General features: G+C 40.9%; 2 protein-coding genes across 2 annotated transcripts in view; one reads left to right on the top strand and one right to left on the bottom strand.

Annotated features, from left to right (window-relative positions):
• Positions 1 to 572: 572 nt before the first annotated feature.
• On the bottom strand, positions 573 to 36,120 carry LOC134150097 (ovostatin-like). Its single transcript, XM_062593641.1, is given in 35 exon segments — positions 573 to 625; positions 1,580 to 1,682; positions 3,108 to 3,179; positions 5,748 to 5,838; positions 6,123 to 6,247; positions 6,371 to 6,586; positions 7,067 to 7,287; positions 8,176 to 8,341; positions 9,611 to 9,685; positions 12,066 to 12,222; positions 13,106 to 13,187; positions 13,491 to 13,667; positions 14,607 to 14,690; positions 14,986 to 15,037; positions 15,697 to 15,818; positions 17,145 to 17,271; positions 17,891 to 18,119; positions 18,895 to 18,961; positions 20,215 to 20,350; positions 20,958 to 21,128; positions 22,113 to 22,262; positions 22,667 to 22,812; positions 23,902 to 23,959; positions 24,180 to 24,407; positions 25,219 to 25,377; positions 26,362 to 26,471; positions 26,690 to 26,810; positions 27,565 to 27,682; positions 28,400 to 28,484; positions 29,453 to 29,621; positions 31,136 to 31,156; positions 31,638 to 31,690; positions 32,319 to 32,475; positions 34,276 to 34,459; positions 36,056 to 36,120. Coding segments are annotated over 35 exon segments (4,350 nt in total).
• Positions 36,121 to 71,773: 35,653 nt separating this feature from the next.
• Positions 71,774 to 72,089, top strand: part of LOC134138075 (histone H2A-beta, sperm-like) — a 498-nt gene continuing 182 nt past the window's right edge. The window contains exon 1 of the mRNA XM_062571324.1: positions 71,774 to 72,089. This exon is cut by the window's right edge and continues 182 nt beyond it. Coding sequence (XP_062427308.1) covers positions 71,774 to 72,089 — 316 coding nt within the window.

Below are 72,089 nucleotides of genomic sequence, written 5' to 3' on the forward strand. Positions count from 1 at the left end.
AAAATTACATAAAAGTTTTCTTCCTATGACTAGAAGTCTCACATCTTTAAACAGTGCTTTCCAAGATCAATCACTGAAAAGGGAGAATATCAAAGTCATGTGTCTGAACTTTCCCATCAAGATAAATGAAAAGACCCCCCAAAATTTAAATCTACTGAAGAAACAGCAGCAGCAACAGTTTTTTTCTCCTAATCCTAGATTTCTTAAGACAAATCTGTTGCCAGAAATACATATTCCAATGATTTACTCTTACAGAAATCTCTCACTGAAATATACATCAGGAGTTTCCAAAGCAATAGATGATTATGGTTAGCAATTGCACAGTGTCTCCCTTGTTAGGGAAAGTACTTTATTTGAAAATTCTGATCCGCACAGACCCCAAGTTCTTTTGAAGCGTGGGCTAGAATGGGTCATTCTGATCTACAGCAATTTGGGATTTACTTATTCTTCATTATTCTATGTGCTTTTCGTTGCTCTCCCAAAAAACAATCATTTCTCTAACCCTTTTGCTCTTTCACTAATGCATGCCTGTTACTTTCTGACCTATCACCTCTTCTAACATGTATCTGATATCAGTTGGAAGGCTGGGAGCAGGGTGTTTTGTATTCTGCAAGAGCATATTCATCTAGAAAGAAAAAAAGAAAGATGACATTTATAAGAGAGTGAGAAGTCATTCTGACCCCAGTCCATATGCCAGTCCATAACGTGATTAACACATTACGCTGAACCATTAAATATCTGATAGATTTTGCTGTAATCTTCCAGGTGTCAAGGCACCCAATTCCAGGGCTGCAAAGTCAGTGCCCAATGCACTCCTCTGGCAGTGTTTGGCAGGACACATCACTATTGTTACCATACCGGATGTGTACCAGGTGGCAGAATGAGCACTCCAGAGAGAATTATCTGGATACTGCTGTTAATCTGCTAAAAGGCAGCTACCAAAGATTATATTAAGCCTGAGAAAAGCATGTGGGAACTTGAGGCACAGTTTTGATAGCATAACTACTACAATTGAATAATGTTTTGTGCCTTTGTAGTTCCTTGAGGCCAGATCTAGAAAAAGGCTCAGGCACTTAATATTCTAGTTAGATGTTTAAACTGCTTGTGAATTCAGTAGGACTGTAATTCCCACTTAAATATTTAAATTCTACTGTGCAGCAGTTCCTTGGCCACAGCCTACATTACTGGCAATGTAAAACAAATACATAAGACAGGCCAGAACGTTTGTATGGAACCACACTTATTTCTGTAGGTTTGTAAGAAAGTGCTCTTGCCCTATTGCTTTCTGATCTGCTTTATGTTAAAGTGAAGGAAAAAATGAAAAGATGTAGGAGAGAAACTCTCTACGCCTTTGCAATTCTTTTACAGTCCTGTAACCAGTAAGGACTGGTTGAAAGTATTAGAATCACTAGCTTGCTGTCTACTCACCTCTCCCGAGAAACAAAGGCAGCAAATGCAGAAATGAGAGGGGAAGCTTGCACAGAAACAGCAGGGAAAAATCTACTGTCTTCATCTTGCAAATGATGAGATCAGCAGTTTGATTTCATAGGTTTTTCTCAGGCCTACTGAGGTCACCCACCTGTTTCGTAGTAGTCATAAATATGTACATAGGCAGCTTTGATATCTGACACAGGCAGGCTTTTCTCCATGCTGAAGGAGAAACTGATTTCCTTTTGGAAGACCTGGAAATGGAAGGACAAGAAAATGCATCAGACCTTTTGTATCTACTTCTAAATTTAAGATTGAGCAGATACATTTCAAGGTCAGAGCGGGTGACAAAGTACCATTCTCCTCTACAGCTTGTATACTTCTTGTCAAACCAGATAGATGCTTAAAATCTGTTGATAAATACATTTTGTTGCTAAGTTTGTATGTCCTTTTGTTTCTTCCTCTTCCTATGTTCACTGCCAAATATTCCAAACATGCCTTGATTACTGCTGCTTTCAACATATAAGCAATCATCTTGTCACTGCAGTGCTGTCAGCCCCTTTCCTTGTGCTTTTCTAGCTCAAACCTCCTTCGGCACCTCTCTGAACTTCCTCGCTACTTTCCTCTCTCGCATTACATTGTATTTAAGATCCATAACCTCCCCCATGGTTCTGTTCCTCATTCTGCACTCTTGCAGCCAAAATTCCCAAACCTTTCTCCTTTAACTGTCTCCTTTAACGGCTTTTCCCCTGCATACCTGGGACTCTGCCCCTGCCCTTGTCTCTTTTTGTCACAGAATCACAGAAAAAAATCACAAAAACATTGTCCGTGTTTTTGTCTTACTGATCTCTTTATAGGAGTGGAGCAGAGGACAGGAATGCTGGAGAACATTCTCCATCACTGATGCCCCTATTAGGTGAACCTGGGGAAGATCTTTCATGTCTCTATATGAGACATCATCTACAGCTTCTCTCTCTCTTTGAATGTGGAATACTTAACTCTAATCTTCCTTGCCAGGCTTTTGGAGACTAATTGACAAAAATTACTGCTAAAGAGGTAGATATCATTACAATTTATTTTTGTTTTCTCTCTCTTTCCCTCTGGGCATTTTAAGATCTCTTGTGTTTTAAGTGATTTTCATCTTTATTTACTCCCTTTATTAGTAAGTCTTTCATGTGGAAGGAGAATTCTCTTCCTACAGACGTCTCTGTAAAAGGGAAGAGATTATGTTGACTCTCTCTGTAAAACACTTTGAGATAACTGATGAAAAGCCTTACTTAAAGGCAAGCTCTGAACTTTCTGCAGCAGGGAATGCAACTTAGCTATGTCTGTGAAATGCTGTTTAATCATATAGTGTTCTTCATAAAAACTAATAATAAATATGTATCTTTTTTTCACAGTAGACTACAACTACTGTGTTTCTGTAGATATGTACTTTACTTATTTTAGTGTCATAGACGCAAGAATATGCCTAACAATACCTAGTTTTATATACTATGACTAGGTTAGGAGAACAAGCCATTTACTGACGATGGAATGAGTGCGGTATCTTTACTCATTACTGCATATTTAAGATATGCATATTGCTAATTTGCTATAGATGAAATTTCTTTTATTTTGGAGCCTGTTTTAAACTTCCAGTTTAATAAAATGAAGGACAACCCCCTTCCCAAATTTACCTTCTGCAGGTAGAAGAGGATGTGGTTGTTCTTGACATCTACCTTATCCACAATAGAATCATGGTATTGAAGCTTAAAATAAAGCAAATGATAGCAATTTTAATACAAGAGATATACCAAGTAAGTACAAATAACCATTCCTTAGCAAAGCATGTGTGAAGCAGTTTCCTTGCTCCTATTGTGCCACCATGACCTCTCGTGGACAAAATAAAAAACGTGGAAGGAATAGTTCTGTATTTTCATGAGATGACAAGTGCAAACCAATCACAATGAAAAAATAAACTATCATTATTAAAGTTTGGTGTGTGTGCATTTTTTTTATCAACTTAAAAGTGATGATATTTCAGGGAGAATTTATGATTACATGATCAATTCTGTAGCTTAAACTGACTCACTTTTTGTGAGTTGTATATTTAAAAATATTTTTAAAGGTTTTATTAAATCTATATGAGAAAAATTATTTTACTATGAAAATACATAAAAATAAAATGTTCCAAAAATTAAATAACAGCTGCATTTTTTCCGGGTGTATATATACGCCAAATAGCATAATATCTCAATGCAAAAATCTTCTAAAGAAAAATTATGAATGTTATATGGTTCTAACCAAAAAAGAAATTCAAACCTGAGTGATCAATTAGTATAAATGCTGTGAGCAGACTCTACAATTAATTGTATTCTTCCAGACCAAATCTCTTTTTATATACTTGAAGATAAGGCTCATGGCTTGTAGGTAATACATCTGTTGTAGAGCCTGAATTGCACTGGGAACTGAAACAAGACAATTATCAAAGCTCTTCCTAGCATTATCATCACCATGACTGAATTTCTGGCTAGTAATTGAAGAACAATATCCACTTTTTCTGTGTTTCTTAAACTGTGCTGAACATATATTAGGACAAACACATGCTTAGATGACTAGATAGGAATGAATAATCATCTCAAAGGAATGAGAAGGCAAAAGGCCCGTATTAAGCAACTGAACAATACCATAAGTATTTCCTACACAGATTTAGTTGGATTATGAAATTAAAGGCTCATTTGCAAGAACACAACATAGTATAGAGGACAAATGACAAGCAGAGGAGCCCAAGTAACCTAATCAGAGCAAACAGAGCTGACCTAGGTTCTCCCAGTGCCCTCACACAAGGGCGATGATCTCTGTTTTCTGGGTGTGAGCCCTACCAGATGAATCAACAGGAGAGGAACTCTGGATCACCTTACAGACTGAGGGAAGATGCTCCCTGCAAGGGTATGGGACACATTACAGGATGCAGGGAACAGCATCTTGCAAGACTTGCTGTGGGATGTTAAGGGGAAGAACCACAGGTGGGAAAGGGAAGGCTCAAGGTAGATTGAGGAGGAACAAGCATACGAAAATAGAGATAAAATGGGATACTTAGAAGGAAAATGGGATTAAATGGGCTGGTTTTGTGTAATTAAGTTGCTGATTACTACTCTTTTCTGGCCATGCCCTGCACCTGGTCAGTGCAATCTGTCTAGTTTTCCTATTGAACTCCATTTCTAATCAACCTCCTTGGTGAGGGGTCACCCTGTTCTATGCGAATGTATGTTTTTGGATGTCTAAGTGCCAGCCACTGAAGAAGGCACCATAAATACCAAAGTACAGCCATAGTATGTGAGTGTGTATTTCAGTTCACTAGCAGTTCACTAGCATATACCAAGCTGAACTATTTGACAAGTGAGTTAAATGGCTTTGCAGCCAGATATTAAAATGAGCCTAAGTCTGGGCTGCATACTGGAGAGATCAGAGGGTCTGAGAGTTGGCTACTGGAGGGGTCAGGATGTCCAAGCCAGCCACTGGAGAGGCGGTAAGGCCTGAGGATGAGTATTGGGAAAGCCATAGGTCTGGACCAATTAAAATATAGGCTAATTTGCATACACGTGTGTGTGTGTGTGTGTGTGTGTGTGTGTGTGTGTGTGTGTGTGTATGAAGCAACTGGGAGCTAATGGGGAGACTTCAGAGTCTAAGACCAGTTATTGGAAGAATCCATAGTGTATATGTACACATATAAGAGGGTCAGAGTACTAACAAACAGAGTGGGGCTATGGGCCTCAAGGGCCTGTGTGTCCAGGTGCTGTGGAGAACAGAGATCCAGGGGTGAGATACTGGATACATTGAGTGTCTATGACCAGCTACTGAAGGGATTAATAATATATGTATTAATAGCTGTGTATATATTTTCCTCTAATGGTCTTTCATCCTGATCAGCCAGGAAGAGGAACAGGATAAGGTCGTTTGCACTATTTGTATTTATGTGAATGCTATTTCTTCTGTCTCTGTTGATCTATGTGGCTGGATGTGAACCTATGCATATATATGTGTTGTGCACATGTGTGCCTATTGGGAATACGTACTCAGCCTCGCTGCTGGCTGGACATGGGGACATGAAGTCATGGCAGCCTCATCTCTACTGGGCTACTGGCTTTGGCAGCTCCTAACAGATACATCTTCAACAGATAAATAGCTACCAGTCTGAAATACAGAGTATATAGCAGAAGACTGTGCCCAGTGGATTTTGCAGAATTCTTGTAAGGCTACAATTTATTAATCAGACACATTTTTATCAACTTCCTATGTTTTCAAGATGGACCAATTACTTTGCTCCTATCCTTTACCTTTTTCAGGGAAGATATGATGGGAACAAAACCTGAGAGCATCTTCACATCAATAATGGCCATATTGGAGACATTGCGACTTCCTGTGTAACTGAAAAGAGAAAAGTCCAGATAATGGACTACAATCAGAGAAGAGACCAGTGAATGACATTTTCAGCTTCCACCCACAGACAACTCAGATAATCTCTATACAGGATGGTTCTGGTGTCCCACTTGCTTACAAGTGTGTGAAATTTATCAATGAAGGATGAGAGTTCTTCAAGATATGATGCTGCTTGTCTTCCTCCAGCTGCAGAGTAGCAGTTAACTGCCTGTATCCTCCCATAGATGATTTACCCAGCTGAGCATGCAAGGAGGTGGTCAATAAGAAGTTACCTGGCAGAGAGAACAAGGTCAAACTTCAGTGGGAAGCTGCTTGTGCAGGTTACATTGGCTGGTTGTACAGAGAGAGAAAATCCTGCAACTTTTTGGGGTAGATGGACGTTGTATCTCAGAGTTGTCTAAAAGAGATAGGAAGTATTAGACAGTCGCAGACCTACGGATTGTTATGTTTTTGGCATTAGCTACAGAGAGGAAGTCTGCTGATTCCTTGGCAAGGTGATGCTGAGTTTCAGTTTGTTTACCTGCAGATAGACACAGCCAGTGCCATTCACTTCCACACTGTAATTCCCTGGGATAGTTGGCAAAGAAGTCTGCTGCAGTAAGAAGCGGTTCTTGTCATTCACCTGGAAAATCTTACTTGGGAACTGCATGAAGCTGACTTTGATTGTGTTAAGACTTTTCTTAGAGAAGGTGAGGTGCTCATACTGAGCCAAAGCTTGCAGAGCAACAACAGTGTCCTGAAAAAAACAATGTAATCCCTAATTAGAGAGTTATCCAATTGTGAGATGGTGCATGAGATTAGCACAGTTCTTATTTCCCCAGCACTTTATCGGTACCCCTAAATGGAGGAGAATTTTGAAGAGAGCTGAGGAGACTAGCTGCAGGTTCTGAGGCAATGGACTTAAATTATCTCAGAACACCTTTGTGATTGCTGTCCACTGCTAATTTGATACATAAACTCAAGAAAATTCTCATATCCTAAAACTGAAAAATATGAGAAGCTGTTTACAAAGAGCATGATGTACCCTAACAAGGAGACTTCTGCAAGCATCATTTATCAGGCATTATTCAAAAAAATGTATTATCAGGAACAAGTATAATAATATTGAGATCCAACCTGCAAGTCACAACTGCAAATTGTTCCAAGAAGGTTTTTATTTTATTTTATTATTTTTTTTTTTTTTTTGGTTTCGTTTTTTACCATCCCCAATTGTTACCTGGCTGGAGGAGAAACCACCATAGGGATTCTGTTGTTTGACAAGCCAGTGCACAATGCGAGAAGTGTACGATAACTCTTCTGGAGAGAGTTTGGTTTTGTGGAGCAGAGCCAGCAGCACATAGCTGGTCATTTCAATCTCAGCAGAAGGGGCACGGGAATAGAAGGCAGGGAAATGTTCTGCTGGTGGCTTATTTTCTCTCTCCCAGTGAACTGAACCATCTGAAAATAGAAAGGTAGGGTGTAAAGACCATGAAAAGATGACTTGTTGGCTAATTCACTACAGTATCCTTTGGGAGATACTGTTCTCTGTCTTCCCTTACCCAGAAGGTTTTACAGCTTTTAGTGTGCTGCACTTGATAGGTTTTTAGTTCAAGAAAGAAAAAGAGGAAGGGATGCAAACGGTATTAACAAAGTAGAGTTGTGTAAGTCAAAGGAGGGTTGAAAGTACAGCAGAGGGATGCTAAAATGGTCAGGGGGCTAGAGCACATACTGTTCAAAGAGAGGCTGAAGTATCTGGATTTGTTAAGCCTGTAGAAAAGAAGGCTAATAGAGAACTGAGTCACAGCCAGCACTACCCAGATGGAAGTTGCAGAAAAGGGAGTCAGACCCTTCTCCACAGTGCATAGAGAAAAGACAAGAGGCAACACACACAAGCTGCCATAGAAGAAACTCCAGTTGGACAGAAGGAAAAAAAAGCCTTTCCCAGGAGAGTGGTGGAGCACTGGAACAAGTGCTCACTGAGGGAGTGGAATCTCCATCCCTCCAGATTTTCAAAACTTCACTGGACAAGCCCTGGGCAAGCTGATTGAGCATTGAAGTTGGCCTGAATTTGAGCAGGTGGCTGGACTAGAGACTTCCAGAAATCCTTCCTGCCTTTCCTGACTCTAAGAATATCAGGCCACAGTTCAACCTTTGGTGAGGCCAAAAGATACAGACAGAGAAGTTCATAGAGATCAAATCAGTTTAAGGAGAAATTCTGTAGTATAGAAAACAAGGAATGGGAAGAGAACAGCATGAATGAGAATACTGACCTTCAGAATAATTTACGCTATACAACAAGCCATTCTATGAGTTATATTGCATGTATCGTGGACGTATATCACTTACCAACTTTGATAGCTGTTTTGTCAAGCTTGTCAAGAAAGAATTGTTGTCTTTTCTCTTTGTCAGCTAAGCCATATGCATAGGCAAGAAGGGCCTGGGTATAAGTGTTGTGAATCCCTTTGTTAAATGCAGTCTCCAAACAGTTTCTGCCATTCTGTACCACAGGATGCTAGTAATGCAAAATATAGTAGTGTTGTCAGGTTTGTGTCTCAGCTTCTCCTTGTGTCTCAGCCTTCCATCACTGTTTAATCTGATATCATTGACACTTCATGCTAAAAATATACACAATACATTGTATATTTAAGGGCCTGCACTTTATGTCCCTTGTAAAAAATGGCCATGCAGCAATTCTGCCTCCTTTCTTTATTTATTTAGAGGCATCATGGCCAGACTAATATAGTACTGGTTCTGGATAAACTTTATGCAGATGAATCCTCTGCTGTAAAATGGAGATCATTTATACAGAGTTATGTAAGGTGTATTGAGACCTCAAAATGAAATGGGCCTTCTCAGATGGATATTATTACTCATTTCTCAGTGTAGCTATCAAGATAGCTTTTCAGCCCTTTTAGCCTCAGAGACTATCTGTGAACTCCAGTTCAACTCAGACAGCAGCAGCAGACTACTAACACAGTCGCTATATGCAAACTAACTTACAGATGTGGCACCAGGTTTTGGAGCTTCATATGGAGATAATGTGAAATAAACCCATGTTACTGAAGCAATATTTGATCCTGCACAATGTTTTTATTTTGCCTACTTACTTCTTACACCTTGTACTTATCATGATTCCCCACAGTACAGTATGTGAGGGTTTGCAAAACTCTATGTGCTTAGAACACATTTGTCAGGTTGGGAACAATTTGTACCTTCTTCCCATTTTACAGAGAAACAAAGAGTCAAGTCATAGTCAAGCCATGGTCTCAAGGAAATACAGAAAGTATATTGCAGAGAACAGAATTTAACTCTAATTCCACAACTCCTAGCAAGTGTTCCAAGCAGCAGCTCATCTTTCCCTTCCATTATTAAGAATGGCATAGGGAAATGGATACACAATTTGGATCTATATGCATAGAGATCTATACACATAATTGCAGACTGGACTCTAGATGGAATGGGCAAAGTCAATCTAGATTTTATATCAACATAAAATAATATTGTTTAACAAAACTGGATTGCTCAGGGGACCTAAGATTTTTCACTTTCGTATGAATTCATAGGAACTGGATATATAACTAGTCTGTTACATACATCAAATGTTCATGTCAACTACAGGGTTCTGAAAAGAGATTTCTTGAGATGACCATGCAGGGGCTTGGTATTCTAGAATCAATATTTATGGCACTGTTAAGGAGTACGGATATGATAACTATCAGCTATGCACCGTTTGACATGTGCTTGACCAGACTAATATAGCAGAACAGCATCAAATACCTACTGCAGCAGGGTGTCCAGCCTCCAGCAAGGCTGCCATGACCTAGGCTGTGAGTGCGTATTCACCTTCTTTTCCACCCTAAAGAAAATATAAGTGAAGAACAAGTTAGTACAGCTGTCCTAGAATGAAACAAAATATGAATGCATTCATAATCAAATCCAGACAGACTACAGACCAAAGGCAGTGTGAACAAGAACAAGACAGATCAAGCTCACTTGGGATAAAGCCAAAATTATTTCATGCACTTACGTGTGTGTGATAGAGCACACTATACCCTATGGCTGAACACTGCACTGATGGAAAATGAAACCTCAGACTACTGACTAAGGAAGTCCTACTTGTTTCTATCTCATCATCAACAGGAGACATAAGAATTATGCCATTCTTGTATGGGAGAGATATGAGAAAAATAGTATTAGGTTATATAATAGAAAGCTCATCTGCTCACACACAAAGGAGCACAGAAGAACAATAGAAGGTAGAGGAACTTGAATAATAACCTGACCATTTACTCACAAGCCTGCCACAGAAGAGCAATTAATCCATGAAGTCCTCATCTCCACAAACCCAAAGGAGTATACAGGCACAATGACAGACAGGGAATCTCAAATAACCCAATCAGAGAAATTAATCCTTGCCCCAGTTCTTCCAGGGCTGTGCAGGGGAACCACTGGCCCAATGGTCCAGGTATGAAATGTAATGGATCACTCAATGGGAATGGCTTTCTGGGTCACCTCACAGACTGAGGAGTTACTGCCTATTAGATACGGGGCACATTATGGGGTTCAGGGAAAGAGCATTTTGGAGTCATGCAAGACATTATGGGATGTTTGAAGGAGGAACCAAAGACAAGGAAAGGGACGGATCAAAGTGGTTTGGTGAGGAACAAACATGCGAAAGTAGAAGGATAAGGGTATGAAAAGAACTGGTAGTGTGTAAATAAGGCTGGTAAGTACACTAGTGTCCTTAGTCATTGCAGTCTGTCTTATCTTCTTATTAAATTCCATTTCTAACTATTTGTTTGGGTGAAGGGCTCTCTATTCTGTGTGCATGTGTGCATGTGGAGATTTAAGTGCTAGCAACTGGAGGCATATCCTCGGTCACAGGGGCTTATGAGTCTGTGTTTCCACTAACTGGAGAGACCAGAGTGAGTGAAATTAAATACCAGCAACTGGATGTGGACTACGGGTCACAGCGACCTGTGTCTATGGTGCCAACAACTGGAATAAGTGAAGGCCTGAGTTTCAGTATTTGTCATAGGGCCATGGGTCATAAGATCCATATATCTGTGATATCAGCAACTGGAGTGAGTGAGGGTCTGCATCTCAGCCTGCAGTCACTAGCAAATATCAAGCCAGACTAGCTGGAGAGTAAGTTATATGGCTTGGGAGCCAGGTATGTGTGTATATCTGTAGAAATGAGACCAGTGGGACCACAGGGATCCTGGCTAATTGTTAGCGAGACTGTAGGGTCTGGGAGTCAACTGAAAGACCCATTTGTGTGCCTATATATGCATGTTTGTGAGTCTCTGGGCATGAAGCACCTGGGGATAGCTCAGATACAGGTACAGCTACTGAATATACTGTGTATCTAATCTGAGTTATTATAGACATCTACAGTAAGAGAACGTGTTGGTATGTGGGTGCTGGGGTGTGGGGAAGTTGGTGAGTGCGTACAGGGGTCCATACCAGCACCTGGAATGGGGCTATGGGCCTTGGGGATTCACATACCAGTTTCCAGTTACTGGGGAGACTGTGGATCCATGGGTCAGCTACTGGATGGACCACATGTCCAGGACCAACTACTGGGGAATCCAGTGTGTGTGTTCATCCGTCTGTATGTCTGTGCATGTCTATGTGAGTGAGTGAGTGGAGGAGTTCATACTAGCAACTGTAGTGGGGTGATGCGTCTCAGGGCTTCTATGCCCAGGTTCCAGCAACTGGGAAACTGAGGATCTAAGGGCATTTGCTAGGAAGGTTGAGTGTTGAAGCCCAGCTACTGGAGGATATACAGTGTACATACATATATATGTGTGTGTGTGTGTGTGTGTGTGTATATATATATATATATACATATATATATATATATATATATATTTTTTTTTCCCCCACTAAGAGACCTTCATCCTGATCAGCCAGAGAGAGGAACAGGATGAGGCAATTGGTGCTGTTTGTGTTTGTCTGAGTGCTGAGTGCTTCTGTCTGTGTTGAGACATATGGCTGGTGTGTGTATGTCTAGATGTGAATTGTCTATGTCTGTTAGTGTTCATGCCTATTGGGAATATATGTTAGTTTCGCTGCTGGTTGGACTTTGGGGCATCTCTTTCAGGCTGCTGGATTTGGCAGGCCCCTAACATGACAGAGTAAGGGTGCGGTGATACAGTTACGACTAGCAGAAATGACCCAACTCTACCCCAGTGGCAGGACTGGAAGTATGGGAACATACTGAGCTCAGTTACCTTCAAAGCATGGTTGAAATGGGACTCAGCATTTTCAAAGCAACCATCAGACTTCTGCTTGCTTGCCAGCCAGATCAAAGTTTGAGACTGGACGATGTTGTCAATGTAAATGTAGCGTTTGGCTTGTGCAAATGACTTGTATACAAAGGCAGTGAGCCTGAAGGTCAACCATAAACAAAAAGGAGACAAGGTGTTAACATGATTATGAAGGCTTGTCAGCAACTGGACACACATAGCGAATGACATAGAATGAAGTCTATAATATTTCAGACAAAATAAATAAGTTTCCTTATTTTAAATAACAGGGTAGTGAAAATTCTGACATTAAAAACTGAGCTGAGACTTTTCGATTACTATACTGAAGCCATTCCTCCAGCATATTACTAAAGTATAGTTATGGCTTGATGATAAATAGAAATTTATAATCTTAATTAGTAGAGTTATGAAATAATTTAGATGGGAAGAGACTTCCAGAGGTCTCCAGTCCAGCCACCTGCTCAAATTCAGGCCAACTTCAATGCTCAATCAGCTTGCCCAGGGCTTGTCCAGTGAAGTTTTGAAAATCTGGAAGGATGGAGATTCCACTCCCTCAGTGAGCACTTGTTCCAGTGCTCCACCACTCTCCTGGGAAAGGCTTTTTTTTCCTTCTGTCCAACTGGAGTTTCTTCTATGGCAGCTTGTGTGTGTTGCCTCTTGTCTTTTCTCTATGCACTGTGGAGAAGGGTCTGACTCCCTTTTCTGCAACTTCCATCTGGGTAGTGCTGGCTGTGACTCAGTTCTCTATTAGCCTTCTTTTCTACAGGCTTAACAAATCCAGATACTTCAGCCTCTCTTTGAACAGTATGTGCTCTAGCCCCCTGACCATTTTTTCGTATTTCTGTTGCTCTCTCTCTCCAGTTTGTTAATCTCTTGTACTAAGAGATCCAAATTAACTTAGCTGTGACCATTTAGCCTATTAAAAATAAGAATACTTAATGCTTTGGTCATGTTTCAAAGTCTGTTTCCCCAGTTCAGGATCCTTAGGAAGTGTCATCACTCACCATACATTCCCTTCCCTATCTCTTCTCCCAAATGAGCTGTAGGATCCATCTCGGTGTTTATATGACAATTGTTTTTGGTACCCTGAAAACAGATGAAAGGAGACATTTTCTAATCACAGTAAATGCCTAGCTATGTTGTTTGTTCAACTGAAACAGTAAGACTTTGGGACTCCAGATTAAGTAATAGAAGTCTTGTAAATGATACCAGCTATTACGAATACTTGCTGCTTTTGCTCCTGGAAGTACCAAATGCTTCTTTAAGATGTTGTCATTCTCAACTCTGATCTAGTAAATATGGTGCTAGAATTCGGAGATGAGTTTTCTCAATCTAGAGTTCAGCATGCACAATGACAAAATTAGATGGGAGAATCTGAAAGGCTCTCACCTCTGTACAAATATTCAGTTCCCTTGGCTCTGATCTCTTCAGTCAGCTGCCCGGTTTTATTCAGGTAATCCAGGGCATAGATGTTGGGTGTGAACAAAGCCATGTTCTGTTCTCCACAGCCATAAGGCATATGGAGCAGATTCTCCATGTTCCTCAGGGCGGTGCCCAAAATGTCCCCTGGAGAATGAAAGACATAAGGAGCTGGAAGAGGACTGCAGTTCAAAAATATCTTTTAATATATGGCATTATACATTCCTTCAAATTACTAGACTATGAACTCATGGGTAATGACTGATAGAGAATCACAGCAAAGCCACAGCCAAGAAGAAATGCTGAAAACACCCCATTTTGATTTGGAAATAGTAGCTACATGAGAAAACAGGAATGGGTTCTAAGAAATAGCTGTTTACCTTTAAAGGGACATCCTCTGGCTTTTGAGCATGCATCGCATTCAGTATGAACATGTGAGAATGGGATTTAGGAACATTTTGCTGATAGACTACAGAGGCTGCATTTCATGATGTCACCACACTTCACACAGACCCAAGCATGCAATTTTTTTTTTAATCTGAGTTCAGAACCTCATAAACTTTGCACTGAGTAGAACTGCCGGTTTTACTGATAACTTTAAGATTAGTAGAGCTGATTGGAACCTATAAGTCTTATTCTATAGGAACTTAAAAGTTTATAAATATTTTTCATTATACAAAAGCATAAACTTGAAATTTTGCGATCAATAAAATCCTGAAGTTTTGTTTCCAAGAAATCAAAATAATATTTTTTTCAAAGTCTGCTTTATCTCACCTTTCATCTGAATTAACTATTTTAATATACTGAACATTATATAGTAATGCAGTGTAAACAAATGTGATGTAAATTGAAATATTTTGACTGCATTGTGCAGACTATGGCAGACTATGGCAGACTATTGAGCAACTCTTGCCTTTCTTTGCTGTTTTATAAGGTAGGAAATATTTTCTGTAACAACAGAATGACAACAGGATGAAGTATCTCCTCAGCTTTGCATTAGTTTTGCACATTTATGCATGGTGGTACTGGTTGCAGCACAAAGGAAAAATCATTTCATTTCATTTTCAGGCTAAGTATGAAACATACCAATGACAGAAAAATAAGCTCTGGCTGATCCCTGCACCACGTTTGCTGGCAGCTTGAGAGCCACTGGTTCATAAACTCTTTTACCTGATGATAAAATGTAACAATAAAAATGATTAAAAACATCTTTTTCTCAGAAGTGTGCAGTTTACAAGCCTTATTACAGTGACTGCTACAATCCAGAGGCTGGGTGAGGAAACTGTAGAGACTTGCTCAGTGAATCAAAGCTATCTTTGAAAATTCTGAGCTGTAGTCCAGTACCTTAATCCAGAGATCATCCCTCCTCACCAGAAAGGATCTCTGGTTTTGTAGGACAAAACCTACAAGATATAGTGAAGTAGTTCAACTCACTCACTGGAATAAATGAATGATCCTGCCTTACCTTTTGTGCAAATGAGGGAGCTCTGAGTCAATTCTTTTTTAATACCTTCAGGCTGTTTGATTGCAGGGAAGTGGTCCGGGAAAGGAAGAAAATTGTAGAACACCACCATTAAACCAGGAACAATTTAACAATGTAAAATTCTACATGTATGTGGGTATTTAGACAGTGTATCTTGTATACACAGTCCCGCTCTATCTTTGGTGGAGTATCTCTTGATATGAGGCTTCTCTCTTTTTTACATAACAGCCTGTCCAGAGCACCTTCTTTCTTAGAAAGTAGTTATAAGAAAAGCTGCAGAGTCAGTTCCAATCTCCAAGAGAGCCGGCAGGAAAAATGTTGGAGGGCTCTCTATCCAACTAATCTTCTGTAGCTGCTGCTTTATTGTGCTAAAGATCTTTCATATTCGCCCTTCTTCTTCATATTCTTCCTCCTCCCCCAAATATTACTAGAGTCACAGGTTAAAGGTGCATATAGGTAAGGAATGGATGCTCTTGGAGGAGAACATAGTGACAGGACATAGTGACAGGAGGGTTGTAGATGCATTGACTATTGTAAATTCCACTCTGAGTTACATGTGGAAAAGTTAATTATATATAACTCCGCCAGTGTCACCAATCTTGCCTCTTCCCAACAGCTAACTGTATCTAACTCACAGCTATAGAAACTGCAGTTTCCTGGAAGCAGAAAGTATATACAGATTTTCTACCATACCTCAACCAGCAGGGTTTGAATCAGGGTGTCACTGTGAATTGTTTCCTCTTCTGGGAATGTGCTGTTTCCAACAGCTTTGGCATTCAGTTTGGCCTCAGCAGTAATTGTGAACTTCACCTCACCTGGAAACCCATCCCCCAGCCCAAGAAAGGAAATTCATTTTCAGTTTGACCTCAGCAATAATTGTGAATTTCGCCTCACCTGGAAATTTCCTACTTCCCCTCCTCAAGAAAGAAAATTTACCTTTAATGTCTAAAGTTACCCCTATTTTTAGCACCTCCTTCTAGGCTGATGAACTGTTGAGAAATGTATTCCCTCCCAATGCAGCTCAAGAGGAACAAATTTAATTAAGGCTCCAGATCTGTGCATTAGCAGCAAGGAGTGGTTGCCTGGAGCCCTGGTACTGGAATGAAATCAGGATCCTGCCCAAACAACTGACAGTACTCATTAACAATTTCCACCTCTTCTCAGCCTTGTGCCCAATTCTCTCTGGCCTAGGGCAGCATTCGAATACTTAGAGCTCTACTGCCTCTTTCCTGCATAAATGGTTTATTAATTCAGAGACAACTTAGAGAGCATCAACAGGAGCAGCTTGATAGGTACTGCTCGCTTCACCCCTGCAATCACTGCATGCTGGAAATCAAAAGGAATTTTTTTAACTGGAACAAAATGTGATATTATAAAAGTTATTAAGGAGAGACAGCAGCTTGCTTTTTTTCAGCCTTGCAGCACTATTCTTTTTGTATATCATTTTTCATCTCAGTATAACTTTACTGTTTTATCAATGAGTTTGGAAGAAATTAGTCATACTAATATACTTCCTTTGGGGTTTTAGGAGGAACTTTTTTTAAAAAAGGCCCATCTGTGGCTCATTTTAAAAAGAATTTTTGCAAATTAAAAGTGATTTTTTTTATACTTTGACTTCTGCGGGTCATACACATTGAAACATGTAAGTGCTTTTTTAAAAGATAATGTTGACTTGCAGGCAGTGTAAATCAACATGGCTGTAAAATCAGAGAGAAGTAATACCACCTTATCCCTCTGAAAATCCAGCTCAAAATTACTAGTGATTTTTATTGTTACTGAATATGATCGGTTAGGTGTAAAGTTGTCAAAGGCTAGAAGCTGGTAATCAGAATGCTCGTGCTCTGCAGAGGAGTGGCAAGTTCCACATATGAACAAGAGGAGGCATCATGAACAGAAAGAGTATAGGCACAGAAATTCTTACAGTATTTTATATATAACGAGACAAAAATTATAAGAGATAAAACATCAGTTCACATCCCCTTCAGTGCACATAAAGGAAATTTAGCAGAGGTCCAATGGTAAGTTTGAGGAGCAGTTAATGGAGCTGCCTGTGGATTACTGATGTTTCATTGAAGACTGGGAATGGCAAAGGCAGAAAGATAAGAAAAGGATATATCAGGGTGACAAAAAGACAAGCTTACCAAGTCTGTGGGGTCTAACAGCCCAGATATAGGTTTTTCTTTCATTAGCACACACCCTTGCTGTATTTTCCTCTGGTGAAATGACTTCTGCCTTGTAGTCACTAGACTCTGCCAGTATAGCACTGATCTGAAAAACAAGAGAGAAGAGAAAGAATACGAAGAGGTAGACTGCTCCTAAAGTCAGGCTGCAGGACCAAAGGAGACTGTTTCTCACTGGAGAAGCTATTTTTCATCTGATTCTGTGGGATGGTACCAGAAAAGGAGAGGTCATTTTTTCTGAGGAAACAGCAAACCAGTCTATTTTCTGTCCGCTGCCTAATGTCAGTGGCTGTTTTTGACAAAAACAGTTCGAGAGTATCTGTGCTCATGTTAGCAGTCAAATCTTCATATGATTTACTGCTACATACTGCACACTCAGTGTGTATTTTGTTTCGCACAGCACATTACCAGTACCCTGTGTTCAAGTCCGTCCTTCAAGAACACGAGGAAGAACTGAATTAGCTAGGAAACAGGTGCAGGCTCTCATCTTCTGTGGACCAGCCACAGTGATCATCAGCCACACCTTCCTAATATTATGGCACAAGGACAGGTCCTGGGACAGAAGGGGAGAAAGGAATGTGTCAAGCTACAGGATTTTAAAACACTAATTTCTGCATTTCTGATACATTATGCAAGAATCAGGAACTATGCTATGAACTCTGTAAAACAGACAAACTATAAGGAAAGTAAAGAAGGACTTCATGTACCTGAAAGCATTTGTCAAGGTAGTTGAAGATATTGGCTATTAAATTAAACTTTTCCCCTCGAATTACAGAGTAGGGCAAAGTGAGATCAACAAAGAATGGTTGGAATGCTGTCAGCGAAACAGTTGAGGATATACCAAACCCAGCATCATCCTGCAAGCAGAAAGCACTGGCTTTCCATTCAGTGATGGTGTCAGGCATGGTGAAAAAAGCATTGGCCTCTCCATTGGAACTAAGGAAAATAAGAAAAGCAGCATGAGAAATTAGCTTCACCATTTTCAAGACAGATATAGAATAGGCTCTCTAGTTGAGCTAGTGCATCTGTTTTCACCCCGGTTTCTGCAAGATATCTTTCCATATTTAAAAAAGCTATTATAAAGCTGGAAATAAAGATGAGGATTTATGCTAGTGAACTAACCATAAAAAGCACTTGGAAAAGTATTGGGATTTTTAATTTAGAAAAATAATAGATGCTATTTGTTTAAAAGAAATGCAAAACAATATTGTAAAGTTTGGTAAAAAGAAAAAGAAAAAGTCTAGCTGACAGATTAGAACCAATAGATTTGGATTAACTTTCTAGAACAGCCAAAGGATGCATAGTTAAGATGGAGATATTCTCTTTGGAGATGATATAATGGAAAGAAAAACAAAATTAATTTTCTATATTTTCTGCTGCTGAAATTTAAAAATATGATGAAGAATCAAATGTTTTGCTCCTGCTATCTCCTAACCAGATTATGTTATTATATTCTTAGCCCTTATTCTTTCTCCTTATCAGGAGAGTGGGAGACAGAACACAGACCAGGTTAGATTTACTGTACAGGTAGGTTTAACTCTGTGTAAAAGGCTAGGATTTCAACTCTCATTGAGCAAGATGGATAAAGAAGATTCAGATCTACAAAGCAGCCATATGTTCCATAGCTCTTTCCTCACTTTCATTTCATCAGCAATCATTAACTCAAAAATTCACAAAAGAGGTAGGAAGAAGTGAAAGTGAAAATACTCACTCAGTGTGAACCAGATCCCAAATCCAGGTCTCAGGGAAGATTTTCCGAACACTGTTAACAGGGCCACCTGTGTATGATTAAAGTCTAATATCAGAGAGGTCAGACTAGCAGTAATTAGTGAAATGAGACCTGAACTGCCATCAGACATGCCCAATACAATATACGAACACAAATTATCCCATTTGAATGACTGCTTTTTTTTTTTTTTTTTTTTTTTTATATTAGAAGCTTTTAACATCCAATTAGGATGGCATGTTCCCTCTCCTCTACCACTAGCTCTCTGCTGTTTATAAACAGGCAACAGGGCCCAAAATTGTCACCAAAGTATACACTATTTTAAAGGCCTTCTCAATAATTTAGTCATTCTTACCCTGTACAGCATTGAAAACTAGTGCTGAATATACAGCCTATTGGAAAACGGTTTTGGTTCAGATAGTCAAAATACAGGGATTAGATTGCGAACCTAGATCTTTTTTCCAGTTTTGCCATGGACTTGCTTGTGATGTCAAAAATAGCATGGAGATACCTCAGATTTCCTAGTCACAATACCAAAATAATAATACTTCCTTATTTTGTTGGACTAAAATGACAGAATCGCAAAATCATAGAAGAATTTAGATTGGAAGGGATCTCTGGAGGTCTCTAGTCCAAGCTCCTCAAAGCAGGACAAACTTCAAAAATTAGATCATGTTGTACAGGGTTTTGTCCAGCTGAGTTTTGAAAACCTGCATTGATAGGGACTCCAAAACCTCTCAGAGAACCAGTGCAACATATCTCTCACGAGGAAGAACTTTTTCTTCATGTTGAATAGCAATTTGTCTTGTGGCAACCTACAATTGTTACTTCTGGCCTTTTATTGTGCAACTCTGATTTGTAGAAAAATAATCATCTTTTTTACCTATCTATGAAGTATTTTGGAAGCTTTGTGCTAAGTATGCTAAGTGCCCTATGAATTCTTACAACAGGATTTTCCGTTATTTTTCTTCATTGGCATTTCCTTTTAACTGTTTAATTGAATTGTGAGCTGATGAAAGATTCTGCCATGAAAATCTCTGAAAAAAACTAATATCGGTTTATGGAATAACTAGAGTCTCATCTTTTTCTGTCTTTCTATATGCACCCTGAAGAGAGAGAATTGAGTCTTCAGTTCTGCAAGGACTGCCAGCAAGAGATTACTTGAAGAAAACTGTGACACAGAGACCTATTCCCAAAGAAATGCCACATGATAACTGTTCTTTTATACAGAAAACAGTATTGAAGAGCAGGCAGACTGGGATTGGAAACATGGCATGAAACTCTTTTTACCTATCCCAGAGCCACCGCCACCAACACTGCTGAAATCAATCTTAGGCATATCTTCAGCATAAACACAGTCATCTTCCAGATCTGATCTGTCTGCTTGGCACAGAACTGGCTTCCGTAGCACGGAGTTGGTGAAAACTTTTAGGCCCATATCCTGAATATGAAGGAATCAATTAATCATGTCATTCAGTGCACATATTAGCTACCAGGGTATACCACTTCCTGCATCTAGGTTAACACACCTCCTTTCTCTCTCCTCCATCCTCCCGCCATCCTGCCTTTTCAACCCTGAATGTCACAAACTACTCTTCCTTTCCTACCTCTGGCTCCTTCCCAAGAAGCAGTAGTACCTACTGTTCTGTGAAAAGCATGTTAGGTCTTTGCAACTTGACAAAGGGAGTCATGGAGACATGGAACAAATGAGATTGGAGGGAAGTGCATCCGGAAACAAACTGTCTGCCCCATGGATTCAGACCTTCATTAAGAATGCCTGAAGTCCTGAGCCACGGTCATGGTCCTGTTTAGGAAATGTCTACTGAAGCATGGGCAGGATACCACTGAATATATCTAACAGTGATTTTCAGTCTCTCTGAGAAAAAAGGTGGAAGTAAGAAGGCAGAAACTGAATGGTTTCTTATTCAGTTTCTGGGAATAGCTCCTTGCTCTTGGAAGTAAGAACCACCACCTGAGCAAGTTTAATGCTAAGGCTCATGAATTCATCTGAAATATCTCCCACTTAAGGAACCATACAGAGCATATACCCTGAAAATCCTGTAGACATCACCATCATGGCTAACATTCACAGGTTTATAATACAAGCCATCAAAAAAGGTGGTTTTGATTGGGGTACACTGCTCTGGCTTGTCATCTTCCAGGTTGAACCCATTGTAGTAATAGCCATACAAATCGCTCCCACGAAGCCAGTAGTACCCCTGGAAGATGAGAATGACTCATGTTATGACAAGGAAAGGTCCCACGTAGGTGCAAAATATTGCTTCGTCAAAGCACTTGAGTAGCTGTGAGCCATCTCCAAGACAGAGTGATAAAATATAAAGGCTCTATTATACCATGAAAAACTGTACTGTTCCAGTATGGCTGCAGGTTGATAAAAGGAGAAAGAAAATTTTGTTAAAACCATCAAAGAGATTGAGATTACAGTGCAATCTTCTCTGAAGCATCCATATCGTGCAGCATATACCCACTCTCCTACTTTAAGAGCAAACTGCCTCTCTTAAAGCCTGGCACTAGCAGTGCCTCTGCTTATCATTTCTCAGAAACACAGGGCTCTTCCTTTTATTAATCAAGTGCTTGTTTCTTCCTGTGCTCCTTTCTCACTTAGAATTTAAACTCATAATGGCCCCTGAGCAATCCCATAGCCTATACTGGGTTTGCACAGTGATGCCTATTCAGAGATGAACAGGCAATTTTACTGGTTATGCATGAGAAAGACTGGTCTCTGCCCCCCTTTTCCTGAGCTGTAATGACTCTGTGGGGTGAACTTGACTAATAAGTAAAAAGATATACTGCTGAGGTATGCAGGGATGAGACTGGACTCTGGCAAGGCTCCAGCTTATTCCCATAGCATTTGGTTTGGCCCAAGGCCTATTTGAGTCAGACAATGTGATTTTGTCATAATCACTATTCAGAGAAGATCTATATATTAAATGATATACAGTAGGCATAGTCTTAAGGCATGTTTTACACTTCCATGCTTTCTAAAAATAAATATTCCACTATTATTTTCTAGTTTTGAAGAGTATGACTCCTATAGACCTTGTTTCAAACACTGAGATGTCTTTTTACCAAGCAGAAAAGATAAACATAACCAGCAGCAGAGAGATGAGAAACTGGTCATTGGAAGTATTATTCTGGATGTCCCTATGTCAAAGGAACACATGACTGAGTATATGGCTTACAGTCTCAGGAGAAAACTCTTGTTCAGGCTGAAGGAGAAGGATGCTCTTATCTACAGCTCGCAAGGCACAGTAAGAGTTGGCAGCGGCTTCAAGATGGAGGCTGACGTTAGAACCTGGGAGACCCTGCTTCTCAGAGAACTGGAGCTGGAGCTGGAAATGAGTAAATCCAAGAGAACCATAGAAAAATCAAGAGAATTAGTTTGGCACATAGAGTTGAAATTCATCTTTCACCATCACCCATTCTCTTCTCTTCAAAGCAGAGCTCCTATCACTAAATTGCCCTGCTGAATCCTTCTTCTGTAAAAGTACACATCACTTGGATTAGATGACTAATCCTCTAGTCACTTCCCTCTCCACACTTCATTGAAAGCTTAGTCTGAGTTTGAGCATACTTGTCCATTTAAGGAACAGTTTCTGTTCTCAGGCACATCTGTACCTCTTCCACTGCTAAAGGCTATCCTGAGTGCAGGGCTATTGATGAAATAGTTCCTTGACTTTTCATTGAGCAAATAGCTAGCTGGTATAGTCCTTCACAAGAAAGCAAACATTTTCACCTTGTTCTTGTAGCATATATCGCTGTGTATCCAAGAGCTGTCAGCCACTATCTCCCCATGAGGATGCACTGTATAGAGCAGCAATCTGGCGCTGGGGGTAAGTTCCTCAGCGACAGTCATTGTGATGGAGAATGTGCCTCTGGGAGCTGTAGAAGGTATATGGAACAAGGAGAGGAGAAGCCAACCGAACAGATTAGAAAAACCTGAGCTTTGGTAGAAGGACTGCATATTTGTTCATAATCCAATAGCTCTTTTAAAAGGAGGGAAATTGGATATTGGGAGATCCATCTCTCAGTGGCTGAGAAACAGCTCCCATCAGCGAGATACCAGATATGGAGGATGTCAAGAGCAAGATGCAGTGCAGAGACGGGTCTGAGCTGAGCAGAAACTTGTCAGGGAAATATGTCTGTGCATGATTGCTATAAGGAGAGCACAAGACTGTCTTTGGATCTCGAAGGAGGTTCTCTAGAACCTCCTACACCAGATAAGACGGGCCTATCTCCTGACCTATGGGAGGGCTCTCTTACTGCTAAGAAATAAGAGATTGTTGTCAACACAGAGGAAAAAAAAACATAGCTTCAAGTTGCTTTTGTGAAGAAAAATTCATATAATATATCTACCTTTCTGTGAGTGAAATGCCCCTCTCTGAACCATGAGGGAGCTTAGACTGTGTAGCCATAGTACATGAACACTTGAAGAAAGACCAAAGATGGCAAATACTAAGCAATGATTAAGTCCTATATGTGGAGTGAGGCCTACCTAAGCCACCTACTGTCGATAGGCTGGAAACAGACCTGTTCTGAAATAAATTATATTTTTAACAATGAAAGAATGGAGTTCAGTAGGATCATATTTCCTGTCACGCATGTATTTGGAGACTTCTGAATTGTAATGAATTCTTAAGTAGTAATTTACCAAATATCCCTGTCAAACAGAATATCAGTCATTCTCAGACTTTAAAAAGTTTTAGTCTTCCATTCAAGGAAGACTGGGATGTGACATAACATGTTATGACTTGAGTGACCACTCATTTTGTGCAACAAAAGCTAAATAATACTGTGTGAGGTGAAAGATAATGAGGTTTCAGAACTAACACCTGATTTGGCTACAGTTCTCTGCTTTCGTTCCATCTCATATAATTACCAATGTTCTGGTGCTTAGAATAATGTTCTGATTAGTTCCTACTAATGTTATGGTCCTCTGGAGCATCAGTAATAATATGACCCAAAACTTACCACCAGAAATAGGGACTTGCTGCTGCCCACTGAGAACAATTTTTCCTTTTGTCATTACCTGGGCATAGAAAAAAACACAAGACAGAATCAAAAGCACTTCTTCTCTTCCCCCTTGAAATTACTGATTTTGAGTGGTATTTTGAGAAGCTTCAAGGCCATCAAGCCTAGCTACAATTTATATCTGGTGGTTAGCCTGAAGATTTCTGCCTTATATGGTACTCAAGAGAAGGTGAAAGAAAAGAGACGTTCAGGGTATCAAGGTAGCACTCAGAACTTACCACATAATAGAAGTTTGTGTGCATGGCATTCCCATATCCCTCTTTGTTCAGGACATAAAGAACATTAATTGTTCTCTGCTGGCCACAGCTTAGCTTCTCCTGCACTGGCTCAATCCTCACAAAGCTGTTGGTCCGTGAGTAGAAACGCCAGACAGAGAATAAGGGGTGGGGCTCATCATGGTTTGTCCACACAATAAAGTCTGCACAGCCATCTTGTGACTGCCTGGCCTGAGGGATACATGGGAGTCAACCAAGTGGAAAATAAAATGTTAGCAGCAGGTCTGAGGCAGTGGCATCTCCCTTCTCTAAAATGTTCTATGTGGAAGCTGATTGTATGGGCTGTTTAACCCAAGAGCAAGAGCTGGTATGAAAATTATTTGCTCAACAAGTCCAGAGTGGAGAAGACCTTAATATCTCCTTCTAGAGACCTTAATATTTAGACATCTAAGAAATGCTGCAGTAAGGAGGTTATTTCAGATCCTTATAGAATTTGGACAGGTTGTATAAGGTGCTAGGGGTCATTGCTGTGTAAGAATGGCATTTATTTCAAACAGCCTGCTTTTGATATCTTTCAAGCTCTTTCCCTTATACTGGAGAAAAGGCAAGAGACCATAAGAAGGCCATGCAGTGGGGGATAGATGTGAATCTGTGCCAGCAGAAATGCAGGAAGCAGGCAGAATCAGGAAAAGAGCTTGACAGGCACCCAGGTTGGGTGAGGAAGGCCAAGCAGCATGTAAACAATGTCCTGCATCACAGAGAATGAAGAGAAGGAAGATGGCTGCAGAAAGGGCTTCTGAGCTAAGCAGAAAGTAAGAGTATGGAAAATCCCTACAGCCCAAACATGCTTTGGTACAGTCTGCCATTCATCAAGCACTGATATTTCCTCATATTAGGTTCACACAGGCTGCAGGTGTTGAAGAAATGATTGTTTGTTTCCCTTTCCTAAAATAATCCTGCCAGTACCTACCCACTTTCTTCTAATCCCTCTCTCAAATGAAGTATTCTTTCAGGAATTAAATTGGGCCCTACATTTACTTACTCTCAGCTTAAAACTGGGATCAAAGAAGTTGGATGTGTCAATGGAAAAGGCAGCAGTGCCGTTTTCATCTGTGGTATAATTTGCAATATATTCGTCATTGAGCTCCAGCAGTACAATCCTATTGGCAATCGGCATGCCATCCACATTTGTCACAGTGACCTGAAAACAAATACCCAAGGTATTAAAAAAAAAAAAAAAAAAAAAGAAGGAAAAAAAAGACGCTAACCACAGGAGGACAACTACAAGGAGTGGAAATGTATAGCAAAATTTATTAGTCACATGTGCCTTGAGATTTTGAAGGAGCATGAACTCTGTGACAGATAAAGAAAGGCAATTCTTTTCAGAGCAGAAACAAACCTTATATCACAGAGGGAGAAGGAATAGTTTATATGTATGATATAGTATAGAAGATTCTTCTTACGAGAAGTCTTCTGTGATCTTTTAATGACTGTTAGCTCAGTGGGACATCACAAAAGTGACAAGATAGTTTAAATTCATGCCTTATATTTTCCCTTCCTGAGCAAATAGAGACAGAGGGACTCTAGAGCACATACTCTTTGGAGCGTGCTGATTCACAAACCTGAAGACATCATATTACTCCATGACTACAGAAAAACTGTGGGGCTCTGCAGTACCTCCCAGCTCCTTGGCCTCCACGCACACCCACAGCTTATCAGGACAATGTTGTAGGGCTCATCTTTCTTGCTATGCCTAGGCTTGTTCTGGGTGTGCAGGCTGAGAAGAATTTGAAATGTGTTCCATACCTGCAGTGGTTTATGCAAACAGCCACAGAACTGTTTGATGCTACGTAGGGTAAATTCTGCCTTTGGTTTAAGCACAGCTGTTGCTGAAGTAGTTCCTTACAGATTTGTCTTCTCCACTCATATGACCTTTCATTTTTCTACCTCTTAGCCATTCTATAATCATGGCTGCACTCAACACTATAGGTTATATGATACAATTTTCTTATTTTCTCTAAGAACATTTCCCATAATAAGAAAATTATACAGCAGTCACTGTCATGTAACATTGTCAAGGGAAGTTGTCAGAACAGAATTAGAGGACGGCCATAAAAGGGCAACATAGAGATCATATGAATCTTCATGAAGATTTTGCTCTGGGTGTGCCCTCTCAGTCACCTACCTGACCAAAGTAAGGAATTCCCCTCTTGTAGTAGCGATCCATGTTCTTGAACATCACTCTGTCATTTTCTTGAACAACTGGAACATAGTCAGAGTCTTTCATCTGAATACCTGTGAGACACATCCAGTGTAATGGAGAGGAAACAAGAATTAGATATGGGAAGAAAACTCTTTCTTTTGAAAATCTGTGCAGCAGTTATGCTCTGTTGTGCTCTGAGGAACAAGCTTGATTGTTTTTTGTTGCACGAGTTAGGATCCCAGAGATTCCTTTCAGAAAGTGCCACCTATTAGCTTCACTGAGCTGTTTCTCAACCTCCACTTGATGTTACCTGTCCCATTTTCAGTGACAGTGGTTTCTACGCTGAGACTAGCAAACATTCTGGCATAGCTGCGGTAGAGATGGAATGTTTTGGTGGAAATGACACTGCTGAGGCAGCCATCTCTGCCCAACTGAAAAAGAGCACAAAGAAGAAAGCTGATTTTTTCTCAAGGTTTGGACAACTGCTTCTCGACCTATATTGCTGGGTGTCTGAAGACCTTCATGCCCCTGGTTACATTTCTTTCAGCTCTGACTTTTTATTCACTTCCCTCTTACCTCACACCTCTCATTCCCTTCTCCCCTCCCATTTCATTGTTTCATTATCATCTACTCTTGCACCTGGAGTCCTCTCTCCTCATTTTGCATAGTCCTTTCTGCCCTGAGGTCCCTTTTCAAATACATCTTACTTGATAGCTGAGCTCTCTCAGCAAAGCTCTATTCTTCAAGGAACTTTGAGCTTGATCAAGTGGAAAAATTCATCGTTAGTTTATTGTTAAATGACCTCAAACACTCCCAGCAGAGGCATGCTGACTATCCTCAGTAAGAACATGGCTTGAAAGTTTTAGGAAATATAAATTCACAGCTTCATAAACTTTCCTGTCTTTTACTCATTTTTTGAGACAGATTTTCAGTTTCTAATGAATGATTTCCCTCCTATCACACGCCTTTTTGAAGGGGAGGTGCATAAAAACAAAGTCTCCAAATGAGGTCATTGGGAAAATCTCCCCTCATTGTCTTTCAGCATTGCCTATGAGACACTGAGAAAACACATGCCTGGGATTGTCTCTCTGCTGTTCCCCAAGAAATAAATGAGGCCTCAAAACACTGTGTTACATGTTGGGTAATAAAGCTCACTAAGAAGAAAGGTCTTGCTCTGTATCATACCAGTGCAATGACAGTCTCACAGCTTTTTTTCTGGTTTTGCTCACATCGTGCACTATAGAAGTGCCTCTGACACACACTGATCTGGACATTCCCCTGCACAGGCTGGCCATAAGTGTACCTAGGAGAGAAGGAGAAATAAGAACTCGGTCAGGTGAATTTATCATGAAATCTGTCAAGGTTGCAGAGCAATGCAGAATCTAAACCTCTCAAGAGTGCCCAGAGTACAGACAGAAGAGCAGCTAAGTATCAGAACCAGTTAGCCCTTGCTGAATTCCCTTCAACTATTTTTACACTGCTTCTGGAGTCTTGTCAAAAAAGCCTGCTGTACTATTGCCTGTGGTGTAGCTGTTCCTTAAAATCTGGAGCTGGAAGATAATGTTGGGCTCAGGGCTAGAATTTCATTCTCCACTGTTTGCTTTTTCATGTTAGTGCTTTATGTAAAGCAGGATGCATTGCAAGAATACCCTTATTAATCCCCTGGTGCTCAGACTCACCCCATGCTGTCCTTTGACATTGCCATAGCTAGTGATCTTAATGTTAGACTCACCTGCTATACTATTTCTCTCCTTTTCTGTAGTAATAAAACAACAGCTAGTGGGTATGTACAGCTTGATATTTTTAAACTGTTGGGAAAATACAAACCCTCTCACTTCTAACTGTGCTATGTAGCAGGTGGAGAGTTACCATCATATTTCCTGTCATGGAAGCAGTTAAAGGAATTACTCTAGTCCATGTTTTGAATCAGTAGCAGAGTTCCTGTTTCCTGGCATGGCACACTATCTTTCAACCCACCTTTCTTGTGACATATGTGTTGTTCTCAGCTCTGAGTACTTACAAGGCACAAATGTTCACCTTCAATTCTTCATCAAAGAAAGAGATCCTCTTTGGCACACTGGTTATCACTTCAAACTTTGGCAACACTGAAAACACATGGTGAATGTGATCGATAGCAGTTGTACACCACAGGTAGGTGTGTTAAGCAATCAACAAAGGTATTTCCACCGAAAGAGGGGAGGGAATGGTTCAATGCAGAAGTCAGTTGTAGGATATTGCTGGAGAAAAAATTACCATTACTTTTAATGGTAAGATGAGTATCTTCTTTAAAATGCAATACTGACACTGATACTAACACTAATACTAAAACAACAACCAAGGCAATAACAGTGATTAACCACTAATCAGTCTGTGCATTATCTTTAAGAGAAATGAGGGAATAATGCTGTTATCTAAAACTATTTAAAGCCCTGAAGAAGAGAATATATGACACAACCCTACCACACAAAAGGAGAAAGGCAACAAATTAAGTGAGATCAAACAGATCCTACCACACTGTCATTCCCTCTTTTCAGCTTATCTTTTGTTCCAGGTCACCAACAATAGTGACATCACAGCTAGAGCAGGCCTTTTTCTCACTCACCTGTACCTGGGAGACAGAAACGTAGGAAAGAATTCGGGAGTGTAAGCAAGAAAGGTGCTTTACTCTCCTTATCAAGGAAAAAAGATAGAAAACAGAAGAAAATAAATAAATGAAATCCCCAGGGAGTTGTCTAAACCCTCCATGGGGACTATTAAGGAAACGTTGTCATGGAGGAACTAAGGCCTAAGTGCTAAGATGTGGATTCCAAAGTCAGATAGTGAATTTGTGTCAAGCCTGTTAAAAAATTAGACTCCCAATTTAATATCAAAAAAAAAAAAAAAGCTTCCTCTCCCATCCTTTCTTTACTTCCTTCTTGCTTTCACTTTTTCCATCCATCACTCTCTATGTCTTACTTTTTTTCTCAGATATGGCAGGAGATTTCAAAGCACTTCACTGCACTAGATGCCCCTTTCTAACTTAGGCAGAGCCAGTCTTATTGCTACTGCAAGGAAATTCACAGCTCATTCTTACCATATTCCTCCACAGTGAAAGAATGGTACTCTTTTTCACCCAACTTCTTCTCCACAATGATGTGATAGGATCCCAGAATTGGCTCCTGGATTAATGGGAAGGAGAGCTGGACAATGCCATGCTTAGATGCTACCTCCAACCACTGGAAGATCTGGTTTTGCTCTGGATCCTGGAAAGCAGGAGAGAGTGAAATACCAAAATGTTTTTCACTCTTTTTCTTATGTTCTTGCCTTCTTTTAAGTTTTGTATCCTGGAACACTGGCTTAGTACATTATAGGATATGAATTTGGGCTGATGAGATGTGTACTTTGATTTCCTATTAATTTTCCAGATTTCTTTATGTGTTGAACAAGCCTAACTTTATGCTAACTGGAAATTTTCTATACTGCCTTATGATCTGGCATCATCCTGGAGTAATGCCTGATTGGGACTCAGGCTGAATATCTGTAGCTATTCCAGCATAAATCTTTCTAACTCAATTTCTCCTTCTGTAAAATGGCAATATTATACTGGCTTTCCTTGTAAAGTACTTTGAGATCTGATTATATGAAATGCTGTAAAACACTGAATCATTTTTAGCCTGTCCTCAGTAGAACATGATATTTCAGAAAGACACTCTTCTTATGTGTATATAGGAATAAAGCTATCTCACCAGCCAGTTTGCTGTAGTTTTATCAGAGTAAGATTACACTGAACACCCTGTTCAAATCTTGACAAAAGTCACAGCAATAACCCCAAGCCACCATTGACTAATGTTCCGCTGACTTCTTCCTCTCCAGCCCTCCCGTGTTTGACACTTGGCACTGCTGTTGTTCAGCCTCAAGTCCATTTGCTCTAGGCAAACCTTCCTCTGCTGTTCACTCTCTGGAGAGCTGTGTCTAGATACACCAGTGTATGCACATCCACCTTGTTACGGCAGTGTGGGAAAAGCATACTTGTAAAAGTAAATGAGAGATACTGCATCAAGAAAGAGTATCAGGGAGATAAAGGTCTGGATTTAATGCTGTAAATTAAATACCTATGGAAATACTACATAAAATAATAAGCCAAAATCATATTTGATATTGTGATTTTGCTCTTTGTCTAAATTACTTGAGAATGACCCACACTACAGCTGTGCAGAAGAGTTTCTCTTGAGGTAATAGAATGCATGGAAAATGCTGTTTCCTATTACTATGCTGCACCTACAGATGGTAGAGTGTCTGACTGAAATAAATTGATTCTAGCTTCCAGATAATCTGGGGTAAAGCCAAAGTTGCACCCAACGGGATGTAGCAGAGGCAGGAGGAATAACCACATCTTCTGATTCATGGATATTTGGCTGAGCTGTGATTCTTGAAAATAATACACCCCCATTAAGACAAATGATTCAGTTTCCTGTTACAAGTATGGCAAATTTTCTTCTTTAATATTAGATATGAACCCATTTCAGGTAGTGACAGGTGCCTGAAAGTCCCATACTTCCACATCAGAGCTGGTATCATCTTGAGATGGCTTTCGACCATATTCAGTGCTTGATATATATTCTAAGTGGTGGTGGGAATAAATTTCAGTCCTTCTGGGTACCCTGATCTCACAGTAGGACTAGTGCGGAATATAGTCTTGGAGAGGCAAATGAGCACAGTAAGTCTGGATTTGCTTTCTAAAGCAACTTGCTCTTTAATGACATGGTGCGTCTCTTACCTCAATGATGATCCGGGGATACTGGAGGAGGAAAAAAGAGAAAGAACAAAAACAGTCAAAATATCAAGAAATTAACTTAAAAGCTTAACTTGGAACTTGAAAAATGCTAGAAAACAAAGAAGGCTGTGAACTCCTTTCTATGAAGACTGGGTCAAGAAAACAAATTGAAATTCACATATGTAATGAAGTGATAATTTAACAAAGCATAATCTATAAATTTCTTTTTTTCTACTAAAATGTCCATTATTATAGGGCAGAAGAAGTGAAGTGACTACAAAATTTGAAATCTGTAAGTGTTTTCCATGAGTTTTTTTCAGACCCTTGCCTTCTATAAAGGCAGAGAAGGGATGGAGTCTGAAGTTACAGAGTTAAACAATCCTTCAAAAATATCAAGATGCCTATCCCAGACCCCTTTTTTTTTTCATTTTAAAAGTGAGAGAGTCTCAGTGAAGAGGATCCCCAAGATGTTGCTTGAAAAGTCTTGATTATCCATCATACTTACTGTCTCCTGAACAGGTCTGAACTGGCTATCCAAAGAGACCACACGAAACATCACTGAAAAAAGAATTAGAAGAAAGAAAAATAATTCACTTGAGAAGTGGTATGTCACTATCAACGTACAAATGAAACAAAGTTTGTCCAGGCTATTCAGAAGTCATAAAGAGTCCCTGAAGAACGGGAAAGGTTTTGAATATTATTTTAGCTAGTGAAAAAGAAAACTAGAATAACCTTTTTGCCTGAAATATCTTCCATACTGACCCATTGGGACTATCTATGAATTAGATTATAGTTAAGTAGAAGGAACAGTTGACATGAAATATGATTATTTTTAATATGAATTTTATTGATTAAAAGCTTAACCTGTTATTTTTTGTGTTCCTTAAGAATGTTCCTTATGTGATTGGCCTCAGTAAACCTTTCAGAATTCATGGTCCTGTAGAGCAGATTAACTCAGGAAAGACATATGAATTCTGCTGACCTGTGGCAATTTTACGAATCAGTTCTATTTTTCACTGCCCTTTGATGAGCCCAGCCTCAGATGACAAATATACACTAGCTGAAGGATTGCTTACAGTCATCACAGTCCATGGGCTTTTCCACCACAAGAGAAGTCCTTCTTATTCTAGACCCACCCTTGCACTCAGTTTCCCAGTTCACTAGCTGACTCAAACTCCCCAGCCACCTTTTTGCTCTGGTTTGTAGATGGGTTTGTCTGTCTGGATGAAGATAATATTATCCATATTCTTAATTGCCACGGATCTTCTCTCAGCCAAGTTGACCGTGGTGCCTTTGGCAGAGAAGGTAATGAAAGCCAAAGGGTCAGAAGTAGCAGGAGGAACCTAGAGAAAAACAAAATTCACATAATAAAGTTGGCAAATGAGATATGTTTAAGTATTCTGATGCTCATGGTTCTTAAGTAGGATACAGAGTATCAACTGAATCATAAAGAGCTTGTGCAAAGTCATGAGAAATCCCATATTTGCTAGTGACAGACTTTGAGAGTCTGTTGTGTGGAGCTCCCAATTTGTCACCAGGTACTAAAGCACTAAACTATCCTGTGCCCTAAGCATTTCCTCATCTCACATAGCTATTTGCTTGTATGCAGATTGCCCAGCCATGTAGCCCAGTTCTGAAGCATTTCTCCTGCTGAATACTGGAAGACCTAATCTTGAGATGTGTTTGTGATATCTGTCTTAATCCTGCAGAATCACAGGAAAGGGAACAAGCATATTACAGATGGATTCTCTAGCATGGCAATTATGACAGTCTCATAGGGCACATGCACCTGGGATAGCAGTCAAAAGCTTTTTTTCTGTTCACATTGTGAATGGAGATGGTAAGTCTTTCTCCAGCTCTCCCCTACAAGCCATCTGTCTTTTTTTTTCTGTCTGGAATGTCTGCTTTTCAAAGAATCATAGAATGAGTAAGGTTGGAAGGGACCTCTGGAGATCATCTAGTCCAACCTGCCTGCTCAGACAGGGTCACCTAGAGCATGTTACATAGGGTTACATCCAGGTGGGCCTTGAATAACTTCAGAGAAGGAGACTCCACAACCTCTCTGGGCAACCTGTCCCAGGGCTCTGTCACTCTCACAGTGAGGAAAGAAATTCCTCCTCATATTCAGGCAGAACTTCCTGTGGTTCGGTTTCTGTCCATTGCCTCTTGTCCTGTTGCTTGGCACCACTGAAAAGAGTTTGTCCCCATCCCCTTGACACCCTCCTTTCAGGTACTTGTACACATTGATAAGATCCCCCCTCAGTCTTCTCTTCCCCAGCTTAAACAAGCCCAGCTCTTGCAGCCGTTCCTCATAGGGCAGGTGCTCCAGCCCTCTGATGATCCTTGTAGCCCTCTGCTGGACTCTTTCCAATAGCTCCATGGCTCTCTTGGACTGGGGAGGCCAGAACTGGATGCAGCACTCGAGATGAGGCCTCAGCAGGGCTGAGTAGAGGGGCACGATCACCTCCCTTGACCTGCTGGCAACACTCTGCCTAATGCACCCCGGCAGACCATTGGCTTTCTTGGCAACAAGGGCAAACTGCTGGCTCATGGCCAACCTGTCATCCACCAGCACTCCCGGGTCCTTCTCTGCAGAGCTGCTCTCCAGCAGTTCAGCCCCCAGCTTGTACTGGTGCCTAGGGTTATTTCTCCCTAGGTGCAGGACTCTGCACTTGCGCTCGTTGAACCTCAGGAGGTTCCTCTCCACCCAGCTCTCCTGCCTGTCCAGGTCTCTCTGAATGGCAGCACAGCCCTCGGGTGTATCAGCCACTCCTCCCAGCTTGGTATCATCAGCAAACTTGCTGAGGATGCACTCCATCCCCTCCTCCAGGTCATTGATGAACAGGTTGAATAGGATGGGACCCAGTAGTGAGCCCTGGGGAACTCCACTAGCCACAGGCCTCCAGCTGGACTCCATGCTACAGAAGACAACCCTCTGAGCTCTGTCTTTCGGCCAGTTCTCCATCCACCTCACTGTCCACTGATCTAACACACACTTCCTGAGTTTTTGCAGAAGTTTACCTTTTTGCTTCGTATTCCACAGCCACTCTCTCCATTCTCTTGCCCTCATTGACAAAGAGAGCTTCACACCAAGGTATTTCAAGTTTCTACTCTCTCTTTAATTGTCTTAAAATAGAAAATACCTTGAACTTTCTGCATTTGAAGAAATCATTCTCTGTCACAGATTCCTCAAAAAGAGTCGTCTGGGTACTGCTGTATTCCAGGAGAACGCTCAGGGACAGAGGCTCACTGAGGTTGTGGAACTGCACGCAAGCACTCTGTGGAGAATCACTCTGCACTACTGTAGGGACCAGCAGCACATATTGACTGCAAGAAAGCAAGATCAGACCAGAGACCAGAGCTGTATCATGCAAAAACACTAGAGCAAAACAAGAGAGGAAAATGCTGCAGAAATACCACACATCTGAAGGAAGATGTGGGACCTGTTCCAAAGCCTACTCAAAATAGTAGAAGGATTTCCATTTATTTCTATTGAATTTTCATAACATGCTAAGAAATTAGGGATGACATATTTTTTGTCACACATACCTTTTTTCTGAGCTAAAAGAATGGCATCATTTTATATAGCATCTTATCCAGCACAATATTGAATCTTTCCATTCCAGCTATTTAGAGAGCCTCAATTGCTAAGTATCTAACCTCCTGAAAAACATAGATTCATTTATCTTCCCATGGTCTTTAAGTATGTATATGTGTATGTAAACCTCTGGAATCTCTTGTAAGAGGGAGTTCTATTTTCCTTCTTTTTGAGATTATTGACAAAAATACTAATTAATTGTAGCAATATTTTTTTTAATATCTTTTTCTCTGGGCATCTTTCCCTCCAGATATGAATTGACATATCATAAGTCAAACAGCAAAACATGCAAGAAATGATCCTGCCATAGCTATCTCATCTTGCAGAATATTTCAGGACATATTCAACCTGAGTGCTCTATTTTTTTTTTCCATACCTCTCACTGTGTTGCTGCCTGCCTTTTTTTCTTCCTTTGGCCTTTCTTGGTTTTGCTGCCTTCTATAATTAGGGCAGTCTTCCTCCCCCAAACTCGCTCTCCAAAAACATTTCTCCAGGTTTGCTATATTTGACTAAGCTTCTGTTGCTGGCTTCCCCTTCTCTTCTGCCCAGACTGGTCTTTCCAAATAACACATGAAAGAACTGATGAGCTGGGTCTGTAAAGCAACATGAATCACTAGATCTCTTGATTATCTGATCTCTTCTCTTTTTTTTCCCCACAGCTTTGCTTGCTCATATCTTACTTGTTATTTTCACTTGCTGGATTCAGACTTTATAATATTCAGAGACTAGGAGTAAAATGTGTGTCTGAGAAACCTAAAGCTCTCTGACTTTAACAGAGTGCTTTCCTTAAATTTTAGAGAAGGAGATTTAAGATCCAGTGTTTGCGTATTTTCGAAAATCATATATGAAATCTGTTTGTATGAAGCCAGGCACATTGACAGATCTGTATAAGCAGTCACAGCACCGCAGTTATAAAAATAATCATAGGATTATAAATCATCGTATCTTCCCGGCAGCGCCCACTCCTGGACTATAACATCTCTTCATACATCATGATCTCTTCACCGCCAATGCATGTCAATCCTGATCATCAGCACTATTGCTAATCTAGTCTTGAACCTCCTCCCAACTTTACCTACGCATTTCAGACTTCATGTAGGACATTTCTGGGCTTCTGGCACTCACATCAGATTTCATACTAATTTTGTGATGGAGATCATCATTCCAAACATGCTTCAATGTCATCATCATTCATTTCAGACATATTTCAGAATCTAGGTCTTAAATGCCCAGGATACTATATAGCAACATCCTCAAAGAAATGAACTGGTGGGAAATATATTGAAGCATTTTATCATAAAAGCACAAAATGCATGATCTCTTACAGTTCAGAAGACACTGTGCCGACCCAATGCAAGGAAAGAATGCTCAGAAGAATCCTTGACCACATCTCTGTCTTTGAAGAAGAAAGAGGAGAAATTCTGATCTCAAACAGACAGTCTGCCTTCTGGCTTTTAAACTGACCTGATACAATGCTCCTCCTCCACAGTTTCAGTCACACTCTACTAAAAGAGATCTACATAAAATTTGCATAGATTCATTTCCCCTTTCCTGTCTGTTCTCACACTCTTTGAATCCCCAAACAATAGCTTAGGGAAGCTCTCATATTTCAAATAGCTTTTGTAAGCATGGCTAGCCAAACTGGTTCCTGCCCATTTGAATGTTTTATAGAAGTTTACCTATCTCATTTTCCTGTCATTGATTTGTTGTCACTGAAGATTCCTTCACGTTCCAACTTGTTAGTGTTTGCCATTGCCTAAGTATTTCCTTGTTTTGTAAAGATATCTCCTAGATACATCTCACAAAACAAAAGTAACATAGCTCATAACTCAGTGCTATTGTATGCCTGGATGGGAGGTTGGGCTGTAATAATATGCATTAGACTGCATCTGCATCCAGTATGGCACAGGAGGAATCTCCTACTCCTAAACCGAATTTCTTATTGTACATAGTAACTTCAGCAAGGAACTGTGTTGAATAACTATGTATCACTTTTGCCAGACATCAGGACATTCCTTTCAGAGAAAGAAATCTTACGACATTATTTCATTTGTTCACTCATCTGTTTGTCTGTCTGCTTCCTCCCCTTACACCTGTCTCCCTGTCAAATAACTTTTATCACATGTTGGTGAATATTAAGTAAATTTGACTGAGAAGCAGACATTTCAGAATAAGCAAGGTATAAGATCATAAAATAATTAAGATTTAAAGGTATCTCTTGACATTATGTGGTCTAATCTCTCCTTCTAAACAGGGCTAACCTCAAAGTAAAAGCAATTTGCTCAAAGCTTGTCTAGTAAACAAGAAAGAAGAGTCTACATCATCTCTGGACATCTGTTGCCATGCTTAATCAACCATGTTGTGAAGAGCCTTTTTCCTTGTATCAGAATTTGTCTTACTATAGTTTGTGTCTGCTGCCTCTTGTCTTTTCACTCTGCACCCATGAGAAGAATCTGACACTGTCTTCTATACAACCTTCCTCTAAGTTTTGGGAAATGGCAGTTAGGCCACCTTTGTTCCTTCAGGCTGAACAAACACAACTATATTACTTCTCTCTGTAGGTTGTGTGCTCCAGCCCAGACCATTCCAGTGACCTTCCTCTGGACTGTCTCCAGTATGTCAATGTCTTTCTTGTACTGGGGAGCCCAAGACTGGACACAAAACTCCAGATATGGTCTCATAAATGTCAAATAGAAAGGATGAATCAATTTCCTCAATCTATTAGCTACACTTCCGCTAATATAGCCCAAATACAGGGAACTACATAATCCATGGAGTGACTGCATTCACACTCTTCCATAGGGAAGGGAAAAAAAACTAAACAAGGTAGCAAGTTAACATGTGTGTAACTCCAGCATTGGGAAAATAAAAGGCAGCTTCCCTTCCTCTTTCTCAGCCAAACAGGTAATGAATGGGAAAAGGAAGCTGAGCATACTATAGCAGTAATTAGTGGCATGGAGGAGAGATAAGGGTATTGAAGAAGGGGTTAGCCAGTGCAGAGTGGGCTTAGAGTTATTTCAGTTGTAGGAAGTCTAGGAAAGGAATGAAAGTGACTATAGTGATACAGTGTAAAGGGACATAGTACTGTAGAAAACCAGACCTAGTAATTTCACTGCTCATGGTAAAATATGGTCTTGCTAATGATTCAGTCCTACAGCGGTTATTCTTTCTAGCAAAATATACAGTACCGTGAACTACCCCTGTCTAACCAGCTGACCTACACGTCTTTCCCAGCAGCTTTCTGACAACCAACAGGAACACACAGAAATCTGCCTCAGGTGCTGCTGGAGCTAATGTCTCCTCCCACTGAGGTTGCACAAAGATTCCCAGAAAGACCTGACGTCACTGTGGTGATGCTGCATGGCAGGTGGGTGGTATGCAAATAGGGTGCTCACATTATGAAGAAAGCTGCTGTTTTGGTTGTAGAAGGCAGAAGATAGCTAATAATATGTTACAAATATATTGGTATTTGCAGCTTTGAAATGACTGAGATCCTATCTATTACTTCAAATAAGCCACATTATTGTTGAAAATGAAAAAAATAAAAAAAAAAAAAAAAGAACAGAACTCCTTTTTTCTGATCTTCAAGAACTGAGTATGGCAAGGGATGTCAAGGACAATAGGAAGGGCTTCTTCAAATATATCAGCAGCAAGAGGAAGACTAGGGAAAATGTGGGCCCGCTACTGAATGGGGTAGGGGCCCTGGTGACAAGGGATACAGAGAAGGCAGAATTACTAAATGCCTTCTTTGCTCCAGTTTTCACTGCTGAGGGCAGCCCTCAGAAATCCTGCAGCCTGGACATGAGGGAGAAAGTCCGGAGAAGGGAAGACTTTCCTTTGGTTGAGGAGAAAAGGATTAGAGACCTTCTGGGCAGGCTAGACAGCCACAAATCCATGGGCGCTGATGGGATGCACCCACGGGTACTGAGGGAGCTGGTGGATGTTTTTGCCAAGCCGCTCTCTGTCATCTTTGAAAGGTCCTGGAGAACTGGAGAGGTGCCTGAGGACTGGAAGAAAGCCAATGTCACCCCAGCCTTCAAAAAGGGCAAGAAGGAAGACCCCGGGAACTACAGGCCAGTCAACCTCACCCCCATCCCTGGAAAGGTGATGGAACAGCTCATTCTGGATGTCATCTCCAGACATATGGAGGAGAAGAAGGTGATCAGGAGTAGCTAGCATGGATTCAGCAAGGGGAAATCCTGCTTCACCAACCTGATAGCCTTCTATGATGGAATGACTGGCTGGGTAGATGAGGGCAGAGCAGTGGATGTTGTGTACCTTGACTTCAGCAAGGCTTTTGACACTGTCTCCCATAACATCCTCCTAGGTAAGCTCAGGAAGTGTGGGTTAGATGAGTGGATGGTGAGGTGGATGGAGAACTGGCCGAAAGACAGAGCTCAGAGGGTTGTCGTCTGTAGCATGGAGTCCAGCTGGAGGCCTGTGGCTAGTGGAGTTCCCCAGGGCTCACTACTGGGTCCCATCCTATTCAACCTGTTCATCAATGACCTGGAGGAGGGGATGGAGTGCATCCTCAGCAAGTTTGCTGATGATACCAAGCTGGGAGGAGTGGCTGATACACCCGAGGGCTGTGCTGCCATTCAGAGAGACCTGGACAGGCAGGAGAGCTGGGTGGAGAGGAACCTCCTGAGGTTCAACGAGCGCAAGTGCAGAGTCCTGCACCTAGGGAGAAATAACCCTAGGCACCAGTACAAGCTGGGGGCTGAACTGCTGGAGAGCAGCTCTGCAGAGAAGGACCCGGGAGTGCTGGTGGATGACAGGTTGGCCATGAGCCAGCAGTTTGCCCTTGTTGCCAAGAAAGCCAATGGTCTGCCGGGGTGCATTAGGCAGAGTGTTGCCAGCAGGTCAAGGGAGGTGATCGTGCCCCTCTACTCAGCCCTGCTGAGGCCTCATCTCGAGTGCTGCATCCAGTTCTGGCCTCCCCAGTCCAAGAGAGCCATGGAGCTATTGGAAAGAGTCCAGCAGAGGGCTACAAGGATCATCAGAGGGCTGGAGCACCTGCCCTATGAGGAACGGCTGCAAGAGCTGGGCTTGTTTAAGCTGGGGAAGAGAAGACTGAGGGGGGATCTTATCAATGTGTACAAGTACCTGAAGGGAGGGTGTCAAGGGGACAGGGACAAACTCTTTTCAGTTGTCTCATGGGACAGGACAAGAGGCAATGGACAAACTGAGCGACAGAAAGTTCCTCACTGAATGTGAGGGGGAATTTTTTCACTGTGAGAGTGAGAGAGCACTGAACCAGGTTGCCCAGAGAGGTTGTGGAGTCTCCTTCTCTGGAGATCTTCAAGGCTGGCCTGGATGCAACCCTGTCTACCATGCTCTAGGTGACCCTGCTTGAGCAAGGGAGGTTGGACTAGATGATCTCCGGAGGTCCCTTCCAACCTTACTGATTCTATGATTCTATGATTCTATGAATCTTAGAACATGCTTTATAGGATTGGTTAAAGTTTTATCTGATAGACAATTTTGAAAATATATTTTGTCAAAATTAAAAACTCCCACAGAAACATACCTGTTTTCCATTGTGTCAGAAAAGGGGCAGGAAGTGCAATGGGAACATAAACAGCTTTCAGTAATGAAGCCTTGGATTTTCCAAAAGATTGAGTAATACATAATTACTAGTTTTCCTTCTATAGCTCCACTTCACATTTGTACAACAATTAGGGACTGAGAGTACTTTCTAAGTCATGGTTTCACCTGAGATAAGTACAAACAATCCACTCCACACTGCTTTATCTTTTTAGAGCCTGGTTTCCAACTCTAAAATAGGTAGATGTGGGGCCAGAGCTTCAGCTTCCATACCACTTATCTTCATCAAAAGTTCCAAGCTATTAGTAACCCTCTGATCTTCTAAGGAAATTTTATTGTAAGTCTGAAAAATACTTTCCAACCAAACATTCATTCTGGCAAAATGTTTTGCTTAAAAAGTTAAAACGTCTCAGAATAGTACAGTATATGTCAAACTTTAGAGGACTGCATACCTTTGTTCATTTTTTACAATGGTTTTCTACAAGTGCTTTCATGGTTTGGATACTTCAGATTGATTTGTCTACACAGCCTTCCAGTCTTCCAAGGCATATCCCAAATTGCAAGCTTTTGGATTAGCAACTGATGGCATTTCTGAGAATGTTTGCTGGCAATAGACCACTCATAGTGCTGCTGATACAATACACCTTATAGTTTCAAGTTGAATGGATGGAACAGTTTCTGATATTGGTTATTTTCTGTAATAAAAAAAAATCAGACAATGTTAAGCATTGCAGCACTGTTGTTGAAGTCAGAAAAGTAAATAGCACACTACTCTGTCCCTGCAAGATCTTTTTACGGGTATACAGATCATAAATTGACTAATATGCTGTCAACATCATCTTTCTGGAACACATTTTAGCTCTGGCTGCGAAAACTTAAATGTTATAGCCTTATATGACATGAAACACTTGAAAGACCATCCTTTTTTCTTGATCTATAGAGTTCAACATATACAAGCATTCTTCAAAAAGCCCATGGTGTATTCAAACGATGAAAACAGATAGACATAAACATAGAAAGGTAAGCTCAAAAGAATTTGAAAATCTACCAGGAAAACTATCAAAACTAATAATCAATCTCTCTTTAAAAATAACAGGGAACAAGAAGTTTACCAGAAAATCCACAGGACCATTTGATAAGCAGAGTAGAAGGTGACGTCAAGAAGATTGCAGAAGAGCTAAATGAATTAGCCGCATCACTGTTCACTGTGGAAGAAACCTGGGAGATTCCCATACAGGAAAACTGCTTTAGGAGCAACTCATCAGAAGATCTGTCTGAAACCGAAGTGACTATGGAAGAAACTGTAGAAACATTAGGAAAAAAAAAGATAAATAGAAAAGAAAAATTGATGAACAAACAACATTTTACTGAAACCATGAAGGATGGACCAAGGGATTCTAAAGGAACTCTGAGATGAGATAGCTCAGTTTTTAATGGTGATGGATAATCACTGGTTTGAAGCAACCTGATACCTGAGGCCTGAATATACCAAATCTGATGGTAATTTTTAAATGCATTCCAGGAGAGATCAGGAATATACAGGCCAGTAAATCAGATATCACTCCTAGGTAAATTGTTAGAAATAAAAGATAGAACTAATACAACCCTGAATAAATATAACCTAGTTGCAAGGCACCAATATATTTTTTTAATCAGAAATACTGCCTCACAGGTAAAGGTGATCTGGTTCTTATAGCTACTTAGATTACCAAAAGACCTTTGACAGTGTTCCTCCCAAAGGACTTTTTTAAAAAATGAATATTTACTCCATAAGGAGAAAGGTCCTTGTGTGGATAAATAAATGGTTAAAAGCAGGAAATAGAGGTAAGAGCACGTGATCACTTTTCAGAAAGTGAGGAGGTCACGTGTAGAGTTCCAGATGCATCTATGCTGAATGTAGTTGAGGATCTGCTGTTTCTTTTCTGCAGTATGAAAATGGGCATGTATTCAAGAAATCATCTATGATAAAGGTTCAAAAAAACAAAAAACAAAAAGCAAAATAGAATGAGATATCAGAACATGGAACTTCTGGTCAAAGCATGCTATAGATGGTGGAATTTTATGTGGCTTCAGTAGGAAGATGGATGAATTCATAGAAGAAAGGGCACAGAATGTAAAAAAAACCCCACATTCCACCTGGAAAGCCATAAAATGATAATATGCAATGGCTGGAGTATATTAGGGAAGTATCTTCTTACTATGCTTGCCCTGTTCTTTTTGTTCCTTTGGCATCTGATTGTGGCTAATGCCAGATGAGATTCTTATGTTACATTAGTAAATGGAAAAAATGTTGCTATGCCATGTACAACAATGATATTTTCCAAATTATAACAGAATCAGCTTCTGTTCAGATGAACTATTCTCTCTGATTGTCGTTTTGTAGATACAGAAGTATCTTTACTCTCTTCTCCTACCCATAAGACAATGTTTGATCTCTGATGTATCCAAAATGGTGGTGGTGACACCTTCATAAGTGGTGACTTCTGTTGTCTTGCTTGGTATTTTAAAACTATAGAGAAACAAGTGCTAATTTTTGAGACATTCTAAATTTATCTACATGATCTGTGATCACAGTGTTTCTGGTGACAAATTAAATTGGTCTCATTTGTAAACATCAAACAGGATATTGTATCTGTACATATTTTCAATCATTTGCTGATGGAGGTGAAGAACTCTTCTAACAATATTCTGAGAAGTTATCTTTGTTATTAACTGTATATTGCCAAGGACTACAATATCAGCATAAATTGGATAAATAGAATAAGTTTTTTTTTCTCTCTCTCTGAGGATGCTTCATAGAATTGCCTTTCTTTCTTTCTTTATTTCAGTTCATTAAATTTCTGAGAGAAACAGAGAATTACACTGATCTATATACCAAAGGCTCATACAATTCTTTAGTATTCTACTCGAGTATGAGTAATTTTGACAATAAAGTAACATCCTACTATGCTAGCTCTTTCTATATGCAGGTGCCTTTGCCCTACAACAGAAAAACATCTCCTAAAATTTCTGAATAGGTCTGTTATTTATTTTTTTTTCCTGTAATATCAATTACTCAGCTGTTACTGGTGCCAGTCTATCAGGGGGCAGCAAGGGCAGGCTGCTTGGCAAGGGAAAGTGAGCTGGGAACTGGGAATCACAATGAGTCAAGCAAGGACAGTGACCTCACTGACAAAGAGCCAGGAAGTCAAGACAGCAGTCAGGCTGAGGATCAGATAGAGAGACAGTAACCTGAGCTGCTGAAAACTTTTCCATCTTCCTAGTGATATGAAACAACTGTAGTTGCCACATAAACCTACTGTGATATCCATCGTAACTTTGCAAGGGGCAGTTCTCAGTAAATTCATCTGTAAGCAACAAGAGGCTGGAGAAGCCTTCCAGAGCCATTTTTCAGGCAGCAAAAACAAGGCTTTTGAAACCTTCACCATTCTGAAGAGCCAGCGGTCTTTGCAGGGACTAGGAAACAGAGACTCTCCAGCTCAAATCATTACACTTGTTTGTTCATCTTACTTTTTTTTCCAACCAAAGGGATCATTTAGATCCTGGAAGGATCTACTTCCTGGAAGAACCTGCATTTTTGAGGAAAAACACCTTGGATGCTACAACGTCCTGACAAGGTATTACAACCTTTATAGCCCTGTGTGCCTTCACACACTACCACTGTCATAGGTACAGCTCACATCATCATCCTGCACTCCTTAAGCTAACACCTCATTGTCTGAGAATATAGGTACTGTTAAACCACTTGGCCCCCATGTGGAGGGAATCTATTTACCGCCCTGAGTGGAGTCACTCTTTCCTATGGCTTAACCAAAACCTAATGTTTCTCACTGAAGAATTTGAATATGGCAGGTCTGCTTGGGGATAGTCACTAACAACGATCAATCAACAGCAACCTCAGTGGCATCTGCTTAGATAAACCACTCAAGATGCAAAGTGTAAAACAGGTCATCATATTTTAGCTGTTTAAAAGAGAAAAATCAATCAATTGCCTGGGAAAAGAAAACACAATGCAGTCAAGGAACTGTATCTTGATTACAATGTGTCATAAATAAGAATAAAGTGTAAAGCAGATGCCCGTCTCCATGTTTTAATTACCAGTTCTTTGTCAGTCAGTCTTTAGATCAGGTCTGGTGTTATAGGAGCGCTGGGCTGTATTGTAACACAGCCAATTCACTGCAGCAACAAAAACTTGATGAGTAGCTTCCTTCACTAAATAATAACAGAAGCCCAACACTGAAACTCATCTAATGTTGGAAAATGGATGTTTCCACTCTTCTGAGAACAATAAGCTACTTTTTGCCTGTGCAAGCTGGAATCAAAGGACAGGATTGCATCAAAACTGAATTTTTATCACAGAAATTCACTTAGATAAATTAAAAAGTAGCAGAGTGAATTATGGAATGTTATATAACTTTAAGTAATGCATTTAAGCCATGGAGATCCATTGTCTACCTGTTTTAGCTTACTTGCTAGTATTTTGGTTTGCAAGAGAACTGTAAATTCAAACAAAAATAAATAAAAGTTAACTAGACCCACATGCATGTATACCAGCTAAATAAAACCAAGACAATTTACACTTTCTAGACATATATGGTCTTGGTTTCTTCTGTACAGAAACATAAAAATATACTGTTTCCTAAGATATTAATGATCAGAACTACATCTATGTTTCAAAGAGCAGTCACTTTCAACTTCTAATCCATGGACCTCTGAGTGTCTCTAAAAAGTTCTCAAAAGGTAACTCAGAAAAGCAGCTTTGTCTATGTTTTGCCACAATCAAAGGATATATCACTTTTCTAAAGGAGTCTACACTTCCACTGCATGGATGTACAGATCCACAAGTCATCAAAAAACGGAAAGCCTCCTCTGTAAAAAATCCTTGCATCAGCACATCTGAATTCATTGCTTATAGCCAATCACACAGATTAGTTTGCCTGTTAGAATACTTCTTCTTCAGCTAGGCTTATGTTCAATTTGTGTTTGTTTCTTGTAGACACTCACTTGAAAAAAAAAATTAATTCCATGAATGATCATATATTTTTTTGAGTTTGATGCTCCAATAACCTAATGGTCATGGAGAACAGCTTTTAGATTTACAGAGATAAATTTAAGAGAGGAAACCTTCTGTGAGAGTTTAGAAATTGAAAGATGAAAGTGATGATATAATAAATGATATCAGAATATTTGTGGTTTAAATGTACAGCAAGAAACCTTTATATCTTTTGCAGTGTTCTCAATATAAGGTATTTTTAAAGATTCATTTTCAAACATGCAAGTAGAAGGCTCTGCATACTTTCTGATTATAAAAGACATTCCATAAAAGTAAGAGGATGTCAAAGGCATGAATGCAGTTTCTGACTACCTAGGTCAGGTACTGCTAAGAGTAGTTGCAGCTGTACAGAGCTCAATGAAGATTGCCAAACTGATCTCAGATAGCTGGGTAAATGGAGATGGAGTTAAGCTACATAGAGCTCTGTGTTTTTCTGGCTGCACAGCCAACAGGTGAGACCTCATTGGTCAGTTTTACCTGCAATATATATGAAGCAGTGACCACTGTACAGAACATATTTGGTGTGTTTAGTATGTTAATATGAGGTCTCTATAAGATGCAGCTCATTGAAAGACAATTTATTGAAAGGCTACCAGAAAAACTTGTTGCTTGATTTGCAAACTATTAGTATGTAAACTCACAATTCAGTTGGTTTTTTAAGACAAAAGGAAGATTAACAAAAACATCAGTGTCCAAGTCTCCCTCTACTCATCAGTGTAAATCTTGGTAGTTTGTTAGTGCTCTTAGCTGCTAAGCTGCTAAAAATAAGGTACAATGTAAAAACAGTCCTTTAAATTAGTAGAGAAGTACTTTGAAGCATCATTTGTATGCAATACTCCTGGAGAACCCTCATATATAACTGTGTAACAGAACATAGAAATTGTATAACAGAACATAGCTATTATTCTGAAAGGTATGTTTCTAAAAACTGATTACCACTAAGCAGAAGCTGTACTTTTTGTAGCTGAGAAACACCTGAGAAAAACATTCTGAGCAACTGCTAGAGTAAGAGGGTAATTCTAAGTATAGCCCAAATCTGCACTTTATTGCATGCATCTTTATTTTTAGTAGCAGTGTTTTTAAGTGTATAATCAAGACCCAAACCTTTCACTTTGTTATATTAATACTTGTTCTATTTCTCAGTGTGTCTGGTTCAAGTCAGTCTACTAGGAAAGGATCACCTCTCTTATGAAGCAGCAAATACAGAGTTCAGTGCTGAAAACAAACACTTCGGGGCATCTACAACTCAAGAGAAGTCTGAGAATCCCCAGAACTGGGCTGTGTTGCCTTCTAACCTAAAAAATTCTACTTGAAGACTGATACTGCCATGAAAAAGAAGAATGCTGAAGTCAGAGCCCCTCTGGCTAGACAGTAAAAGGAGAACCTGCAACTTAAGAATAAACCTCTGTCAGCACAGTGACACCGGTCACTAAATGGTGCTACAGAATATTGGACTGAAGCTGTCTAGAGTTAATCACTTAGCAAAACCTGCTTAGCTCAAGTTTTTTGCTGATTTGCTGAAGCCATAGGCTGCAAGCCATGAACTTTCACCTAGTTAAGTAAAAGAAGGCCCCTGAACTGGTTCAAGCCAGGGAGATAAGGGAGATACAGGGAGAACAGAAGCTGCAGCTGCAGAGATAAGAGAAGAAATAGTCCACCTGGAGACTGGTTGTGAACTATCATGTGAATGGAGAGGAGAGGAAATTTTGACTGCAAGAGTATAATTTCTTTGTGGTCCCCCTTCAGAGTCACCCAGCTCGAGCTCTAGTGCCTGCCTGCATGCCATTAAACCTTATTTCGCTCTAATTTGGCTTCAAACTTCTGTCTCAGCAGGAACCTAGGGTCAGATCCTGTTATAGTGGCCAGCAAGCCTAATTTTCCATAACAGTGGTTCCCCTGTTACTGAGTGGCATCTTCACCTTATGTATAATCATTATGATCCTGGATTATACCGTTGTGTTGCAGCTCTCTGCTCCTTGTGTAGGCTGCATAAGAGGAAGTAACAATTGCAGTTCCTAAGGGAACACAGGGACTACCCCTGTTGCATACCTCAGGATCACACTGTGCACAGAGGAATGAGGCCCTTCAGCTGTAGTCCAAAGTAGAATTGGTATGGAGATGCTGCACTTCACTATAGCCATAGTATCTTCCCCTGGGGCTCTTCCACAACTATGCCAAATCATTCTTACAAGAAGAGCCAGAATAACACCATTATAAACATTAATTACAGTTTTCATAATCTGACAATGACTACTTATAATTAAACAGTAATTGTGCAAAATTCTCAATATAATGTTCTTAACTGCCCTTGGAACTGCCAGAAATTGGGAGTGGTGGACACAAGTGTGTCATTAAAAGTGTGGAAGAGCAAACAGGAAGCAAAAGGAAGCTAAAAGGCAAAATTATCACTGGATAATTTTCTTATATCAAAAAGAGAAGAGGAAGAGTGTTAAGGAAGAAGAGGAGAGGGTCTGATAGAAAACTGTTGGGAAAGATCAGAAATACGCGTCCTGTCAGAATAGCAGACTGGACCCAAGCAGTGGGCAAGTGATATGTGTTTGGAGCCATTCAGAAAGACCAAGGACTGTCTGAAGCCCTGCTCATCAAAGCCACTACAACTGCACCAGTAACATGTAGCCACTGTATGTAGTGTCTACAAGGACGCTCTGGCTTTCTAGGCAGCAGGCAAAGTTCTTCAACCAAAAGAGGAGAAAAGCTCTTGTTTTACAGTACCAATAGATGGAGTTGGCCTCTGTTCTTTATCAAAGAGATAGCCACTGCCCTGGAAGAGAACTGTTGCACTTTCAGACATAGGCTACAAGAAGCAACCAGGCTGATGTGCTGGCTCTCCCTGCCTCACCTCTGCTGGCTCAGGCAAGTCAAAGTGACAGCCCCATGGAAAGGCCCATAGAGCTCTCTGGGAAAGTCAGGTGGCACCCAGCAAGAGGGAGTGTTTTCTATTGTTTGGCAGAAGGTGGGTGGCCGCTGTTACTTTTCCAGGGAAAAACCTACTCATGGCTCCATGGAAGCATTATGCTTGCTGGAACAGATTTGTCTCACAGCACTGGCACTGCCACATACCTGCTGGCCCTGTGCATGTACTTCACACAAGACTGTCCTTGGCATCAGAGCTGCATGTGGATCTGTGTCTGGGTGACACTCCCCTTCTGGAGCTTCAGTGATGATAACCTCAGATGTTACACTGCTGAATATCTCACTATTGGTTGCCACACTCTTTCCTTTTTCCTTTTCTTGCACTGACTTTGATGCATTGCTGGCCTCTGCAGGGGCCTGTTGCAGTGGGACTACTGAAAATTGCAACGTCCTGGGTTTTGTAAGGCAATTCAAGATGGCAGGGGTTAGGGTTCCTGACAAGGTCCCTGGAGAGGAGGAAAGAAGGAAGTTTGTACTGTGAACATCAAACTGATGAGACTACTGGGCTTAGATTAAAAAGGCAAAACATATTCTCTGAGACAAGGTTCTCACAGATACCAATGTCTGTAGCGTAAGAGTGTCTTTTCAGTCATGTACCCAGTAGGTAATCTTGCAGATTGAAATCTCTCCTCTCTTTCTCAGTGTATAGTTAAGACAGTGGTGTCTCTCAGAAGATAGGGAAATAATGCAGATTTTGCTCAGTTCACTTGGATGTTTAAGCTGAATGTTGATCTTGTGGCTTGTCATGAGCCATAGTGTTCTCTGTATTGCTGAAAGGCTGTGGGATGCACTGCTCCTCTAGAGGAACCAGTAGTGGAATGAACTACCTCAGTATTTATCTCGGTAATATAATTTGGTCTCATGAAGGTGCAAATTCAATAACTAGACCAATTAATTTCTCTAAGGATCCTCACAGTTTTTCTTACCTACAGAATTTTGAGAGCTGATGCAAAATTCTCCTTTCTTAGTATTGCTTTGTACGTGAAAATATGTTTCAGCCTATGTGGTTCTGAATTCTAATTTGTTTCAGCCTATGTGGCTCTGAATTCTGATTTTTTTTTCCCCATACTTGGCATACTTGATTGTCTAGTTTGAAATGCTTTCAGTGTGTTAACACTGTTCATTTGGGTTTTCTTTGTCACTATCTTAAAGCACCAGCAATCAGAAAGGGAGGCTGCTCCACTATTCTGCTGCTTGCATTTTAGGAAGACCCAGACTGAAGCCTTGGATGATATTTACTGCCTAGAGTTTATAGTCTGAGCAGCACTTGTGTTTACACAGAAAGAGAAATGGAGCTGGGAACATGTGTTTGGTACTCGGGCATTTAGCTCCTACCTCTGAATCATCACGACCTGTAGGGAGCAAGATGGGGCTCAAGCTGGAGTATCTGGCCTCTGTAGCTACTCAGGTCAGATTACCTGCATCAATGTTTTTCTCTCACAGTACATTACCCATTGGTGTTAATTTAACAGTGTGCATGGTGGACCAAGTGCATCCATGAGTAAAACTACTCACTAGAGAGGAGTCAATGAAAGTATTTTAATCTAAACTGCTGTGTCTCTGCAGCGGTTCTAGTTGGCTTTGTTTATGTTCATCTTACCTGGAGGGTAAATTTGTTCTGCTTTTACTCTGGATTTCATGCAGCACTTAGAATCTATCATACATTTTGCTGATACTGCAAAATGTGAAAAGAAGACAAATCTGGACAAGTCTTCTTCATAAAATGTGATGAAGTATGTCACTCTCCCTTCCTATTCCACAGCAGAATAGCAGAAGAATACCTGCTTTAGAGTCTCCTAATGTGTCCAGTTCTGTTGCGTTGTTCTCCCATACCGTTCTGAGCTCTGGTCTCAACACAGAGGTGCAATGACCCTGTATCCTGAAACTCAATCCACTGCTAAAGAGTCTGGGAACTAAAATCTGTATCTCTTCTGGATACTAAAAATCATAGACATGATCAAGACTCCTGTCTTCTAGCTACCTTAGTCTCTCTTTGTACCATTGCTTGTTCCACGTATTACAGGTGATTCAGTACTTATCTTTTCCCTTATTATTGTACTCTCTCATAGTTAGGAGAGAGAGATTGAGGATCAGTGAGACCCAGACCCTCATCCACCAACCACGGCTAATTAGTCTCACGCTTGACTTTCTCAAGAAGCAGTCATGCACAACATACTTCTCCCCTAATCTGACAGTTTGTTTCATATATATGCTAACATTCAGGTTGATGTAGAAGGTCTTGTATATCTTTCACTGAAACACACTATGAGCCATGAAAAGGGAGATAACTTTGCTCTACCTCAGCTGCAGGGGAATTTCCTAGTGAGCAGAGTGCAGGAAACAATGACTAGTCTGAGGAAGTGAAACAGCCCTTAATTCAAATAAGAGCAGAGGACATCTATCTGGATAAGAATGGAGCAGAACAAGTTTCAGGGCACAAGATATCAATCTGGCCTGTTACAGATGTTAAAAGAAAGAGTAGACTCATATTTCAGCTTGGTGGAGCCTGTTAGAGTGTATCTGAAGGATTTCCTAAGAGGTGCCACCAAAGAAGTTCTCAGGTAGAAATTCTCTTTTCTGTGTGTGTTCTCTGAGGGAGGCCCCAAAATACACTCCTGATGACCATTCCCTGACTCAGTGTATATTGCTTAAGACTGAAATTCTTGAGTGATGTTTTGTTAGGAAGAAAAAACAAGTCACCTGGATAAGAAGGAGACATTTCTGATGAACCTCAGTGACAACGGATTAGATGTGACATTTATTTCACTAATCCATGTATGTTTTATAAAATTCTTGTGCTCTCTATTTGCAATGTTAAGCATAAGTGTTTTTGTTTTTATTTTGCCTTAACTTGAATAGACTTAAGCCTAATTGAAAAGAACTGGGGAGTGACGGGGCATTCCTCACTCAGAGGCACAGCAAACTTTGAGACACCTTAGCAAATGTTGCAACTCTTCTTCAGCTGCTACTAAAACACAATCAACCAAGCTGCTAAAAGAAGGTACAATACTACTGATGAAAATTTTCTTCTTTGAGAACTCCAAGGACATAGAATTTCAATCTTAGTCTCATGAGTATAAATTTGTGTAAAATATGTTACCCCCCTACACAGAGAGGATGTTAATCAACTCACTGTACTCACTATGTCAAGAAAGCACAGGGGACTTAATAGTGGCATGGTCTTCAGGCCATGCTGCTATCATTTTTCGCTCCTGAAGTGTTAGCACAGATCAATCAGAAACAAGGTTCCTCTCCCCTCTTTTATTTCATTTCTTTTATCTTGTTTCATTTTGTTATTTGATCTTTTTTTTCACTTTGAATTCTTGGAACTATATAGAACTTCGGGGAAAAGATTCTTTCCTATATTGAATTTCTTGCAAAAAAATCTTATCACTCTTCAAGGTAGTTCCTATAACACTTGCCCTTGTCATTAGAAGAATATTCTTTTAATTATGATTATCTTTTCTATTTTGAGGGGTGTAACTGAATGTGAAATCTGGAGAAAAACAGTTTTAACAAGAAAAATGAAGAGAGGGAAAGGGTATCTTTTTTTTCAAAAGAATGAAATTTTGATTGGCATATTGATATTTTCAAAAAAAAGTGTTCTGACTTTACATTTTAAAAAGTAAACAAAAATTGTTTTGTTTAGTAACCTCCCCAAACCTTCAGAAATAAAGAAAGGTTCTCAAAGTTTTAATAACTTAAAAATAAATGTGTTTGAGTTGGACAAAAGTTCTCAACATGACCTAAATCCTAGTTTTTATTTGAAAATTTATTTTGGAAATTTCAAAATATTGGTTTTATTCATTCAGATCTTTGCTTCTTTTGTTACTTTTTCATTTCATCACTGAATGATCTTTTCTTAGTTCTGTACTCAGAAACAGGTAGAAAGGGTTGGTAGAAAGTCTGTGTCACAGACAAAGTAGTTAGTTAAAGTCACTAGAAGCTGGAATCAGTTTCCCTTGCATTGCTTTTGTTAGAATCGAACCTGAAGCTGGCCTAAGGCATCCACCATCAAAACTGTGGGTAGTTTAAAGGTAGTGGTAAGCTACTTTTTCTACAGCCTGGGTATTCTTTCTCAGTGCTAAGAATGCTGCTGTCTGGTAACCTTTTTTTAAAAATAGCAAAGCTTCTGTGTATACTGTTGTGAATCGAAGCTAAAGAGCAATCCTTTCCCTACAAGGTCATTGCCCCAAGCAAAATACTGAAGGCATTATAATCCACATTCCCTGAACAATTAGATGAGAAGAGAAAAAGATTTTATAGTTTGGCAGTGAGATTTCACAGACAAATACAAAATATTTGCTGGAGAGTAATATGAATCAATACCAAGCAGTAGTTTTAACTTTGATTTCTTTATTTAAAGTATTGCCTCATGAGTTTCTTTAGGTAAACTGTACATCTAGGTCAACCAAAGGGACCCTGAGCTGGGGCATCTTTCCTGTATGGTACTGCTGTGGCCCTAGAATGGATATATATACATATGTAAATAAATATATCCCAGAATCACAGAATCAGTAAGGTTGGAAGGGACCTCCGGAGATCATCTAGTCCAACCTCCCTTGCTCAAGCAGGGTCACCTAGAGCATGGTAGACAGGGTTGCATCCAGACCGGCCTTGAATTTCTCTCAAGGAAACTCCACAACCTCTCTGGGCAACCTGGTCCAGGGCTCTCTCACTCTCACAGTGAAAAAATTCCCCCTCACATTCAGTGAGGAACTTCCTGTCGCTCAGTTTGTCCATTGCCTCTTGTCCTGTCCCATGAAACAACTGAAAAGAGTTTGTCCCTGTCCCCTTGACACCCTCCCTTCAGGTACTTGTACACATTGATAAGATCCCCCCTCAGTCTTCTCTTCCCCAGCTTAAACAAGCCCAGCTCTTGCAGCCGTTCCTCATAGGGCAGGTGCCCCAGCCCTCTGATGATCCTTGTAGCCCTCCGCTGGACTCTTTCCAATAGCTCCATGGCTCTCTTGGACTGGGGAGGCCAGAACTGGATGCAGCACTCGAGATGAGGCCTCAGCAGGGCTGAGTAGAGGGGCACGATCACCTCCCTTGACCTGCTGGCAACACTCTGCCTAATGCACCCCAGCAGACCATTGGCTTTCTTGGCAATAAGGGCACACTGCTGGCTCATGGCCAGCCTGTCATCCACCAGCACTCCCAGGTCCTTCTCTGCAGAGCTGCTTTCCAGCAGGTCAGCCCCCAGCTTGTACTGGTGCCTAGGGTTATTTCTCCCTAGGTGCAGGACTCTGCACTTGCGCTCGTTGAACCTCAGGAGGTTCCTCTCCACCCAGCTCTCCTGCCTGTCCAGGTCTCTCTGAATGGCAGCACAGCCCTCGGGTGTATCAGCCACTCCTCCCAGCTTGGTATCATCAGCAAACTTGCTGAGGATGCACTCCATCCCCTCCTCCAGGTCATTGATGAACAGGTTGAATAGGATGGGACCCAGTAGTGAGCCCTGGGGAACTCCACTAGCCACAGGCCTCCAGCTGGACTCCATGCTACAGACGACAACCCTCTGAGCTCTGTCTTTCGACCAGTTCTCCATCCACCTCACCATCCACTCATCTAACCCACACTTCCTGAGCTTACCTAGGAGGATGTTATGGGAGACAGTGTCAAAAGCCTTGCTGAAGTCAAGGTACACAACATCCACTGCTCTGCCCTCATCTACCCAGCCAGTCATTCCATCATAGAAGGCTATCAGGTTGGTGAAGCAGGATTTCCCCTTGCTGAATCCATGCTAGCTACTCCTGATCACCTTCTTCTCCTCCATATGTCTGGAGATGACATCCAGAATGAGCTGTTCCATCACCTTTCCAGGGATGGGGGTGAGGTTGACTGGCCTGTAGTTCCCGGGGTCTTCCTTCTTGCCCTTTTTGAAGGCTGGGGAGACATTGGCTTTCTTCCAGTCCTCAGGCACCTCTCCAGTTCTCCAGGACCTTTCAAAGATGATGGAGAGCGGCTTGGCAAAAACATCCACCAGCTCCCTCAGTACCCATGGGTGCATCCCATCAGCGCCCATGGATTTGTGGCCGTCTAGGCTGCCCAGAAGGTCTCTAATCCTTTTCTCCTCAACCAAAGGAAAGTCTTCCCTTCTCCGAACTTTCTCCCTTGTGTCCAGGCTGCAGGATTCCTGAGGGCTGCCCTCAGCAGTGAAAACTGGAGCAAAGAAGGCATTTAGTAATTCTGCCTTCTCTGTATCCCTTGTCACCAGGGCCCCTACCCCATTCAGTAGCGGGCCCACATTTTCCCCAGCCTTCCTCTTTCTGCTGATGTATTTTAAGAATCCCTTCTTGTTGTCTTTAACATCCCTTGCCAGACTTAATTCCAAATGGGCCTTAGCCTTCCTTGTCACATCTCTACGTATTCTGACAGCATTCTTATAATTCTCCCAAGTAGCCTGTCCCCTCTTCCACATTCTGTGTACTTCCCTCTTCTTTCTGAGTTTTGTCATGAGCTCCTTGCTCATCCATGCAGGTCTCCTGCCCCCTTTGCTGGACTTCTTTCTCCTTGGAATGCACTGCTCTTGAGTTTGAAGGAAGTGATGCTTGAATATTAGCCAGCTCTCTTGGACCCCCGCTTCCTTCTAGGGTCTTAACCCATGAGATTACTCCAAGTAGGTCTCTGAAGAGCCCAAAGTCTGCTCTCCTGAAGTCCAAGGTTGCCATCCTGCTTATTGCCTTACTTCTTTCCTGCAGGATCCTGAACTCCACCATCTCATGGTCATTGCAGCCAAGGCTGCCCCCAACCTTCACACTTACAACTAGTCCTTCTTTGTTGGTTAGGAGAAGGTTCAGCAGGACACCCTTCCTCATAGGCTGCTCCACCATTTGTGATAGGAAGTTATCACTGATGCTCTGCAGGAGCCTCCTGGACTGCTTGTGCCTAGCTGTGTTGTCTTTCTAGCTGATATCAGGGTGGTTGATGTCCCCCATGAGAACCAGGGCCTGTGATCGTGAGGCTACCTCCAGCTGTCTATAGAAGGCCTCATCAACTTTCTCTTCCTTGTCAGGTGGCCTGTAGTAGACACCCACAACAGTGTCTCCCCGTGTTAGCCTAACCTTTGATCTTTACCCATAAGCACTCAACTGGCTTCTTCTCCATCCCTAGGCAGAGCTCAATGCATTCCAGTTGCTCTCTCACATAAAGAGCAACTCCACCACCTCGCCTTGCTGGCCTGTCTCTCCTAAAAAGCACATATCCATCCATGGCAGCATTCCAGTCATGTGAGCTATCCCACCATGTCTCTGTAATTGCAATGAGATCATGGCCCTGTGACCACACACAGATCTCCAGTTCCTCCTATGTACAGGCATTTCAAAGAGGTAGTCAAAAACGCAGGTTTCCCAGGAAGGGTGTAAGGGAGTCCCCTATAGGCATGTCCCACATGCAAATCCTCAGCTGCATGCACCTGTTGGAAGTCCCCCAACCCAAGTTGTGTTTTATATACACATATATACACATGTATACATATGTAAATATGTATATATGTATATTTATATTTATATATAATGCACAGAGTTTGGTGTGACCTGTCATAATGATGTTTTCTCAGCATGAAATATATGTTGTCCATGCTGGGACATAGTAGGAGGACATCCGGGAATATGTGAGGCTGCTGGAGTAGCACTGGATGACTGCATGCAATGGAAGGAGAAAAAAGTTATTTGGAAGAAGTCTATGGAGTGAACTATTCCTAGAAGTATGTACAGGCTTTGTCATGAAAAGAGATAGCTGGAGCATTCCAAAAGAGAGCCCGAAAATGAATTAAGCAGTTTGGACCATCAAAGATCCAGTTCTTGTGTTTCTTCCCCACTTCGCTGTTATTTCACAGTTCATACCTACTCTGTCTTCTTCAGTTAAAAGCTTTTTTCTGAACAAGATTTTATCCTGCCTGTGCTTTTTGCTCTCCCATGCAGACTCCGTAAGTCCTCCTTATCATGTGCTGGTGTCATCAGATTATTACAAGAAAATGAACTCAGAACTTAACCCCAAAATGATTAAAATCCCCCTTTACCCATAAATTGTACAATGGCAATATTCAAAACCATAATTTAGGCAACACTGATAATTAGACACAGGAATCCCCACGGAATTCCTTCTGAATCACAAGCACGTCGTCCTCTTGTCTGTGAAACTCTACTCTAGAGCCCCACCCCATGAGCAGCTAGTACCTTATACGTACTTTGTTCCCGTTAGTTGCACCGCTCAATCAAGAGCTCATCTTCACAGAAACTCTTAAGTAATTTACTACAAATTAAGCAAAAAATCTAGGTTTAAACTGGTGCATTTAAACTGCATTCATCCCTTAATTCAGGCTAGAACTTCAAAAGTCAAGTAAAATGTTAGTTAAAGCTCATTCAGTTCTGAGTTTGCTTCTGAGTTTGAATGTAAATGCACAGAGAAACTAAGCAGAACTGATCCATTTCAAAAATTATTTTAAGTTAATTCTTCTGAGCTTTAGACAGGTAGGACTATTTATGGAACTTAATATAACTCCCAATAATATGCTTTTACATGAGTGTATGAGATCATATTATTCTAAACTTTGAAAAGCTCAGGCAGCTATGACAGCAACAAAAATCAGGACACATTCATAACCAGTATAACTCTTCTGAGATTAATAAAGCTAATAAAGGCCCACTGAGCCTCCAACTGAATTAAAAATATTTCCCATCCCATCTACTTTAGCAAAAATAAAACATGAAAGCTTCACAGACACTACACCTTTTTCTTTAGTATCTTCAGATTCTGTAATATTATCCAGCACACAGCAGTTTTCATATTTCAAAATGGCATATGTTACTTCTTCTGTCATAGCTGATAGAATTGAAAGCTTCTGCTTCAAAACAAGAAACCAAAAGATGATCTAGCATTTGTAGCTAGTGAGCTAGGAATAAAACCTATCCCTTTGCAGGGCACCTTTTTTTTATATTAGCATATACTAATGAGGTAGCAGAGACATCATGACAAAATACATCTGAGGTTCCTCTATCATGATATTACAAAAAAAAATTGTTCCTCTTTCACTAATTGCTATATTCTCTTTCTTCTTCTTTACCACTTGTAGCCTCTCTGACTATCATATATTTCTTTTTGCCACTTCTGAAGAAAATGTAGCCACTTCTGTACAACCCTTCAGGTTTTGATAGACTTCTTCTGGTTTGTGAAAAATAACACTTAATTCCAGGTAACTTCAAGGTCAGGCTTGAAGCATAGAATTTAATCAGTTCTTTTATAATAATTTGTGGCTGTCTTCTGGCTGAGGCAGTTGTGTTCAACAGCAGATTTGTGATCATGTCTTAGTTTCAGTGTCCTACCAGAAAGTGCTGAAAGCAAATCAGAAACTAGACTTGCAACTTAAAGCTGGCAAACTGTGCTGTCATCCAAAAGACTTAAGCACATGTGTTCTGGGTTGGTATCTCAACTGTTACATTTTAATGTATTGGCTGCTGTCTTTCGTGCCAAGTTCCGCAAGTGATCTTTTGGCCGGGGAAGTCTAAGTCCTCAAATTAGAAAGCTGTACTGACAAATTGCACTTCTCAGAAGATATTTCCCTTTGCTCTGATATCTGACACTGAAGTTCTGTCTCCTTTTCTGGAATCCTACCTTCCCAGGTCTATGACATGAAGCAAAGCATACACTAATATTCAGATTTTGAGACTGTACAAGAAAGTAAAAGGAATCGTCAAGAAAAGCTTATTTGCTAGATTATTGTATTATCCAAAGACTGGTCTAAGGCAAATTTTGAAACAACTAGCATAACTGAGACCATGAGATGGGCTCTGTTAGAGCAACAGCCAAACACAGATTTGGTGCTGAAATTTCAATGATTCTACTTCAGGTGGAAAGGAAGATAGGCATACTCCTTAATGAAAAAAGGAAGCAGAAGAATAGTTAATTAAAGAAGTTTTAAATCCCTCCTCATTATGTTCTTTAATGTTGTCACAGGCACTATTTCAAGGTTGTGAATCCTTAAATACATATGATAAAAGCAGAATGTCTGGAGTTTCCAGTACAATTTGTGCAATTGAGCAAAAATGATGAATGGAACAGAAACAGATTACACACAAGTATCACCACTTGAATGATAGGCGGTAATAGGCATGATGCTTACTTGCACTAAATCTACTTTTGTCAGAGTTAGCAGTGCAAAGAATGATGAAAATGAGCAAGCATGAATTAATCCCACTTTGCACTGCTGTTGGTCCTGGTGAATAGATCTTAACATAACTGAGACTTAGGCTTTTGATTACCTGAAAACTAACATAAGCATTTTTTATATCAATGCTGAAACTGACTAGTTTAAGCCAACAAACAAACGAATGAACAAAGATCTTTAAAATACAGGAGTAGCTATAATAGAGTGAATATCAGAAAAACATATTTTAAGACAAAATATCCAAAATGAAGCCAAGGTTTCCAGAACACTAACTCTTATTTACGCAAATGAATACCCTACTTGAGTTACAGAAGCCCTTTTGTGCTTGCCAGAGCAGTTAACTAAATTATACTGATCAGATAAAGAAAACACTTCTGGAAAGAGCACAACAGTAAAAAAATCTCTTAAGTTTTAGTACTTTACACTTCCATGAGAGCTCTAACATTTTTGTTATTCATAGGGGAAAAACACTAAAAACTGATATGATCTGTTGTTTTCCAAAATGTGCTTGTGTAGGGAAGTGTCATTGCTAAAACATGTTTAATTGTAAATACCTAAAATCATTCACTAGTTTTGTGCACCAAGATAATTTTGAAATTTTTGAAAGTTCCACTCCCAATCCCCACTTTAGGCATTGAAGGGTTTCAACTTCTGGAGGCCCTTCACTGACTTCAAGGAGGCAGGCTGTCACCCAGAACCTCTGAAAACTACAGCATTTTCACATAGACATAATGAAACTTAGCATCTGAATAATTGCATCTTTTTAATTTATTTCTTGCCTATTATAATGTTCAACTAATACTTTTGACCAGCTAAAGTTATAAACACAGAAGCCAAACCATATATAAGGTCTAAAATGAAGACAGTAAAATAAAGCTCTAGCAGAAAACCTATGCAATGATCCTCTTGCATGATGACCATCTGTCGTCTGAGAAATGCTGTCTCTCTTCTCTATTTCTTAACTAGCTCTTATTCAGAGTGAGGAATCTTGAGGCTCTAGGAAGTATAAAAAATGGTATAAATGTGAGAATTCCAACTTTTGCATGATCCAAGCAACTGGCTCCAACAAATTGTTGGACATAAAAGAAGAAACCCTGTCTGTGAAATCTAGTTAGTATGTATTTTGTTGTGCTGTATCTAAAAATGTGTTGTGACAGTCTGGGGGGCTATGACCACTGTCAGTTACCAGTGCTGAATGCAAATAGGAGAACAACTTCTTGACTAAATCTCGAATATGTAGAGTGCTTTTTATTGTTTATAAGCAAATGCAACTACAGCTCGTTCTCCAGAAAGGGCTTAAGAAATAGAATAATAGAAATAGGATGAAATTCAAAAACGTATATTGAAAGGCCAAGTATTTGGGAATGGGTAGACAGGACTTCTGATACAAGCTGAGAACTTATGTGTCGGAAACAGCTCAAACAGAAAGGGACCTGAGTGTAATAGCTGCTGTGGGTGTGACTAGGAACCAGGAATATGGCTTCATTTCATTTCAGAGAATGTGGTTGTGAAAATCTCAGACTAGTTGCATCATAAAAAGTGTTGAGGGAAAGGCAGCAAAATTTAAGTGCTCATATATAAAGCAATAGTGATACAACATCCAGAATACTTGGCACTGTTTCAATTTCCAAGTGTCAAGAAGGATATGGTGTGTTTGGAACAGGTGAAGAGAAGGGCTACCTGTAAGAACAGTGAGATGTAGTGTCTGTCATATTTAATGAGAGTAAATGATCCTGTTTTTCCTAGCTAAATGAAGACAAGAAAGGATATTATAGGAGACTGCTGAAGAACGTGCTCGGGAGTTAAGGATTATAATCTGGTTTAAGGATATTTTAAAGCTGTCACCTAGAAGAAAATTTTGAATAACCTCATGCACCAGTAAAGGCTGGGGACTGACCTGCTGGAAAGTAGCTCTGCAGAGAAGGATCTGGAGGTCCTGGCAGACAACAAATTCTAGGCTCTCCAATACAAGAGAGAGATGGAGCTACTGAAGCAAATCCAGTGAAGGGCTGCTAAAATGGTTAATGGACTAGAGTATCTTTGATAGGAGAAAAGGCTGAAACAGCTAGGATTGTTTAAACTGGAGAAGAAAAGCTGAAGGAACCTATTAATGAGCTTAACAATGTGTGTAAATATCTGAAGAGAGATTGTAAAGAAGATGGTGCCAGACTCTTTTCAGTGGTGCCCAGTGACAGGACGAGAGGTGACAGGCCAAAATGAAAACACAGGAATTTCCATCTGAACATATGACAAAAAATCTTTACTGTGAAGGTAACAGAGCACTGGAACAGGTTTCCCAGAGAGGTTGTGGAGTCTCCACCTCCGAGATATTCAAAGTTGTCTGGATAGGGTTAGGGTTAGGGGATACAGTCCTGGACAATGTGCTCTAGGTGACCCTCTTTGGGGGGTTGGACTAGATGGTCCAACTTCAACCATTCTATATCTCTGGGAAGAAAACTAGGCTAAAAGTCTGCTCACAAACAAGGTACCAAATTTTATTGCCATATTTACCTATTAATGATCTCCTTACAAAGAAGAAGCCTGCTCTGCGGTAGGGTTTCCATGTCATTGTTACTGCTCAGCTGTTCCTCTGTAGTTGCCATATGACCCTTGCTTCTTCCCAGTTTAGGACTTTGAAGCTTGGGCAGCCCTTAGCAGGCTGGTTAACTTTTAAAAATTTGTTCACTTATTGGTTCAGTATGAGTCTTAAGGAACTTCAAGAGGGGGAAAAAAAACAGCCTACAGTTGGAACAGCACGAGGATTATAAAATTAGGTTTCAGTGAAGACTACATGAGGTGGTTGTCTGTGACAGAGAAGTACAGATCTCAGTGATCTAGAAGGTCCTTTCTAATCTTATGTTCCTGTGTCTAGATTTGTAATGAATGGAACAAATGACATTTCAGCGACTTCAGATTGTAGCATCGCAGGGGAAGATTGTTTTTTTTTAACAGAGATACTGAAGTCTTGCTAACATTTTGTGCTCTGAGGTTTTGCAAGCTTCCACAGTACTAATGACATAATATTCAGGATATTTTGTACAGTTATGTATCCCCCTTCCAAATCAATTTCTAATTTCTACTGCTTGTAATGTGGAGGTGGGAAAATCAGGCAGAAATCCCAGAGCCTCATTTCCCTCCAGTCTAATTAACATCAAAGTTCAATAAGGACAAATATTTGTCTGGTAAGTAAGTTGTAAATCATCTCTTAGAGAACATGCTAGGGCACAAATCAATATGATGAGACTGTTCAACAGAGCAAAACCCACAATTAAATGGAAGCAGTTAGAGTCTACAGTAGCTGGCAGTCTGGTCCTCCTTCATTTCTAGTTCACCTGTTCTACTACAGTTCCGTCCTGTACATGACTAAAATCTGTTCCCACCTGATGGCCCTTCAGTACCTTATGTGAAATAAACTTAGAATTTCCCATTCTGTAGGAACCTTGTAGGAAAAAATGAACACTGGTAAGGAAGTGAAGTTATTCCTAATGTATTACTCTATGTATGAGAGTAACAAAGCAGCAGCAAAAGCAGCACTGTAGTAGCAGAGATGATGGCAAAGGCAGCACAGGAAATGGTATGGGCAGCAGAAGTAGTAATGACTTGTTCCAAGAAGGATGGTATCTACATCACAGAATAATTACCTTATGATAACTGTTTTCTCCTGTTTCTAATCTGGAAAATAAGTTTTTTAGAATACTACAGCACAGCACAAACCTCTCCCTCTTGTATCATCAATCCTTTTCACGTGAAAAAGTATCTGGTGTATCCTTCCATCTGTATAGGAAGATAATAGAAGTCAGCATTTGCCTCTGAACATTTTGGAGAAACGTGGAGCTTTTTTGCCTTCAAGATTGTTCATCTGGATTTTTCTTTTCTTTGAGCAGTCACATTTGCTATAAAAACATTGGTGTGCACACTACTGTAATTTGACTAGTTTGGTACCTTGTAAGTCTTTGCCACAGAAAATCCTCAACCACTGATGTGTAGAGAAGATAAGGCATGTAACAACCTCTCTGTGCTTTACTGATTTTACCTTGGTGACTGTGGTGATAGTTTCTGAGCTATGCAGTTCATTTGGAGCTGTTCCATACTGCTGTTTTTCAGAAGAGTCTCCATTGCTTCACAAGCCATGACTGTCACCATCCCTCAGGATCAGACATGTCTTCAACATAATCATGAGAACTGAGTGAATTAGGAAAAAAAAAAAAAAGAGTAAGAAGAAGAAAAGGAAAAAAAAAACCCTTTCAGTGGATTATTTGACCTCATGATTTGAAGCCACAAGTACTGTGAGATGCCTGATAAGTAAGGATGGGAGCCAAGCACCAGGCCACATGTGTGATGCCTTTTAAATACAACACTCTTGTAAATACTGAAACAGCCTGTCATAATATGAACTAGGTCAGATTTTGAAGCTAGCTGATTACAAGGTGGGAAAGGCATAAAGGAAAGAATAGTAACCCGTATAATGGCAGCCATTCAAACCAAATTCAAAACATTTTAAATCTAGGAAACTCATGGGATTCATGACACACAAATGTAAGGAGACAGAAGAGATGGAAATAATCTGTGTAAGGAATATACGTTGTAGATCTGGATTAAAAATCCTGGAAAAGCATTTAGTTTCCACATCCAGTTCAAAAATGCAGTAGGAACCACAGGACAAGCTGAGAAGAGGTCTGGGACCTTGTAAGATTCAAGCGGGAATTTCTCTTCTAGTCATGCTTCCTTCACGGCAGTTTCTTCTGATAACAAACTACAGGATTCACAGTAAAGCCTCAGTTCAGTAAGAGGCTCCTGCAAAAAGTGGCTTCTTTCCTGTGTACAATATCTTGAAAGAGAGGAAGACTGCGTGGAGACTGGTGGGAGGGGGGAGAGGGGAGGGGGGAATAACCCCTCTCCAGTGCTGGAAGCCCTTCTGCACCCACCTGTAGCATAGGAGCACTGGATCTGGATATTTAGTAATGGGAACCGGAAGAACTGGACAGTGGATGAAATTCAGTAGCACAAAATACAAGGTCATGAACTTGGAAGACTAATAGCTAAAGAGGCTTATTAAAACATTAAGCTTCTCTGTTGGCAATGAGTGTGGAAGCTGATCACAGGATGTACACGGATCATTTTCATCCTGTGACTGAGAAAAACTGGAAGAGGATATGGTCAGCCTCTTGTATGTAGGATAGGGGAATAAGCAGCAGTGGGAAAGGAGCCGTTAGGTCTGTACAATCTGCTATCTTCTACAGAGGCAGTTACCACAGCTAGAGGAGCAGGCAAGAATGCTCACAGCGCTTCTGCTTCCCCGCTATTTCTCCCTGCCAGCACCACCACCACCACCACCAAAGGGACTACAATGGGACACAAACAGTTTATTAGAGTAAATACAGACAGCATCATTTCAGGTTTGGACTACTGTACGGAAAAGAAGAAATGTTTTTTATCATTTAGAGCGCTCCTGTCTTTTCAGTTAAGGACGGCCCTGTGTTTGCTGAACATTTTAAACAGCAAGAACATGTTTGCCTCTCTTCAGTCCTAGCAGACAGCTAGGATCAAACCCTGGTGCAATTTAAAGTAACCTTACAGAAAATTATCAAGTAGCGTTGCCAAGAAACAAAACAAGACTTTCCAAGTTTCAAGAAGCTCTAAGAAGGCCTGAGCCATAGAAAGGAAACAACATTGAAGATGAAAGCTGGATCTGAATGATGGAAAGCTTGGGGCTTCCAGCTCTGCTCATTGACCTGTTGATCAATTAATTCGTTTGATATTTTCTTTTTCACATCTTCTCTTCCTTATCAGAAAATGTCCTCTGTTTCCGTATTTGTTCTGTTTCTCTTCTTTTTTTGCTTCTGATTCTGTGAATCTGCTTCCCCTTGGCCTCTCAAGATTTCCTGTTTCATGCCACCAGGCCTCCTTGTGTGTAACTATTTAAACGTGCCATGTTTTGTTAGGCGCCTTCTCATTTATGCATTTCAGTGGAAGGAACAAAATAACACAAGAAATGGTGTCTGGCCCATGTTTCAGAGCAGCAGGAGGGCATGAATTTCTGGTTGTCTGAGTGGTGGGGCATTTAAGCTGAAAATTTTATTTGGGATACTATTCTTCTCAGAGGAGCAATGAGTTCCTGCAGCCCCTGACCGCTCCTCTTTGGGAAAGGAGCTGTTCTGTTGCAAATTCCCTTTTCCCTTATAAACATTATAAACACATAACAAATGATTTGGGGAAGACAAAGGCAACAAGCAATACTTTTTAGAACACCTTTTATTAGTTGGCTGTTATTGCTGTTAGAGTCAAGCTGTTACCATTGAGAGCGGGTCACTATTCTCAGAGCACATTCACTAATTCCTTCACTCAGTCCACACCCTCACTTGTAGCTACCTGTCTGGAGCAGCCATTGGGAGGCCAAACCCAATGGTACACTCAGAAGCAGAGGGCTGTCTTGATCGCCAGTGGCTTCTGGGTAGAAAAGCCCTCAGAAAGGCCCTCATGGGGTTTCATCAGATGTCTAAATAATTCTGCAGTCTTTGCCTGCAAACAGCAGCCACAGCCTGACTTATTATACCTGTTGTCAATGCTGTTATGTGCTAGTGGCCTCATACAGGTTCATCAGGTACTTGGTGGTCTGAGTTTACCAGTTCCTGTGGCTTCAACAGAACTGCTAAGCTCTGGAGATTTTCGTTCTTTGGAGACTTTCACATAGCGCTTTTCAGTGCAACCATTCATTAAATTTGTGTCCCTTGCTGTCTTCTTCTCCATTCTGTAATTTAAAAATTGCAACACGCAAGAATGATAGGGGAGGCCATGCAATATTCTTAGGAAATGTACAAGAGAATAGTTGTTCCAGAGGGTGTGTTGATGTCGATGATGCAATAATAGCATGACCTGCCTCCTGTGGTTAAGCATCAAAGGTTACAGCTTCCCCTTGGTTCCTACCTATCCAGTCAAAAGGGACATTGGCTCCTTCACTCCGGCTTAACGGCAGTCTCTGTCACAAAAGAAGTCCACGCTCAAGATTGGCTTACACCCACTTTACAAGGCTGGGGCGTAAGTAAGCAAAGAAGGCAATTCGTAGGTAAGAATGCCAGGAGGACAGAACTGAGCTCGTCACCAGAAAAAGAAAACTATTTAGGTAGATCAATCGTGCTAGAAAGACAATTGGGCAAGACAAGAAACACGGAGGAATGTCAATACCAGATAAAGCAAACAGTATTGAAGAACACAATTTTGCAAAATGCTGGAGAGGAAAGCAGAAGCTCTGCCCCACGCTGGCGAGGACAGGCAAGGCCTGTCTTCTTTGCAAGATTCTGGTCAAATCCACTGCTATGGTCTAATGGTCCAATAAAAGCACTTGAAATGACATGTTTTGCTTGGGGTGTGCTGTGCACATTTTAGGCAGCAAGGCCGGGAGCTGGAGGCCAGAAGACAGCAATTGCTCTCACTCACCTAGTGGGAGAGAGCACCCCGTTAGCAGAGCATTTACAGTTACACCCTGTGTTGTCCCTATGGAGGAGATTCTGCCGAGGGATGGCTAAAGCTTCTCAGCTTGGTTTCAGCATTTTGCCAGCTGAAAAACAGTCACGGCCTTCTCACAGTCATGCCTTCCTTGTCTAGGAGACAATGGCTCATGCCCAGGAGCCTAAGCATGACCACCGGGAGAGATGTGACAGACAAGAACGATGCTGTGGGGGGGATGAAAGTGCTCCCTGACAGTGATGGGTGAGGAGCAGGTCTTCCTTCAGCCCTTTGCCCTCTTTTGTCCTTCTTTGTCCTTGAGGATGAAAAGGTTGTCAGGGTGGACACATACGGACATTTTTTAATCGTTGTGTCAACCCGCTCTAAGAACACTACTGGCACTCAAGGAGAAGTGTGTGCCAGGCACTGTTTTAGATCAAACTAGCTGCGGTTTTTGTCTTACTGCTAAGTGGAGGGAATGGTTCATTAACTTTGGCTTTGGTCTGCCATTATTGATCTACTCCCTTCCTCCCCCACTCCTAAAAGGAAAACGTTATTTCCTGATTTTCCCAAGCTCTGCAGAACAAGTTGAATATTGTTCACATTTGAAAATCAATTCATTTGCCTAAAGAGGTAAATAATCACACGTACCAATAACCTAGCAACTGTTTCAATTTTAAGATTCTGGCAGACTTTTTATGAGGAGATCCATAAATGACGTCGATTCTCTTGAAAAGCAAAATGGGCTCTTCAGTCATTTCAGCATTCCAGAAACTGCTGTCCTCAGTGTCTACCTTTATGAAAATCTTGGCAAGGGACTTATATATACTGATCCCATTTGAAGTAGCTGTTCTCAGCAGGTGTTGAGGCGGGCTGGGCTTGTCCTGCCCCGGATTGCTCCAGGCTTCAGCTGGCAGTCAGACACTGAGCATTGCTAATGATACTGGTTCAGTTTTAAGTCTGAGCTGGCGTGAAAGGACTAAAGCCACCAAGGGCACTTGGATGTTGCAGACAAATCAAAAGGACCTATCTTATAATATTACTATATTACTTATAATATTCGAATTAATAATTTGAAGATGTGACCAAGTTACATTGCCCTTTGGACTTCAGAGAATGCATCTGGGTTTTGGTGCTGCCAGACTTTTGCAGAAGTCAAGTAGGAATGTACATATATGTACATGATAGTGCATGTTTTAAACCAACTGGAATTACCTGGATTCCAATATTAGCTGGAATCTTGGTTTTAAATAAAATAAAAACAAAACACTATAAGTCAAATGCCAACAACTTTTAATCATTCAGGTGACTGGTTTAAGGGACGGAGAAAGATCATCTGTGCTTGACACAAAGCTCCTTTTCTACTGCAAGCCTTCAAGTCGGTGTGTCTGTGTGAGCATGCACATAGGTGTTGGTTTTCTGTTGAGATTCTCAGTTTTCATGGGGAGAGTGAAAGCCTCCAAATGGTTTTCAACATTCTTCTGTCAGTTCCCCAAACACTGTGTGCTTTCTGGAATCTGCATTAGAGCTGTGGCATTTACAATTCAAAGCTTTGCTGTCAGACCATTCTGCATAGGCACCATGCATAGCTGTTCTCAGTATTGAAACAGAGGAGGAAGATATACATAAAACAGGCAGCCCTAGAAGGAAGGGGAACAGAAATTAGTTCAGCTGGAACAATGCTTTGTTATTCCTTAAGTATTCTGATCGTTTTTCTCGAAAACTTGAATTTGTACTTCCAAATGCATATCCATCTTTCTTCAGTGATTTGAATTTGATCTTTATAATAACCTTTATAAAAATGCAACTACCTACTCCAGGCAACTTGATATTTTGGTGGAATGATATCCCTGATCCCATTGCAGGATCCACATTTTGCCACCAAACTGTAAGACACAATCTTACAGTCTGCACAGGCCTACGTGGAAGGAAGATTACATGCAGTCTGAGGCTATGCTTTCTCTCAGACAGAAGACACTATAGAAAGTAACAGTGAAAAGACACAGTATCATGTGTTCCCCTCTCCTTTCTTCCCCCACTGTCAGAACAGACCAAGGAATTCATTCTCCTGCAGGTCTTCCTGGATGTAATGTGTGTCTTGATTTGTAATATTGCAGAGTCAACTGAACCTTTGTTTTTAGGAGATGTTCCTTGTTACGTACATTCAGTTTCCCTTGACTCAATATCAGAAAGGTCCAAGAAAGTCTGGGGTGCTGAGGGACAGAGAGATGAAGGAGGAATTAGAAACAACGAAGAGAGTGAAAATGGAGGAACTAGGTTATTCTCAGTTCTCTTCCAGAGAAGAATCTATTTTAACCTGTAACTATGCATACTGGCCTGTGGCTTTTTAAAATTAAAGTCCTTGTAGCGATGTAGGATAAAATGGAAAATCAGAGAAAATAGATCAAACTTGTGAGGTAGAAGTTCTGCTCTAAAATTTCATGCTTCTTTCCTAGTCTTCCAGATGTGAAAGAAATGCTAAGTTCTCTGCAATGGTTTTGTAGGAATTGCTGTAGCAAAGCTTAACGAGAATCCCTCTGGAAGGGGAAAGTGATTTCTATTTTAAGCAAGACTGGTTTCTCTCATGCCTGCTCTGCCACAGACTTCACTCACTTATTCTCTCATGCTCACGGGGACCAAGAGACGTGTGTCCAAGTAATCTGGGAAGGAATACTTGTAGTGTGACAGAGGAGAGCTGATAGCAGCACTTGAGTCCTCATCACATCTCTAGAGGTTTTTCTTGATTGGCAATCATTAACTGAAGTTTGGTTGCGCCTTTTATATCTCCCATGAGTGGAAATTTTATGGAGATCTTGTGTCTGAGTATCCTCGTGAGTCTGAGGCAAAATTCCTTCATTTTCCTTGTTTAATTATCTTATGACTACAAGCCTTTTTCTTCAGCTCTTTGTTACCTTATCTTTACGGCTTCAAGATGTTATTCTTCTTGCTCTATGATTATCTGAACAACAGGCTTCTGCACCAGTTAAGGCATTCCATGTCTTTATCCCTTTTTCCACTCTTTCTTCAGATGCTTTTTGGTACAAATTTTCTTTCAGATGCCATTCATTCCAAACTCAAGATTTCTGTTACAATGCTCTGCAGTTTAATGTGGTATTTGTCTCAGAAAAATACATAGGGCACACATGCACAGTTTTTCTTTGCTATGATTGCCAACTATACAAAGCTCATATGGCTCGCAAAGAAGACCTGAGAGCAACTGTAGATAATACTTGAAAAATAGTGCTTACTACACTTTTTGTGACATATCAGTTAAACCAACAGGATTTTCTACTTAAAAATAGGGTCTTGTACTTTAAAATATCTAAGTACTTTAAAAGAATGCTATAGTACAGTACAGCAATGTACTACAGTAATATATAGTATATAGTGATATAGTAAATACAGGACAATGCTTGTGTATTTTACTGGGACATAACCAAACACAAACTGAATGTGGTATGAAATCTCATTTGCAGACTTTTAAACCAGTGTGTGTTACCTCCAGCTAAGAAATCAGTGCAAAATTATTATTTCTAGATCTCTAGAACTTATGACAATTCAAGTTGGGTGAGTGCCTGATTTTAGGGCTCAGATTTATCCTTATTCTGCAGCTTTATGCAGCTATTTATATTCACATAAATTGTACCAAGAATCTCACAAATCTCACCTAGCCATGTTTTAAAAGCCATTTTATTCAGATGGGACGTTAACACAAAGAACAAGCCAGTGAGGCAAGAGGAAGTTTGAATTCAAATTTGGGAATCTGAAGGGACCTCATTTTCGCAGAGTGAGTGACTGGTTCCCAGCTTCCTTGTATGGAGAAGTAGCACTGCCTCCCTATTGTGCTTTCTACTTGTGATGAAGCAGCTAGCTTTTGACAGGCCAAGCAGACTCAGTTTCACGAGACCTAGGACAAAAGCTAAATTTCAGGCCTGATAGCCTTAGTAGCCTAGTAACCTTTATGGGCAGAAAAATTAAAGAATAAAATCTTAGTTTCTGCTGTTGCTTCTTACAAGTACTTGCACATGAAGTCTCCTACAATAGTTAGTACGTTAAACCAGCTGTTTGTATCATATGACATTGAGAATTCTAGTTATCCTTTTTTAAAGGTAGATTTCTACTCTTCTATACGCTAAAGAAATGTAGGAAATTTGAATCCTATAGATCTGTCAGATACCACCATCCAAGCAATTATCCTATTAAAATATTACAATTGTTTGAGAGAAGATCATGGATATCCGGAGCCCTGATTCTTGGAACATGAGAAAAGCCATTACACAGCTTTCGTAGATGTCAATTTGCATCTATGTCTGTTTACAGAGACCGAGGCATTAAAAATCAGATGACATACATGCTAAGACCTCAAGTGAGACTAGAAAACAACAAGAATTTGCTGTGGATGCTAGTAGGCAAGTAAGAGAACAAGAGCCTTCCTACTAATGGAACAGGCATCAGAAAAAAACGTTTGTGAAATGACCTTGTGCATGGAGCTCAGTTTTCCCACAATAGGAGAGAGTAGCTCCAAATGCCATGACTACAGCAGAAAAAATTGTTCTCAGAAGAGCAATAAAGAAAAAGCACTGGGTCCATGCAGCACTGCTCATATATACTAGGCAGTGTATTTTTTTTTTTATTTTTATTTTTTTAAAAAGCACCTATGTTAGAGATAATATTGAAGGAAGGAAAGCAGCTTCAGCAGAGACTCTTCTCTAAGAAGTGCTTTTGCATCTCTTTGGGCTCCAAAGTATATTCAGAAAACTCTCCCTGTATCCTGGAGTGTGAGAGCAAACAGGGTATGATTTGATAAAACATGGAAAAGAGGAGAGCTTGGGATTCACTTTGAATGGCTTTGCTGTGGCCACTTTGAAGATCTTTAAGGCACAGAAAAAAGCACAAGATAGGGGAAGACGTTCTCCTTCCCTTAGATAGGGAGGGAAGAAAGCACTAGGCTCATCGCCACAGTGCCCTCCCTTACCACAGCTGACTGCCCATGCAGAGCCTGAGGGCCGGTGTTTATCGCTGAGCTGTTTCTGAAGTTCCAGTTGCAGCCAAAGCACACTGGCCGCCTTTCTTCGCAGCTGAAGGACACAAGGGACACACCCTCCTGTGGGACCTTCCCATCTGGCATGTCCCTACAGGAGTCCCTGGGAAGGAAAGGCAAGAGCCACTTGTGGGTCTCCTTTCACAGGCTTTCATGGCCATCCCTTGTGCCACAAGACTCAACAAAGCTTCAGTCAAAGAAGGCTGGCACATCCCATGCGACCACCGCTCTCTGCCACAGTATTCTGCTGCACAGCTCTCGCCGGGGCAGCTCTATGTAGACAAGAGTGCTGCGCCTTGTAGTGCCTGGCGCCGAGAACTCCCTGCCCCAGCGGTGGCCACTGGAGACAGCTGGAGAGGTGCCACTGTGTGCAGAGCAGAGGTGCTCATTGAGCTTGCCTGCAAAGGGTGGAGCCCATGAGGATGAAGTCACAAGCGGGGAGGTGATGTCTCCCTCCCCATCCCTGTCCGGGTCACAAAGGAGGTGCTTTCCTATTGATTCCCTGCCACCCCAGGAGAGCCCCTGGCTCCTGCTGTGCAGAGGAGCAAACGCCCTGAGCACACCTCCCTCCCACCCCCACCCTCCACCCCCTAGCACAGCACAGAGGCCTGGCAGTTTCTTGCAAGGTGCACTTAGCCAAGAAAGCAGCTGGGGGCCAGGCCAGAGCACCTGGGGCCGCCCCGCCGCAGCCAAGGCTTGGCCAGGCTGGCAAAGAAAGGCAGAGGCAAGCTGAGAGCAGAGACGGAGAACAGCAGTGAGCCCCAGCAAGGAAAGCAAAGCCAGGCGGGCGAGGCAGGGAAGGCTCAGGAAGACTGGCCTCTGCAGTGCAAGGAGACGTGCAGAAGGCAGCTGCGGGTAGGATGTCCAGAGCAGAGGAGGTGAGCACGGAGCCTGAGCGGGAGAGGGAGCCTGCGGCAGCCTGCACTGGGGGCCCTTCCGAAGACAGCGAAACAAAGGGCAAAGTGAGCCGCTCCTCCCGGGCTGGGCTGCTCTTCCCTGTGAGCCGCATAGACAGGCTGCTGCGCAGAGGCCGCTTTGCCAAGCGCATTGGAGCCGCAGCCCCCATCTATCTGGCGGCTGCACTGCAGTGTGTGACGCAACACACCGTGGAGGTGGCTGGGAATATTTCCAAGGAGAGCAAGAAGCAGCGCATTTCTCCACGGCATTTGCAGCTGG

The sequence above is a fragment of the Rhea pennata genome, chromosome 1 (genome assembly GCF_028389875.1).
Source record: "Rhea pennata isolate bPtePen1 chromosome 1, bPtePen1.pri, whole genome shotgun sequence".
NCBI classification, from domain to species: Eukaryota; Metazoa; Chordata; class Aves; order Rheiformes; family Rheidae; genus Rhea; species Rhea pennata.